Raw genomic sequence first — 72089 nt, 5'->3', positions numbered from 1 at the left:
AAAGGCTATTCTATGTCTTAACTCTGCAGCCATAGTCTGTACTACTACTAAGCATATGTTTTGCACAAACAAAGATTGCATTAAAGAAGAAGTATAGCCAAAGCTATTTTAGCTGTACTTCTACTACAGGTCACATGAGTGCAGTCTGTTCTGCACTCCTGTGATCCTTTTTCAGCTGACAGCGGATTGAAGCCCACTGTCGGCTCACATCACAGAGCTGGCGCAGGCTCTGAAACAATCCGACCATATGGTTGGGATCTGCCCAGAAGCCTGGGCTAACAGCTGGCTCAGCTTCATAGAGATCTGCTGAGAGCCAGCCACTCCTGCCCCCACCACAGCCCAGTGCTCCAGTGAGCCATGGAGGGGCAGAGCAGAGAGCCGGAGACTGACAGTCCTGGCTCTCTACTCACAGAATGCCGAGAACTAAGCGATCAACGGCCTTTGATCTCTCAGTGCAGAGCCGCAGGGGACAAAATGATGCTGTATCCAACTAGGTGAGTATAAATGTTTTTTTTTTGCCATACTTCTTTTTTAAGGCTAAACTTTAGGCAAGCAGCTAAGTAGTCCATCGAAATACATTTACATTATTATTTTTTACATGCCATAGGTTTTGAAATTCTGTGCATACAGTTTTGTTATCCAGGTACCTTTCAGCCTTCAAAGCATGATCAAAAACACACCCTTAGTCTTCTGACTGGACAATATAGGATCAGCGGTAGACTTATTACACAGTTTACTTTGCTCCAGGAGAGTAATGGGAACCAATCAAAACCAAATATAGCTTTTTATGAGCAAAAGAAAGTGTAGTGTGCAAAGTGTGCCATGGTGCCATATTGATTGGTCAAGATCCTGGCGAAAGTTGGTTTGTTTCTACAGAACATGGCTTATTGTGACATACCTTTTCACATCTTTCAGCATCAGCATCCTTTGCAACACTCTGCATGACATTTCATAGCTGCTAAAGAAGTCAGTGCTAGAAGACTTTCACCAGTTAAATCCGGGGTTTGCAGGTCTGAATGGGGAGCAGGTAGCAATAATATGTCAACAATGTGATGCTGAGAGTGGGTCCCACTGTCATTGGTATCTGAATATGAAGACTCTCCACTCTGTACCATCAGCCCAGCATATCTGAAATGTACATGCCCAGGGAGGTGCAACTACCCCCAGCCTGGCCACTCCCCACTGTGCTCTCACCTTCTGTCAGGCAAGGGCACTGCAGTAGGCCTGAATGCTACCAGTGTTACCCCACTGTTTCTCCCTCTCCCAAGCTAAGTCCTGCTTTTATGAGCATTATAGAAGTGTCATGACAGATCTAGTTTGTCACACTATTTAAAATACATTTCAAGTTGTTAATGAATGCATAACCACAATCATTGCTGTTTAAATGTACCCCTAGTGCAACTTTAAAATAACTTCTAGGGAGCAAAGCAAAAACTGCTAACAGTTAACAGCTAAAAATAACAGTTTAGCAGAAAAGGAGAGCCCTGCTTAGTTACTGTGGGCAACACAGACAAGTTTTATTTCAGAGCTTCATTGGTACACTGCTTAACCGAACTGTCTGTATATAACAAATGCAGGTTCTCCAAGATATCATAAAAAAATAAGCTACCATAATTTCCAGGGTGGTCTATCATGCAGTCACATTATGATCACCTTTTAGGGCACACAATCAGCACAGAAATGTAGTTTCATATTAGCCTGTAAGCTCTGTTTGGCCAGGCGTGCAAATAGCATTGCAAATAAAGTGGGGAGGCACAGAAGTGGTAAATGGGAGCAAACACTGGGTGCACAATAATGATTGTTACCCACAGTGCTGGGACAAGGCCATTTGGTGCCCAGGGCGAAGATGGCAAACTGCGCCCCCCCCCCCCCGTTTTTCATTCAGATATCCCCGCACAAAGTCAAGGACGTCGTATGACAACCGGCGGGTGGGAAGTGGTTAAAACGCTTTTTTTTTTTTTTTTTTTTAACACAAAGTTGTCCATTTATACAATATTTCTAACACATAGCACGTACATACCAAAAATGACACCCTAAAATAGATTCTCCTACTCCTCTTGAGTACGGCGATATCACATGTGTGAGATTTCCACAGCCTGGCCACATACAGAGGCCGAGTACAGCCGAGTATGGCTGAGCATGGCTGGGTATGGCTGGGTATGGCCGAGCATGGCTGGGTATGGCCGAGCATGGCTGGGTATGGCTGGGTATGGCCGAGCATGGCTGGATATGGCCGAGCATGGTTAGGTATGGCCGAGCATGGCTGGGTATAACTGAGCATGGCTGGGTATAACTGAGCATGGCTGGGTATGGCAGAGTATGGCTGGGTATGGCAGAGTATGGCTGGGTGGGTATAACTGAGCATGGCTGGGTATAACTGAGCATGGCTGGGTATGGCAGAGTATGGCTGGGTATCACCGAGTATTGCAGAGTATGGCTGGGTATGGCAGGTTATGGCTGGGTATTGCAGAGTATGGCGGGGTATTGCAGAGTATGGCGGGGTATTGCAGAGTATGGCAGGGTATTGCCGAGTATCACAGAGTATGGCTGGGTATTGCAGAGTATTGCAGGTATTGCAAAGTATTGCAGAGTATTGCAGAGTATTGCACAGTGTTGTGGGGTATTGCAGAGTATTGCGGAGTATTGCAGAGTATTGTGGGGTATTGCAGAGTATTGTGGGGTATTGCAGAGTACTGCACAGTGTTGCAGGGTATTGCAGAGTATTGCGGGGTATTGCAGAGTATTGCGGGGTATTGTGGGGCATTGTGGGGCATTGCAGAGTATTGCACAGTATTCTGGGGCATTGCAGAGTATTGCACAGTATTGTGGGGCATTGCAGAGTATTGTGGGGCATTGCAAAGCATTAGGGATGGCAACCTCGCCTCAGCCTCCTCCCCCAATCAAGCCATTTATTAATCTGTTTTTTAGTGTTTACTTACACAAGTTCAGACTCAGAACACTGGCACACACTGGCACTGCAATCTTCTACCTTCGCTTCCTTCCAGAATCCAGCAGCAGCTACTAGAGCCAGCCAGCCAGCCAGGCAGGCAGCAGCTCCTCAGCTCAGCTCGGCTCGGCTCCTTGAGGTAACAGCACGCTGACACAGCTCCCGCCTCCCTGCACTCCTCTGCGTCCTCCCACCTCGCCTCTGGCCGTGAGTGACGTCACGGCGCTGGCAGGGACTACGGGACTTCTCCGTAAGGAAGTAAACTGTAACACAGTGTAGTTGTGCTGAGGGAAGGGAGGATGCAGGAGCGCACAAAGTGGGCAATTTGTACAGTGTTGCTGGGCGCTGTAAATGCACTGTAGACAGTAGTTGTATTGTACACACTGGCGGGCGGCAGCCGTGGCAGAACTTCACCTAAAGGCTGCGCCCCCCCCCTATAGCAAATGGTACCGCCCAGGGCACGTGCCCATTCCGCCCCTGCCTTGTACCGGCCCTGGTTACCCACATTAGTGGGAGGACGTCTGATTTGGGGGACAAAATCATTACCAAACCTGGCCGTCCTTTATCTTAGGTCTATGGACAGCCTTTTTATTTGTGTAGCAAATATACACTGGGCCCCAAAAGTACCACAGACCCCTGTTCTTAGAGCCTCGATTGGATCCTCTTTCATATTCCAATGAACACTCATTATGGGCATCACAATGTACTCATACCAGTCTCTACAGAAGCACACAATGCTTTGAGTGTCTTGAAAACCAGGTGTTTAAAGCACCCTCCGAGATTTAGTTCTGGTCCACTGTATTCAGTAGAGCTGAATTTCATTGCTAGGCAAATTTAGTTCTGGCTCACTGTAATGAGTGTAGCTGTGTTCTGATCTATTCTGTGTTTCAGTGGCTTCAGGATTAACTGCTTCCCCATTTGTCCAGAAGTGTTCTGAAGATAGTGGACAGGGAGAGTCTAATTAGCAGCTGAATATTTATGCAGCCCTGGAGAGAGGTGCCCAGATGGTGAATGGGAGTGTGTATAAATACTCTGAGACTTAGAGCAGAGGGATATTTTTCCCTGAGGAGGAGATCACAGCCTAGGGGGGTTCTGCCAAGTGCTTGCACTTCATGGAGGCCTCAGTTTGGCTAGCTGGAGGCCTACTTTTCTAAGAGTTTGCTAAAGATGACTGAGGGGCTGTCATCTGAGAATCTAGTCTGGTATCATGGGTTGAAAGTGTCTGGAAGATATTGGATGGAGGCAACCAACTATCCAAGGACAATAGTGAGTACAGACTGGTATGAGAGATCCTAGAGACTGTGTGCTGCTACCATCCCTATTATGCTAGAGTCAGCATGTTTAAAGGGGACATTGTGTTTGGTGTCCTGAAGAGCTCAGTTTATTGCTTCAGACAGTGAACTATGTTGGACTGTGTGGATCACAGCTTCAGAAGTCTATGAATAATAGATAAGTTTGGAAATACAATTGGTTTTATTTAGCGTGGTAATACACAGCCACGACGGGGAGCAACTTAAGCTTAGTAGCACTACACAGGAATAAAGTTTATAGGAAATGTAAAGATACTTGCAGTGAGTGGATTCCTGGAGATGGGGTCACCCCGTGGCTTCTTAAGAGATGTACTGGTCTCTTACGTGGAAAGGAACAGGTAAGATTTTCTTCGGGCAAAGTAAGTAAACTGTGGGTAGGGCAGAGGAGAGTCTCTGACTACTAGAGAGGAAGGCGCTCTGTCCGGCCCAACAACTGGAAGTTGGAGGGGCTCTGTACAGCTCAAAAGTGAGGTGGAAGACAGGGCTCTATCCGGCCCAAAAGTGAGATGATAGTTGGGGCTCTGACCGGCCCAAAAGAGAGATGGTAGTTGGGGCTCTGTCCGGCCCAAAAGAGAGATGATAGTCGGGGCTCTGACCGCCCAAAAGAGAGATGATAGTCGGGGCTCTGACCGCCCAAAAGAGAGATGATAGTCGGGGCTCTGACCGGCCCAATAGAGCGATATGACGGCAGTCTTCTGTTGGAGATCTTTACCTGGCATCAGGTTCTTAGCACGAACGTCAAGCAAATGGCGTTGGCTGTTTAAGTAGGCACAAGAGGAGGATGATGTCGTTGTGACATCATCAATCTGCGATGGAGTTTGTGGAGATATCAGAGCTCTCAGTGGAAAGATAAGAATATTGCAGGAAAAATGTCGGAGCCTCCAGTGGAGGGATAAAGACATTACAGGAGAAATGTCGGAGCCTCCAGTGAAGGGATAAAGACATTACAGGAGAAATGTCGGAGCCTCCAGTGGAGGGATAAAGACATTACAGGAGAAATGTCGGAGCCTCCAGTGGAGAGATAAGGACATTACAGGAGAAATGTCGGAGCCTCCAGTGGAGGGATAAGGACATTACACTCAGTCTATTTAATTTTAATTTTTTAGTGAAAGGACTTTGCTCGGATCTCCTCAGGTTGCTACTACAAAGCTCAGTCTGTCATTTACTTGTACACTTGGCTCACCGCTCGAAAGGAGAAAGTTTCCATAGTTTGCTACCAAAGGTTACTGGAGTATCCTACATTTACCCATAACCTATCCAAGTTCAAGTTTTCATAAAGGAATCCGAAAAAAGCATACCCCTAGAATGGGTAATGCGTCTGAAGAGTGAATGGAATTGTGTGCTGGCTGCAGTGCAATTATTGGGAAAAGAACCCTGGGCATTCACTCAGCAGCTCCTATGGGGGTAGCGCTATGGCGCAGATGACACCAAGCTATGCAGTGGAATAACGTCTTTACAGGATGTCTCCAATTTACAAGCCGACCTCAAAGCACTATCTAATTGGGCGACTATGTGGCAGATGAGGTTTAATGTTGAGAAATGTAAATTTATGCACTTGGGGGCTAAGAATATGCATGCATCATACATGCTAGGGGGAGTACAACTGGGGGAATCCGTGGTGGAGAAGGATCTGCGGGTTTTGGTAGATCATAAGCTCAATAATAGCATGCAATGCCAAGCTGCAGTTTGCAAAGCGAGCAAAGTCCTTTTGTGTATTAAGAGAGGTATGGACTCCAGAGAGAGAGATATAATTTTGACCCTGTTCAAATCATTAGTAAGACCTCATCTGGAATATGCAGTTCAGTTTTGGGCACCGATTCTCAAAAAGGATATCGGGGAACTGGAGAAAGTGCAGAGAAGGGCAACCAAACTGATAAGAGGCATGGAGGAGCTTAGCTATGAGGAAAGATTAGAGGAACTGAATTTATTCACTCTTGAGAAGAGGAGAATAAGGGGGGATATGATCAACATGTTCAAATATATAATGGGTCCATATAGTGAACTTGGTGTTGAGTTATTCTTTTTATGGTCAACCCAGAGGACACGGGGGCACTCTTTACGTCTAGAGGAAAAGAGATTTCATCTCCAAATACGCAAAGGTTTCTTCACAGCTGTGAAAATGTGGAATAGACTCCCGCCAGAGGTGGTTCTGGCCAGCTCAGTAGATTGCTTTAAGAAAGGCCTGGATACTTTCCTAAATGTACATAATATAACTGGGTACTAACATTTATAGGTAAAGTTGATCCAGGGAAAATCCGATTGCCTCTTGGGGGATCAGGAAGAAATTTTTTCCCCTGCTGTAGCAAATTGGAGCATGCTCTGCTGGGGTTTTTTGCCTTCCTCTGGATCAACTGAGGGTATAAAATTGGGTATATTGGATTGTACGATATTTTTTATTTAATTTATCTATTGTTTTTAAGGTTGAACTGGATGGACTTGTGTCTTTTTTCAACCTGACTAACTATGTAACTATGTGTTCATAGGCAGGAAAATGAGCTCTGAAGTTAGTGAAAATTAGGGTACAAGATGTTCTTAATTCCCTAATTCTAAAACTCTTCTGGCTCATCTAGTGACATTGAGGGCCTTTTCTTTTCCCTCCAAGTGGTCCTAATTGCAGCACTGAAGGGAGCTAAGATCAAGTGTAGTATCTGTTCTTATTAGTATCCAGTAGGGCACTCAACAGTTCATTCTGGCCTTATGGCTAAGATGGCTGTTTGTATCGTGCTCCCGCTGGATTGATGGAGGTCGTGAAGGATCTTCCCGATGGCCAAGTTTTTTGTCTGAGACTGGGGCAATTTTTTTATTTTGCATATTTATTTATTTCTGTTTGCTCTTCTTCACATGTGTCACTTGCACTTATGTTTGTGTTTCCTTTTCACTCAGCCTAAATGCACTTTTTTGTGACATTTTACAACACTGAGCCTCATCAGAATTGAGTGCATTAAGGCATATGTCCAGGTGAACTATTGCAGAAAAGATAACTATTTATGAAACTTTTTGCATGTCCTTTTTCCACGAAAATTGCACTCAGAAGTACTGGTGATTGATAGACTAAGCAACAACACAAGGGATCTGCAGTCTTCTATTAACTGTTCGGTATGCCAGTGCAAGTTAGTGAGAGGTCTTTGTGCTTCTGTCCTTTACAAGAGCTCTGGAGCTCTGAATGGCACACCACAATTTTAGGGTGCAGAGACAAGAATCCAGTGACCTATGTGACAATGTTCTCAGTAATGCTCTACTAGTTAGGTTGCAGGTACTGCTTATTTTCCACAGTACAGAAGGCCAATAACACAGAGTGTTGGAAATGTCATTATTGTCTATTGAAGGACACAGGAATGCAGTAAATTCTTAGACATTTGGGACATCCAAAAGTAGGTCAACTGGGAGGTGGTCAACAGTCACTGATATATCCAACAGATGTGAAAATCATACTACAAGAAGTATGTGAAAGAATAAATGCATGAATTATAGCTAGACAAAGCAGAGTCACCTGGGAATTAGCCATGACCCCAAGGGGAGAACATCAAGAATCAACCTAGTGCTTCAAACCAGGACTGGTAATTGCCAGAAAAAAAGTGTTACCTGAACAATGATGGGCCTCAAATAGCAATATGGATGCCAAGCAATCATCCACCATAAGGAAAAGAGGTAGAGTAACAAACTATCTGAACAGAAGAAGAGAGCATGGACCGACAGCTAAGGTGCCCCACAATGACAAATGTTCACCAGTAAAAAGGCCTATGCCTAAAATATCTAATTCTTGACTTTAGGGAAGGAAGCTACAATAGGCAAGGTGCAGTATGATCATAAAACAGACCATCCAGACTACAGCTGGAGTTCACAGCAAAATACCCTTTACTTCAGAGAGAAGGACTTTATAATGAATAGGATGTAACTGCTAGACAACTACATATTGAGATATATAGAGTGCTTTGAAAAAGTATTCATATCCCATGAAATGTTACACATTTTGTCATGTTACAACCAAAACGTAAATGTATTTTATTGGGATTTTATGTGATAGACCAACACAAAGTGGTACATAATTGTGACGTGGAAGGAAATGATAAATGGTTTTCAAAATTTTTTACAAATAAATATCAGAAAAGTGTGGTGTACATTGGTATTCAGCCCCCTTTACTCTGATACCCCTAACTAAAATCTAGTGGAACCAATTGCCATCAGAAGTCCCCTAATTAGTAAATAGGGTCTACTTGTGTGTAATTTAATCTCAGTATAAATACAGCTGTTCTGTGAAGCCCTCAGAGGTTTGTTAGAGAACCTTAGTGAACAAACAGCATCATGAACGCCAATAAACACACCAGACAGGTCAGGGATAAAGTTGTGGACAAGTTGGGTTAGGTTATAAAAAAATATCCCAAGCTTTGAACATCTCACAGAGCATTGTTCAATCCATTATCCAAAAATGGAAAGAATATGGAACAGCTACAAACCAACCAAGACATGGCCGTCCGAAGGCATTAATCAGAGAAACGGCCAAGAGGCCCATGATAACTCTGCAGAAACTGCAGAGATCCACAGCTCAGATGGGAGAATATGTCCACATAACAATGATTAGTCGTGCATTCCACAAATCTGGCCTGTATGGAAAAGTGGCAAGAAGAAAGCCACTGTTGAAAGAAAGCCATAAGAAGTCCCGTTTACAGTTCGCGAGAAGCCATGTGGGGGATACAGCAAATAAGTGGAAAAAGGTGCTCTGGTCAGATGAGACCAAAATTGGGCTTTTTTGGCCTAAAAGCCAAACGCTACGTGTGGCAGAAAACTAACAATGCTCATCACCCTGAACACACCATCCCCACTGTGATACATGGTGGTGGAGCATCATGTTGTGGGGACGTGTAAGGAAATCAGCAGAAATCACCTGGTGCACATGCGCGCGCACACGAGAGACCACAGATGCCCGTGCACATGCGCGGCGCACGGCGTGCACACGCAGGAGCGCGCCCTAGCGCCAGTTGGCCTATTTAAAGGGGGCCCCAGCAACTGATCGGTGCTGACTGGTCTTCAGCTGTGTCCCTGTTACTCTGAACCTGTGTTATTCTGCCTGATACCCATTGCTGACCTTGGCTCCTGTTTACCCGGCTCTGAACTTTGCTATACCTGATCTCTGGTTCCTGATCCCGGCTTCTCATCTGACCCATCTCTGCCTGATGTTCCGGTCCCTGCTGCCTGCCTGTTGATGAACTCGGCCATCCCTGTGGCCTGGCCCTGGTGCCCAGCTTGTCCCAGTGCAACTAACCGATTGCCTGCAACTACAGTCCTGCGACCAGCTGCGACTTCCTGCTCTGCAACTACAGTCCTGCGACCAGCTGCAAATTTCTGCTCTGCAACTACAGTCCTGCGACCAGCTGCGACTTCCTGTTCTGCAACTGCAGTCCTGCGACCAGCTGCGACTTCCTGCTCTGCAACTACAGTCCTGCGACCAACTGCGACTTCCTGCAACAGGGTTCCAGGTTTCCACCTGCAGGCACTCATGTGCTTCCTGTTCCTTGGCTCCTTCTGTTTCACTCTCAGCGGGACCTGGACTGGAGATACAAGAAAGGCCAACCTCGTCAATTCAGTCTCCCTTCAGGTACGTGACAGGATGCTTTTCTTCATCAGGGACAGGGAAGCTTGTCAGAGTTGATGGGAAGATGGATGCAGCCAAATACAGGGAAATCTTAGAAGTAAACCTGTTGGAGTCCGCAAACGACTTGAGACTGGGGCGGAGGTTCACCTTCCAGCAGGACAACAACCCTAAACATACAGCCAGAGCTACAATGGAATGGTTTAGATCAAAGCATATTCATGTGTTAGAATGGCCCAGTCAAAGTCCAGACCTGAATCCAATTAAGAATCTGTGGCAAGACTTAAAAAATTGCTGTTCACAGATGCTCTCCATCCAATCTGACAGAGCCAGAGCTATTTTGCAAAGAAGAATGGGCAAAAATTTCACTCTCTACATGTGCAAAGCTGGTAGAGACATTGAAGCTGTAATTGCAGCGAAAGGTGGTTCTGCAAAGTATTGACTCAGGGGGGCTGAATAAAAAAATGCACGCCACACTTTTCAGATATTTATTTGTAAAAACATTTGAAAACTATTTATCATTTTCCACTTCACAATTATGTGCCATTTTGTGTTAGTCTATCACACAAAATCCCAATAAATCACATTTACGTTTTTGGTTGTAACATAAAAAAATGTGGAAAATGTCAAGGGGTATGAATACTTTTTCAAGGCACTGTATCATATAATAACAAGAATTTTTGGATTACACCTATAGGTGATTTAGGGTTGTGAAATCTGCAAAGTAAACCTGCCTAACTACGATAATTATGATTGTAAGAATTATAAATGTTATCCAACAGAAACAATTGAGTGCGTTCTGTGAAACTTCTTTTTTTATTTGCACTAACATATCATTTTCAGGACAAGCTTTTGGGGTATGTCCCCTTCTTCAAGGTCCCAACAATACTAAATTTAGCAATGTAGAAGGTACCTGATTCATGGGTCTGGACTGGAAGCTACATGGGGAAACCTGAGCATCCAAATGGCAAGAAAGTAAGTACAAAGAAAACCACCAGATACTCTCAAATGGCACACTTTTTGGCTGCTCTAAATCACACTAGTGACCTGACCCCTTCCACCTCAATGGAGTATTTATGCAGGAATGATAAACATACTGGGCACATATCTAAAATATATACTATATTGAATTCAGGTTCTTCTAAGTTGCTACACTTGGAAAAATGGGAACAGGATCTGGGAGAGACAATGGCAGTAGAGGAATGGGGTAAATTGGCTCAGTGCAATTCTAAATCATACATAAATACCTCACTTATTAAGGTGAACTACAAGGTTTTCCTTAGGTGGTATATGGCGCTGGAGCGACTGATGTTGTGTGTCCCAGGAACCTCCTCATTGTGCTTCAGAGGCTGTGGCCAGGAGGAAACGATATTGCACACATAGTGGACTTGTCCGAAAGTCAAGCGGTTCTGGATCTGCACATACAATTAAATGTATTTCCTTACCCAGGTGAACCTAATTAAAACTCCACAACAGGCCCTACTGAGAAGACTGGTGGAGGGGAAACCTGGACACGTGCGATGGTTAATTTCTTTTAATTTCACAGCAGCCAGAATCTCAATTGTGGGATCCTGGAAATCTCCCATAATCCCGTTTGATTTCTTGAAGGCCAAGTTGACATGGATTATGATAAATAAACGTTTGCTGGCGATTCTACATGACAGATTGGCCTTTTTTGAGAAAATTTGGGATCCCTGGATAAAATATCTTTCGGATTCCTCTTGAGAGGGACCGAAACCTGTGTTCAGGCAGTAGAGGGTCCACTTCTTTTACTCTTTTCTTTTTCTTCACCTTGCTGTTCTACTTCTTCTTTCCATTCTCTTCATCCGTTTGCTTACTTTTGCTGTTTTTCTCCTTAGCATGTACTACATCATGCATAAGCCAACCAGGGGCGGATCCAGAGTCTAGTCTCCGGAGGTGCACTGCCAGAAAATAAGGTGTTGCTTACAGAACTGGGGGGGGGGGTCAGGAGAGCACACACCAGGGAGGTTAGGAGAGCACACAACAGGGAGGTCAGGATGGCACACACAAGGGAGGTCGGGGAGAGCACAGTACGGGGTCAGGAGGGCACAAACCGGGGAGGTCAGGAGAGCACACGGGGTCAGGAGGGCACACACCAGGGAGGTCAGGAGGGCATACACTGGGGGAGGGTTTGGGAGGGCACACACTGGGGGGGGTCAGAAGGGCACACATTGGGGGAGTCAGGAGGGAACACAGGGGGGATCAGGAGGGCACCAACTGGGGGGGGGATCAGGAGGGCACACATTGGGGGGTCAAGAGGGCACACATCGGGGGGATCAGGAGGGCACACACTGGGGGGATCAGGAGGGCACACACTGGGGGGATCAGGAGGGCACACACTGGGGGGGGGATCAGGAGGGCACACACTGGGGGGGATCAGGACGGCACACACTGGGGGGGATCAGGAGGGCACACACTGGGGGGGATCAGGAGGGCACACACTGGGGGATCAGGAGGGCACACACTGGGGGATCAGGAGGGCACACACTGGGGGAATCAGGAGGGCACACACTGGGGGGGATCAGGAGGGCACACACTGGGGGGGATCAGGAGGGCACACAGCAGGGGGCAGTCACAATGCTTTAATGAGCCCAATTTCTCACTGTGCCACATGAAAAGATGCAATCCCATTTGTCAGCTAACAGCTCCTCTATGCTAAGCTGCAGTAACTCAGCAGACTTAGCATAGAGGTGCCTGTAAACTAACCCATGATGTACTGCTAGCTGAGCTTACCTCCAGGAAGTTCACAGTTACTCGGCTCCCTCTGCTCAGCTGCTAAAACCTCCCTCTTCCAGGGGGGCGCGGTCTCGGGGGTCAGGCACATCCCCTTCCCTCCTACTCAAGCAGCAGCCTGCAGGAGAGAGGCTGGAAAACTGCTGGGGGAGGTACAGGGGGTGGAGAGTGCAGTCCCGAGTGTGTGGGCAGTAATTCCTAATGCTGATGGCTGTGAGTTATCCCGACTGTGGCTATGAATTCTTGGGGCGCGCTCAGCCTCAGAGTCAGCAATATTTTCTCGGGGGGGGGAGAAATTGCCCTGTTGCCCCCCCTGGATCCGCCCCTGAAGCCGACAAGTATTGCGCAGCGTGATAAAGGAGAAAATTTGTTCTATAATGCTGGCGTGACGCACACTATAAGTGACTCCTCCAGCAGGGGAGGTGGATTTGTCCCTCCTCTCTCCTGGATAGGGGAGGTCAGATCCATGCCATTGTTAATATCTATTGATGTAGCCATATGCTTCTCCATAGTCAAACTTCTAACTGTGAGGCTACTTAAAGGCATTCTCTTCTGTTATATAGTAATTTTTTGAAGCTAAACGTATTGCACTACAGATGACCTTATGATCAGTGGATACTGTCTTGACCTTGATTACTGTGCTATTGTAAGCATGAATGTATCCAAAGACTGTTATCCAACCTTTTCTGCCACATGTTTTCTAGTTGGCTATTGTACTTCTTCAAAAGTACAAAAGGGGATCTCCTTTAACAGATTTGATCCAAACAGACATGGATTCACAAGTTAAATCATTGCTAATAGGGGATGCACAGTTACTGAGACCTAAGTAGGGAATCCAACTGCTGGCCAAAATATGTTATACAAAGAATGAAATTGATGCCTCTAATATGAAACTCTTTTTTTTTTTTACTGTGCAACATGAAACAAATAATAACAGTCAGAAGAAAACAGATGACGCAAAAATGTAAATATTATGTCCATAATCACAGTGCTTAATGCAGTAGTAAACCGCAGCCTATTTTTTTTTCACCTGCAAGGTAAAGGCATAATGTACTAGTAAGCATTGCATACTAGCACATTATGAAATGCTTACCTTAGAACAAAGCCCTCCAGTTGCGAACTGTCACCGCTGGCAGGGCTACCATCTTTCCAAACAGAGTTTACTTCCACTTTAAATGATCAACCACAAATTATACTAAATTATAAATTTATAATGTCCTATATAGTGCATAATCCATATAGTGTAGCTTTAAAGAGAAAGTCTATTAATGAATAACGTCCTTCAAGTGCTGCTTGCAGCTATTATTTATCTTGTGCAATACTGTCCAAAAAGTTGCTCCGTGCAAATTGTGTAAATCAAATTCTATTAATCATAAAATACTCTTCAAAAAGTGCTCTTGTGTTCAGCAGTGAGCCACCACGACAACATATGAGAACTCACCAGACAGGATTGACTCCTGCTAGAGTAGGTCAGTCAGCACCTTCCCCCAAGGGGTTAATCATCCAAGGTAACACCACTTCTTCCTCACACCACGGTGAGGTATTTAATAAAATCAGGCGATCGCCTTCTGAAAACGAAAGCACGTTGAAACGTACGTCGAGGCAGGGTTGGAGGAAGGAACACTGGTCCACTGGAGACACCCGGATGTGGTGAGAGGCCCAAGTGATCGGAGATACAATTATGCCAGTGTTGTACAATAAAAACGATACATAACCCGGGTGCAGGGTGGAATGCATAGTTACAGTGCCTTGAAAAGGCATTTTTTGTGTTTTGTTGCTTCACAACCTGGAATTAACATGGATTGTTTGAGGATTTACATCATTTAATTTACAGAACATGCCTACAACTTTGAAGATTTTTTTTTTATTGTGAAGCAAACAACAAATAGTACAAAATAACAGAAAAAGCCAATTTGAATAACTATTCACCCCCCTAAAGTCAGTACTTTGTAGAGCCACCTTTTGCGGCTATCACAGCTCCAAGTCGCTTTGGATAAGTCTCTATGAGCTTGCCACATCTTACCACTGGGATTTTTGCCCATCCTTCCTTGCAAAACTGCTCCAGCTCCTTCAAGTTGGATGGTTTGCGTTTGTGAACAGCAATCTTTAAGTGTGACCACAGATTTTCTATTGGATTGAGGTATGGGCTTTGACTAGGCCATTCCAACACATTTACATGTTTCCCCTTAAACCACTCAAGTGTTGCTTTAGCAGTGTGTTTGGGATCATTGTCCTGCTGGAAGGTGAACCTCCATCCTACCCTCCAATTACACACAGAGTGGTACAGGTTTTGCTCAAGAATATCCCTGTATTTAGCACCATCCATCTTTCCCTCAACTCTGACCAGTTTCCCAGTCCCGACTGCTGAAAAACATCCATGTTTCACTGTGGGGATGGTGTTCTTTGGGTGATGTGATGTGTTGGGTTTGCACCAGACATAGCGTTTTCTTTGATGGCCAAAAAGCTAAATTTTAGTCTCATCCGACCAGAGCACCTTCCTCCATACATTTTGGGAGTCTCCCACATGCCTTTTGCTGAGCCTTTGTGCTTTCTGACACCACGCGATACTGTTTTTTATCCTTTACTTTTTATGTGATCACTCCCTGTACCCACCCGACTAGGTGGATTGTACTGTTAAGCTTTTGCTGTTTTAACAAATTTTTATTTTTGGATTTACGCACTATGTGGAGGCCCTTCTCTTCTTTCCTTTTTTATGGTTTGATGTGACACCATTTGGAGTTCATACATCCTATCAAGTGTGACCATCGGATGGGAGTCCAAGTTCGTTAGCCGGGCTGTCCTAGCTACACTATTTGCTTACCACGGATTTTGACGGAAGTATTGAGGCATATCTCCACACCAGCTCCTTCCATCACATATCTGCCAGATTGTTGAATCCAAACACCTGATTGACCCACCGCCATATGGTGAGTATGTCCACTTCTCATGGTAAGCGTAACCATTCCTTCAATAGAGGTTATTCCTGTCACATATAGTGGTTGATTTATTATAATCTACAGGCATCATCTACACATGGGACTTTATTTCATTTTACTGAAGAATCTCCTATTTTTTTGTTTTTTTACAGACAGTTTTAGTTGCAGTTTTTTTTATTTTTTGCTGTCTTACATGCACATTTTCACCTACCTGCGACAAACTTTCCTCATTTGTTTGTCCTTTTGTTGTTGTATATTGTTCACGTTGATATCTGACCTACAAGTTACTATCAGCTTTATATTTGCACGTGAGGTGATACTTCACTTTCGCACTTTGTTACACACTAGCGCTGCATTTTTTATCTTTTCACTTGTTTGTGCAGTTTACTATACTGTTTATGCTAGCTGCTTTACTATTTTTTACCTACTTTTAAGTTTTATCACTAGTAGCGCGACATTGTTTCATACTTATTGCAAACTCAAAACGTGCCATTTTGGTTTTTTTGCTGAAAGTAATGTCTTTCTTCTGGATACTCTGCCATAAAGCCCAACACTTTAAAGGAACCCTAAGATTCAATCCAACCTTTAGTTGTTAAAAGGCTGCTCTAAAAAATGTATTAATTTTTCAGTATGTAAATTACTCTACGTCAAATTACACAAAGCACAGTTTAAAAACAAGCCTAGCAATTTATATAAACTATATATATAGTTGAGGGAAAGATGGATGGTGCTAAATACAGGGATATTCTTGAGCAAAACCTGTACCAGTCTGTGTGTGATTTGAGGCTAGGACGGAGGTTCACCTTCCAGCAGGACAATGACTCCAAACACACTGCTAAAGCAACACTTGAGTGGTTTAAGGAGAAACATGTAAATGTGTTGGAATGGCCTAGTCAAAGCCCTAGTCAAAGCCCAGACCTCAATCCAATAGAAAATCTGTGGTCAGACTTAAAGATTGCTGTTCACAAGTGCAAACCATCCAACTTGAAGGAGCTGGAGCAGTTTTGCAAGGAGGAATGGGCAAAAATCTCAGTGGTAATATGTGGCAAGCTCATAGAGACTTATCCAAAGTGACTTGGAGCTGTGATAGCCAAAAAGGTGGCTCTACAAAGTATTGACTTTAGGGGAGTGAATAGTTATGCATGTTGACTTTTTCTGTAATTTTGTCCTATTTGTTGTTTTCTTCACAAAAAAAAAAAAAAGTTGTGGGCATGTTCTGTAAATTAAATGATGCAAATCCTCAAACAATCCATGTTAATTCCAGGTTGTGAGGCAACAAAACACAATAACACAAAAAATGCCAAGGGGGTGAATACTTTTGCAAGGCACTGTGTATATATATATATATATATATATATATATATATATATATATAAAAAAAGATATATATAACCCAGGTGTAAACCTTACTAGACCTCTGAAAGCATGCTGTAAGCGCTTTTGGCTGTGGACACGGGTCAGCGTGGGCAATCTGACCAGTCTACAGCTATGCAGCCCCATATGCAACAAATTGTGATGCACTGTGTGTTCTGACACCTCTCTATCGGAACCAGCATTTTTCAACAGTTAGAGCTAAAGTAGCGCTTCCATCAGACTACATGGGCCAGCCTTTGCTCCTCACATGCATCAATGAGTCTTTGCCACCCATGACCCTGTCACTGGTTCGCTGGTTTCCCTTCCTTGGACCACTATTGGTAGGTCTGGACCACTGCAGACCACGAACATTCCACTAGAGCTGCAGTTTTGGAGATGCTCTGACCCAGTGGTCTAGCCATTACAATTTATCCCTTGTCAAAGTTGTGCAAAGCCTTACACATGTCCATTTTTTTTTTTTTTGCTTTCAACACATCAGCTTCAGGGACAACATGTTCATTTCCTGCTTAATATCACCCACCCACTTTCAGATGCCATTGTTACAAGACAGTCAATGTTATTCACTTTACCTGTCAGTGGTCATAATGTTATATTTACTCTAAGTTCAGGTTCACACTGAGCTGCAGGAATGAAGCCGTGTGAGTTCGGCTGATCTTGCGCGATTTCACTGCCGCATGGCAGTCCCGATTTCAGAGACATCTGTGCAGGTTTCTGAAATCGCAAAAAGTATTACAGGAACTACTTTCTGAAATTGGTGCAGCGCTGCAGATGCGGCGTTGCACCGATTGGGGCGGTGCCATTGACGCCAATTGACATGTCAAATCGCATGTCAAAAGGCTCCAGTGTGAACCAGGGTTCAATGTAGCATGCTGTTTTTTTTTGTGTTGGGGCAATGAAAAGATTTGGTAAGGGTACACTATGAAATATTTGTTCAGGACCAATTAACGTTTAAAACAGTCCTGGCAGTAAGTCCTACAGAACAACTTTATTTTTTCCTCTTGCCCCTACAACCTTGTTTATCAGACACCATTTAGTCATTCATCTGCCGCCCTTTCAAATATGTCGTGTAATTACTTGAATTTTCTTTCAAAAGAATAAACAAATTCAAATATATGTTGACAAGATTTGGGTCAGTTTGTCATTCCTGTAATCTTTCTGTTGTGTTGGTGAATATAGTTACATAGCTGTAAAGAGCAGCATGGTAGGTAGACTGCTCGTTAGTGGTTGCTGCGCTCATTAACATTCACACAGCTTCAACTCTCCAGCTAACATGCCAGGCCTGCATATAAGGAATATATGATTTCATGTATGACAACGTGAAGTGAGAACTGGTGCATAGCATTTTTGTTTGTGTGCAGATGAACATATGTTGTATTAGGTATAGGTATGAATGCTGGGTCAGCTTTAAGGCCACAAAATTTAAAAAAGATTTGCCCAGATGTCACATGTATTGATGTGTTCTTTTAATCCATATATGTTATCCTAGCATGGGGAATCAAACACAAAGGGGTTTATTTACTAAAGCTGGAGAGTACAAAATCAGTCTCACTTCTGCAGAGAAACCAATCAGCTTCTAACCTCAGCTTGTTCAATTAAAGTGGTTGTAAACCCTTTACAACCACTTTAACCTACAGGTAAGCCTAGATTAAAGCTTACCTGTAGGTGCAAGAAATATCTCCCAAACCTAAAAGATATAAGAGATATTTGCAGAAATAGCGGCACCGATGTCTACAGGGCATGCGCCATAGACATCGGGCACAGGCGCACTGAGCGTGCCGTTTCTATCGGCGATCATGTGCGGGAGTGACATCATCGTGGCTCTGGACAGTCACAGCGCCGGTGCCGTGATACCCAGAAGTCACTCCGGGATAGATGGCGGCGTCGGGGGAGGCGAACGAGGGCTGATACGAAGGGCTTCGATCTCAGGTAAGTAATTTATAATGAGCTAGTATGCTATGCATACTAGCTCATTCTGCCTTTGTCTTTCAGGATCTATTTTTTTTCAGAGGCTTTACTTCCTCTTTAAGCTTTGGCAATAAAACCTGAAAACTGATTGGTTTCTATGCAGAAGTGAGTTTGCACTCTCCAGCTTTAGTAAATAAACCCCAAAGTTTTATTCAAAGTCCTCTTCTGTGTTGGATGATGCCCAACATCCTTCAACCTACTGGTTGTGAGCCCAGGGTGTCAAGGGATGGATATCCCACAATCCCACATATGCTGTAAGGAACCCATAAGATGTCCATTGAATCCTTTACTATTACACATATAGGGAAGGAGGAACCATGACTGGTTAGTTCACTTGGGGGATTGCTAAATATTTGCCAGCTTTCACTGGCAATATACCTGATATGAGTTAAATTCTGGGTTACCAGTTTCTAAAGGATCCACTACTTTAATCATCAACAATGTTACATTAATGCCATCAAAGACCATATTGTGCAGTTCTCAAGCCAATATTTCAGAGCTAAAGATTGGATAGCCATATTTTATTTACGCTACAGAAAGACTGCTGCTGTATTTACTCACAAATGTCTACAAGAGGCAAGACAAAGCAAAAAAATAAGGTAAGCAAAATTTGTTACTATGCTTGCTGCTCCCTTTGCCCTGCTGTCCTAGGCACAGGCCCACAAATGTTTTATGGTCAATACATCCCTGGGAATTGTAATAGCTATAAGCACAGCAATCCCTGGTCCTACGCTATTGATGCTAACAGTGTATGGCTAGCTTTATGCTTGCTCTAGCTTTCCTTTATCAAGGTCAAAATCTTTTTTTTTTCTTTATTCTCTAGCTTTACACATCTCTCTGCATACTAATCTTCATTTAAACTACCTGCACAAACTAACAAAACCACAACTTAGTAAATAAGAAAGCACAAACTAATCTACAGATGGTCACAAATTCTCAGCTCCATAAATTCTCCCTGCTCTTTAAGATCAGAATGCCTCAGTCAGCCTGGCTCTGCCTTATTTGCATGCTGATGTGTACGTCAACGGCAGTGAATAGCTGAGGTACAATTAAAGTCACTGCCATGTACTAAATTGTACAAAGGAAAAAAACAGCTAACCATTTCATCACAATACAGGTCTGAGCACACCCAGGACAAGCTGGATATTTAATTGGAGCAAAATGCAATTTGTTCAGACTTTAAAGAGCACCATTATTATTCCTAATTTATTTTTATTTTACACTTTTTGTTTCAGTTCTGTTTATTAAATGTTTCAAAAGGCGGTGCATGGTTTGTAGTCCTATTTAGGCACTGATGTTAAGTAAGTGTAGCGCTGGTAGATTTGCGATCCACCATGTTAGGTAAATTTAGTAACTTGTTCGTTAGATAGGTTAGTTTTGCCTCTGTTCCAGCTTGGCTGAAGCTATGTGTGTTTCCATACTGACTGGTGGGTGTCGCTGTTATCACTGGTCAGTGTTGGAAAGGCAATGTGTCAAAGCGTATGGATGCTCTTCTGTCCCGTCGACAACTCGATGGAGGTGGTCCTCTGAGTTGCATTCTGGGCGAGGGTATTTATGGGACAGAAGCCATATTCAGGGGTTCCTTTTACAGCCACCTACTGGCCCTCCTGGCCGACAGGTATGCGTTAGAGAGAAATCTTGTGGTCCTCCGTTCGGGAGGTCCACGTCGCTGCGGCGCAGGGGTGGGCCCAGAAGCTTGTCTGGGGCCTACCACAGCAGCTGAGGAATGGTCCTGAGATGTCTATCCAGAGTGAAGAAGCTGGACAACCAAGGAGATCCCAGGGGAGGACCCGTCATGGAAGGATCATGCAGCGTGCTGGTCTGGAGAGGGGCCTGGTGATTCGGTTGGAGGACGTATCCTAAAAGTAACTATACAGCATAGTGTTGCTGGGTTGGCTTAAAGGTCCAAGCGCTGTGACTGACGTTCATTACAGAAAGACCAATGCATCCTGTGGCAGAGGATCGTACAGGTTTATCCCAAACAAGTCTGTGGCAGAGAATTTTGTTCGTGCTACGTACTGGCTGCTAGGCAAGTGAGAGAGGCCTATCCAGGCGTGCAAAGAGTGTGACCCACGAGGGAAGCGCATTCCATTGTAATATCCAAATTCTACCAGGACAAGAAATCTTACAAGAAGATCTTTGAGTTTCTTCTGCAGTTTCCCTTCTGCCTCTTTCCTGCTACTTCCTTAGTAAATAGTTAAAAAAAGCATTGAAAACGTACTCAAGTGTTGGTGCATGTATCGTCCAGAGGTAAACTCAACGGAACCCTAGACCCGGTGTCGGTAAAACAGAGGGAAGGAGAGTGAAGGTAACAAGCCCACTTAAACCGCCAGCTCCACCGACAGTTAGTGCTACATGTGGGGGCGTTGTCCAGGATTTGTTGACCATCAATTCTCGCAACCCAGAGAAGTGTTTTACCGGGAGTTTACGGAGAGAGCTGGACTTTGAAAAATTCTTCAGGAAGAGAAAAGGTTAAACTGCAGGACTTTATTTCTTAATGCGTAGACGGTGGGCGCCAGTGAAGGCCCGGGAGCTACGTGACCAGAAGAACAGGTGGGAGGAGCCTACTCTACTTGCTACTGCGTGGGACGCGTGTGTGTGTTTGGCGCCAGAGGAGAAGAGAGGCCTCGTGATCGTGATGAGAAGATCAGAGTGTGGCCATGTCTTTTCCAGCGATGCAGCCAATCATGCGACCGAGAATGTTCCCTGCAAGCACCGTGATGAATACTGTGCTATCTGGAACTCTGCTTACAGATACTGGAGTTTGTTTGAAGCTGCAGAGGAGGTTTGTCCTGTATACCTCAGGAGATATTGAGGGACTGGGTATGATCTGCCACCGATGTGAAGGATTGGCCATACATCTCCGTCCGTTTGGCCGATGTCCGCAACGTGGAGAGTACTTGTTTGTGGTGGAGCAACCTACCATGTCGCCCCGTGCTTATCGGATGGATTGGGCAACAGGTATCGCCACAGTAGAAGCTGCTACTGCTACAGAGAGAGAACGACAGGCCACCACTTTGCCTGTTGTTGCTGACAATGTTCTGGAAAGAGACACTGCTGCTGTCGTCTCCTCAGGGGACATTACTTTGATTTCTGCGTCCACTACACCTACTCTTGTTGTGCCTACTCAAAGGAAGGTGGGATATGTGAAGGCTTCCCTCAGCCGTGGCCGAGGCCTACCCCAGAGGTTACCTGAACCGGAGCTACCAAAGTCCACATCAGGAACGGGTAAGCCACTGATGGGGAATGTATCTGGGACTGTAAATAAATATCTACCAGCAGAAGAGTTGGGAGATTCGGAAATAGAATCCATGCCGGATCTTTCCGGGGATGATGACCTATTTGAGACTATGTCACAAGAGCTGTTATGTCACAAGGTGAAGATATTGCCTCTGCTATGACTTTCCCGGAATGGACAGCCCTGAGTTCTGGGAAGACGTCACCCTGTGTGGAGTCACACAGTACTGTTACTGGGACTTTGCCAAAAGTTGCTAGTTCACTACAGACACCGGCTGGGTCTATGGTGAGCAAGTCATTGGATTCCTGTGTACCGCCTGGTATGGGGAGAGACAGATCTTTGCCCAAACTTGCACAATTGCAGAGGATGTTAAACAAGTGTGTAGCTGCCGAGTATGGTTTGGAGTTCCCCTATGTGCCCCAGGACATAATGCAAGTGATTGAAACTAATCGGGAACTTTGGTACAGTGAAGCTGTTTGGGACTATTTGTCTGTGCCTAAGCCTTTCCGAAAGACTGGATGTTCTGTTAAGATGGATGAACGTTTTAGTGGATGTTTCATGCACTGGAACTTCGGTCGGCACATCTATGCTGACAAAGTGGTCATTTGCAGGCCCGGAAAAGATTTCATTACCACCATGGATAAAACGGCAAAATCACTGACATTGTCAGATCCCCGGTTTTATTGGTGACTTTGGACAAAAGAACTTTGGGTTAGCTAGTTAGTATCAGTGTAAAGAAATCTGCGTGGTCAAGATCCACATATTCTGTTCAGTGTTTTAAATCCAAGGACTTCTTTTTGCTAACCGGATTTTTTCTTTATTTGAAGAGATCATATTACAGGGATGGACTCCTTAAGATTTTTTCCTTTTTCCTGATGTTAGATGATGGGAAGAGAGGCTCATTTTCTCTAAAAATGAGGCTTTGCTCCTGATATTGTATAGTATATATATGTGTGTGTTTAATAAGTTTTCCTTTTCAGGAATTATTGGATTTCCTATCAAGCTGGGAGGCTTTTCAGCTAGATAGATAGTAAGGTTGTGTACAATCATAGGATGTTTTTTTTTTGGGGGATGTGAACATAACGTTTTATAGGTGTAAGTCTTATAATATCTTTCCACTGTCTTTTCCTCTCTCTTTGTCTATCCAAGTTATAAGAAACTCAAATACCTACTCCCAGGCTTGGGAGTTACTGTTACTGTTTTTGGACAGACGTTGGGGACATCGTCTACTGCAGTGGGGGGAGTATGTAGCGCTGGTAGATTTGCGATCTACCATGTTAGGTAAATTTAGTAACTTGTTCATTAGATAGGTTCGTTTTGCCTCTGTTCCAGCTTGGCTGACGTTGTGTGTGTTTCCATACTGACCGGTGGGTGTAGCTGTTATCACTGGTCAGTGTTGGAAAGGCAATGTGTCAAGGCGTATGGATGCTCTTCTGTCCCGGAGACAACTCGGTGGAGGTGGTCCTCCGAGTTGTATTCTGGGTGAGGATATTTATGGGACAGATGCCATATTCAGGGGTTCGTTTTACAGCCACCTGCTGGCCCTCCTGGCCGACAGGTATGTGTTAGAGAGCAATCTCGTGGTCCTCCGTTCTGGAGGCCCACGTCACTGCGGCGCAGGGGTGGGCCCAGAAGCTTGTCTGGGGCCTACCACAGCAGCCGAGGAATGGTCCTGAGCTGTCTATCCAGAATGAAGAAGCTGGACAACCGAGGAGATCCCAGGGGAGGACCCGTCATGGAAGGATCACGCAGCGTGCTGGTCTGGAGAGGGGCCTGGTGACTCGGTTGGAGGACGTATCCTAAAAGTAACTATACAGCATACTGTTGAGTTTCTTCTGCAGTTTCCCTTCTGCCTCTTTCCTGCTACTTCCTTAGTAAATTGTTTAATAAAGCATTGAAAACGTACTCAAGTGTTGGTGCGTGTATCGTCCAGAGGTAAACTCAACGGAACCCTAGACCCGGTGCCTGTAAAACAGAGGGAAGGAGAGTGAAGGTAACAAGCCCGCTTAAACCAGCAGCTTCGCCGAGAGTTAGTGCTACATAAGGGTTGTAATGTTTTATAGTGTTTGATGTGTTGAAAAAAAGAATGGTAAAAGGAAAAAAAAAGAGAGGGAAAGGACAGATGTGAGGGAATAGGAGAGAAGAGTAAAGCCTCATACACACGATCGGATTTTTGGCAGGGAATTGTGTGATGACAGACTGTTGGCCTAAAATTCGACCTTTAGTACGCTCCATCAGACAATTGCTGTCCAAATTTCGGCCAACAAATGTTGGATGGCAGGCTAGTAAATTTTTTCCGCGGACAACGGCCTGTTGTCAGATTTTCGCATCGTGTGTACACAAGTCTGTCACACAAAAGTCCAAAGTACAAACACGCATGCTCGGAATCAATGCTCACCAAACACGACATTAGCAGAAGGTGCAAAAGGGTGGCGCTCAAGAGCTGAAATTCCACGTAGTACGTCGCTACGTTCTTGTTTGTTGGCCGACAATTGTGTGCCATTAGTATGCAAGACAAAATCCAGGCACACGCCCTTCAGACAAAAGTCTGATGCTTTGTTGGCCAACAATCCAATCGTGTGTACGAGGCTTAAGGCTTGATTCACGCTGGTCTATTGCGTTAATGTGTATTTTTTTGCGCTTTGACATGTGTTGTGTTAGAGAAGCCTATCAATTTTGTATGGGCTGTTAGAACATAAAAAAAAAAAAACACTCCTGTACTAATTTTGCTACACAGTACTATGGTGCAGGTGCATTTTTGATCACAGTACACTGTATGTGCAAAAAGGTGCCATTCAAAATGATTGGAATCACACCACACCCCATAAATATCCATGCCCCAAAGTGCATTTTATCACACATTAGCATAATGTAATAGTGTGACAGAGACTTTAAAGTGTCAAGGGGTAAAGCTTTACTACAGTATATATTTTATGCATTTGAATTTTACTTATTTTGCAATTTTTCATCTTTAATTATGGTCATATGCACTCATCTTTGTTTCAGTCCTTTATTAAGCTATCCTCACCCCAAGCAGCACAAAAGAAGGTTTAGTTTTACTAAATAATGGAATATGTAGGACCACGCTTCAGTAATGAGTACTCGCTGGAATGGAAGGCCCACAACGTCTGTTTTCTTTCTGTAGTCTAGCAAGTAGAAGTAAAAGGCTTTTCATCTCCGCTATTTTTTGGCTCCAAATACAATCCTTTGTCAAGAAATGCTGCAAACCTGGCAGGATCAAAGCATTTCCTTTTGCTTTACACAATCAGTTCATGAACGATTATCAACTCAGTGGGAAATTTGAATGCTGTCATTTTCAGTTTAAAAAAGTCGGTCAGCTGCACCCCTTTTCCCTCTTTTACACCTTTAGCCCAGGTTCACACTGACAGCGAGAATGAAATCATGCGCGTTCAGCTGAACTTGCGCAATTTCATTCCCGCATGTCAGTCCCGACTTCAGGGGCGATTTCAGAGACATCTGTGTGGGTTACTGCACAGATGTCTATACAAAACGCACCCCAATGTTGCCAAAAGTAGTACAGAAACTACTTTTGGGAATCGATGCAACGCCGCAAAGTCGGTGTCGCACCGATTCGGACGGTGCCATTGCTGGCAATAGCTGCCGATTTGTCAAACATGCCAAATCACTAGGCTTTATGTAACTCCTAAGGCCCGTACACACGATAAGAAAATCAGAAGTTAAATTTCATCCAGCGAGCGATCTGCCAAATTTTGGATTGTTAGTACGGTGCTTTCGACAGCTGATTCCAAATTTTCGTATGACAAAAGCTGGATGTGCAGACTATAAAATTTTAATCGTATGTGAACAAAACGTCTGATTTTCATTTACGAAGTACAGTTTTCGTCCAAAAAATAAATCATAAGAGCAAGACTACGCATGCTTGGAAACTAAAGAATGCATACAAAACAATTTAACACATTACATCACTTCTGAAGTTGAATTCTGTCCTAGGATAATTTTCGTATGGTGAGTAACCTTCACATTCGACATGAGACTAGCATGCAACAATAAACGGACATGTGTACTAGGCTTTATTGTTTCACGACAGACACAAAGTGAGATTGTTCTGGAGCAGGTAAACATGAATTATGATTTTTTTTGTCTTAGGGACTAAAGTTAAAATGGAAGACTAATCTCTGAGATTTAAATAAGCAGTACAACCAGGCTTGCTGAATAGTTCAGTTTGTGACTGCTATCCTGCATCAGTTTACCCCACTGCCTTTTGTTTGTAATCTGGTAATGTTGAAGCACACCTGCTGATGATCACAGAAAACCCGACTTGCTGCCACTCCCGCATAGAAACAGAAACTGCAAAAAATGGCAAGACTTATGCCCCATACACACGATGAGATTATCGGACGAATGATCGTCCGTTTTTTTATTGCATGCTAATCTCAGATCGAATCTGATGAGTTTACTAAAGTTATGAAAATTCCTGCATAACAGAAATAAAATTCGGAAGTGATGTCATGTGTTGTAATGCATTTGTATTGCATTTTCGAACGATAACTGTACTGATTAAACGAAAATCGTATGATCTGGCATCGTACGAAAACATTTTTCATGCATGTCCGATAGAATAATATCGGATGAACTGTCCTGATCGGCTCTCGAAAGCTCTGTACCAACGATCTGATTATCGTACGATCGCTTCGAAAGTGGTATTTTCCAAAGAAGTTTCTCACAGCCGCCAATCAGATTTAATCCTGCTCTGTATTCATTGCAATTGATTATGAACTTTCAGGCAGCAAAGTTGAGTTTACTTTTTTTTTTACTTGCTATATGTGTAGCAATAACTCACGGTGGAGCTGCTGGTTTAAGCGGGTCTGTTACCTTCACTTTGCTTCCCTCTGTTTCACCGGCACCGGGTCTAGGGGTTCCGTTCAACTTACTGCTGGACGACACATGCACCAACACTGGAGTACGTTTTCAATGCTTTATTAAACAGTCAAACTTTAGGAAGTAGCAGGAAAGAGGTGGAAAAGGAAACTTTCAGGAGAAACTCAAATATCTTCTTCTAATATCTTAGCAACAAATGTCCCGATAGATTTCAGATAATTGGATGGAATGCGCTCCCCTCGTGGGACACACTCTTTGCTCGTCTGGATAGCCCTCTCTCACCGGTCCAGCAGCCAGTACGCAGCACGAATCTAAATTCTCTGCCACAGACTTACTTGGGGGGGTAAATCTGCACGATCCTCTGCCACAGGATGTATCAGATCTTCTGCAGTGAACAGTCAGTCACAGTGCCTGAACCTTTAAGCCGAACCGGCGACACTATGCTGTATAATTGCTTCTTTTGTATACGTCCTGCAACCGAGTCACCAGGCCCCACTATAGACCAGCACGCTGCGTGATCTCTCCAAGACGGGTCCTCCCCTGGGATCTCCTTGGCTGTCCAGCTTCGTCACACAGGACTGACAGCTCAGGACCATTCCTTGGCCGCGGTGGTAGGCTCCAGACAAGCCTCTGGACCCACCCCGATCGGAGGACCACGAGGTAGCTCCTTAACGCATACCTGTCGGCCAGGAGGGCCAGCAGGTGGCTGTAAAACGACACTAAAACATGGCGTCTGTCCCATAAATACCCCCTTCCCAGAATGCAACTTGGAGGACCACCTCCACCGAGCTTGTCTCCGAGACAGAGGAGCATCTATACACTTCGACACATTGCCTTTCCAACACTGACTAGTGGTAACAGCGACACCCACCGGTCAGCACGGAAGCACACACAACGTCAGCCAAGCTGGAACAGAGGCGAACATTTAACCTTCCTAACACCCAATTTACTAAATTTACCTAATCTGCGGTAGATTGTAAATCTACCAGCGGTACATATGTATTGTTAAACAAACACAGGACACCATATTTGTTTATCCCTATAAATTAATATATAAATGACTAAATACAGAACTGAATGAAAAATTAAATATCAGAGATTATAAAATTATTCTGAATAAGGATAACACATATAGGGGGTTATTTACGAAAGGCAAACCCACTTTGCACTGCAAGTGCACTTGGAAGTGCAGTCACTCTGAATCTAAGGGGTAGATCTGAAATAAGTGGAAGCTCTGCTGATTTTATCATCCAATCATGTGCAAGTTAAAATGCTGTTTTTTATTTTCCTTGCATGTCCCCCTCGGATCTACAGTGACTGCAATTCCAAGTAGATTTTCCTTTAGTAAATAACCCCCATATTATTTAGTTTCCCATAAAGCTTTGTACACATGGGCATAAAACAGTGGACAACATGGGGAGATATACTAAAACTGGTGCACACAGAATCTAGTGCAGCTGTGCACAGTAACCAATCAGCTTCTAGGTTTTTTTGTTTTAAGTTTAACCACTTAATCTCCAGAAGATTTTATCCCTTTCATGACCAGGCCATTTTTTTGCTATTCAGCACTGTGCTACTTTAACTGGCAATTGTGCGGTCATGCAACACACATGACATTTTAATCATTTTTTTCACACAAATAGAGCTTTTTTTTGGTTGTATTTTTATTTTTTGCGATATACATATAAAAAGACAGAACATTTATATATATAAAAAAAACAACAATATTTTCTAATTTCTGTTATAAAGTATATCCAATGAAATCACATTTCTTCATATATTTAGACCAAAACATATTCTGCTACATGTCTTTGGTGAAAAAAATCCCAATAAGTGTATATTAATTGTTTTGCATTAACCACTTAAAGTGGAGTTCCACCCAAAAATTGAACTTCCGCTGTCCGGATTCCTCCCTCCCTCTGGTGTCACATTTGGCACCTTTCAGTGGGGAGCAGATACTTGTCTAATGCAGGTATTTGCTCCCACTTCTGGCGAAAGTTTGCTGCAGTGTCCGCGGCGATCCATGTCAGGCCCCTCCTCCACCCCCCCTGCTGTCTTCTGGGAGACACACAGGTTCCAAAAGACAGCAGGGACCACTCAGAACGCACAGTAAGGAACCAGGCTGTGAAGGCTTCACTTTCTGATTCCCTTACTAGCAATGACCCGAGGGATGGGTCAGCTTCGGGTGAGGACATCACAGGCGCCCTGGACAGGTAAGTGTCCTTATTTTAAAAGTCAGGAGCTGCAGTATTTGTAGCCGCTGACTTTACTTTTTTTTTTTTTTTTTTTAGGCGGAACTCCGCTTTAAACACAGGGCCTATTTTTTAGATACGGTGTTTACAAGTTAAAATCAATTTTTTTTGCTTGAAAATTACTTAGAACCCCCAAACATTATATATATTTTTTTCTAACACCCTAGAGAATAAAATGGCAGTCGTTGCAATACTTTCTGTCACAACGTATTTGCGCATCGGTTTTACAAGCGCACTTTTTTTGGAAAAAATACACTTTTGAATTAAAAAATAAGACAACAGTAAAGTTAGCCCATTTTTTTTTTCTATTGTGAAAGATAATGTTACGCCGAGTAAATTGATATCCAACATGTCACGCTTCAAAATTGCGCCTGCTTCTGGAATGGCGACAATTTTGTACCCTTAAAAATCTCCATAGGCGACATTTAAAAATGTCTACAGGCTACCAGTTTTGAGTTACAGAGAAGGTCTAGGGCTAGAATTATTGCTCTTGCTCTAACGATTGCGGCCATACCTCACATGTGTTGTTTAAACACCGTTTGCATTTGCGGGCGCTACTCACGTATGCGTTCGCTTCTGTGCACGAGCTCGTCAGGACTGGGGGCTTTAAATTTTTTTATTTTTTATTTTACTTTTTATTTTGACAGTCCTTTTAAAAAAAAAAATTGAGATCACTTGTATTCCTACTACAAGGAATGTAAACATCCCTTGTAATAGAAAAAAAGCATGACAGGACCTCTTAACCACTTGAGCCCCGGACCATTATGCTGCCTAAGGACCAGAGGTCTTTTTCCAATTTGGCACTGCGTCGCTTTAACTGCTAATTGCGCGGTCATGCAATGCTGTACCCAAACGAAATTTGCGTCCTTTTCTTCCCACAAATAGAGCTTTCTTTTGATGGTATTTGATCACCTCTGCGGTTTTTATTTTTTGCGCTATAAACGGAAAAAGACCGAAAATTTTGAAAAAAAATGATATTTTCTACTTTTTGTTATAAAAAAAATCCAATAAACTAAATTTTAGTCATACATTTAGGCCAAAATGTATTCGGCCACATGTCTTTGGTAAAAAAAATGTCAATAAGCGTATATTTATTGGTTTACGCAAAAGTTATAGCGTCTACAAACTAGGGTACATTTTCTGTAATTTACACAGCTTTTAGTTTATGACTGCCTATGTCATTTCTTGAGGTGCTAAAATGGCAGGGCAGTACAAAACCCCCCCAAGTGACCCCATTTTGGAAAGTAGAAACCCCAAGGAAATTGCTGAGAGGCATGTTGAACCCATTGAATATTTATTTTTTTTGTCCCAAGTGATTGAATAATGACAAAAAAAAAAAAATATTTACAAAAAGTTGTCACTAAATGATATATTGCTCACACAGGCCATGGGCCTATGTGGAATTGCACCCCAAAATACATTCAGCTGCTTCTCCTGAGTATGGAGATACCACATGTGTGGGACTTTTTGGGAGCCTAGCCGCGTACGGGGCCCCGAAAACCAATCACCACCTTCAGGATTTCTAAGGGTGTAAATTTTTGATTTTACTCCTCACTACCTATCACAGTTTCGGAGGCCATGGAATGCCCAGGTGGCACAAAACCCCCCAAAATGACCCCATTTTGGAAAGTAGACACCCCAAGCTATTTGCTGAGAGGCATATTGAGTCCATGGAATATTTTATATTTTGACACAAGTTGTGGGAAAGTGACACTTTTTTTTTTTTTTTTTTTTTTTTTTTGCATAAAGTTGTCACTAAATGATATATTGCTCACACAGACCATGGGCATATGTGGAATTGCACCCCAAAATACATTTAGCTGCTTCTCCTGAGTATGGGGATACCACATGTGTGGGACTTTTTGGGAGCCTAGCCGCGTACGGGACCCCGAAAACCAATCACCGCCTTCAGGATTTCTAAGGGTGAAAATTTTTGATTTCACTCTTCACTGCCTATCACAGTTTCGGAGGCCATGGAATGCCCAGGTGGCACAAAACCCCCCCAAATGACCCCATTTTGGAAAGTAGACACCCCAAGCTATTTGCTGAGAGGCATGGTGAGTATTTTGCAGCTCTCATTTGTTTTTGAAAATGAAGAAAGACAAGAAAAAACATTTTTTTTTTTCTTTTTTCAATTTTCAAAACTTTGTGACAAAAAGTGAGGTCTGCAAAATACTCACTATACCTCTCAGCAAATAGCTTGGGGTGTCTACTTTCCAAAATGGGGTCATTTGGGGGGGGGTTTGTGCCACTTGGGCATTCCATGGCCTCCGAAACTGTGATAGGCAGTGAAGAGTGAAATCAAAAATTCACGCCCTTAGAAAGCCTGAAGGCGGTGATTGGTTTTCGGAGCCCCGTACGCGGCTAGGCTCCCAAAAAGTCTCACACATGTGGTATCCTCGTACTCAGGAGAAGCAGCAGAATGTATTTTGGGGTGTAATTTCACATATTTCCATGGCATGTTTGAGCAATATAACATTTAGTGACAACTTTGTGCAAAAAAAAAAAAAAAAAAAAAAAATGTGTCTCTTTCCCGCAACTTGTGTCGCAATATAAAATATTCCATGGACTCGACATGCCTCTCAGCAAATAGCTTGGGGTGTCTACTTTCCAAAATGGGGTCATTTGGGGGGGTTTTGAACTGTCCTGGCATTTTATGCACAACATTTAGAAGCTTATGTCACACATCACCCACTCTTCTAACCACTTGAAGACAAAGCCCTTTCTGACACTTATTGTTTACATTAAAAAGTTATTTTTTTTTTGCAAAAAAATTACTTTGAACCCCCAAACATTATATATTTTTTTAAAGCAAATGCCCTACAGATTAAAATGGTGGGTGTTTCATTTTTTTTTTTCACACAGTATTTGCGCAGCGATTTTTCAAACGCATTTTTTGGGGAAAAAACACACTTTTTTAAATTTTAATGCACTAAAACACACTATATTGCCCAAATGTTTGATGAAATAAAAAAGATGATCTTAGGCCGAGTACATGGATACCAAACATGACATGCTTTAAAATTGCGCACAAACGTGCAGTGGCAACAAAATAAATACATTTTTAAAAGCCTTTAAAAGCCTTTACAGGTTACCACTTTAGATCTACAGAGGAGGTCTACTGCAAAAATTACTGCCCTCGATCTGACCTTCGCGGTGATACCTCACATGCATGGTGCAATTGCTGTTTACGTTTGACGACAGACCGCCGATTGCGTTCGCCTTAGCGCGAGAGCAGGGGGCGACAGGGGTGTTTTTTTTTTTTTTTTTTTTTTCTTTATTATTTTTCTGCTTTTTTTATCTTATTTTTAAACTGTTCCTTTCATATTTTTTTTTTTTAATCATTTTTATTGTTATCTCGGGGAATGTAAATATCCCCTATGATAGCAATAGGTAGTGACAGGTACTCTTTTTTGAAAAAATTGGGGTCTATTAGACCCTAGATCTCTCCTCTGCCCTCAAAGCATCTGACCACACCAAGATCGGTATGATAAAATGCTTCCCCAATTTCCCAATGGCGCTATTTACATCCGGCGAAATCTAAGTCATAAAATGCTCGTAGCTTCCGGTTTCTTAGGCCATAGAGATGTTTGGAGCCACTCTGGTCTCTGATCAGCTCTATGGTCAGCTGGCTGAATCACCGGCTGCATTCTCAGGTTCCCTGTTGAGACAGGAGAGCCAGAGAAAAACACGGAAGACGGTGGGGGGGGGGGCATTCCCTCCCACGGCTTGTAAAAGCAGTCTAGAGGCTAATTAGCCGCTAGGATTGCTTTTACATGAAAGCCGACCGCTGGCTGAAAAGAATGATACCAAGATGATACCTAAACCTGCAGGCATCATTCTGGTATAACCACTCAAAGTCGTGAATGGCGTACCTGAAGACAAAAAAATGGTTAACAATAAAGCACAGTAAACGGTAAAGTATAAAAAATTGCATACCTGAAAAAGCAAACATGATAAAACATAATAACAATAAAACATTGCAGAATAGAATACAGTAAAAAAGAGCAGAACAATAGAGAGAGAATAGAGAGAGAGAGAGAACAATAAAACGACAACTATTTTTTTTTATTTTATATATATATTTTTTTTTTTACACTTTTTTTGTAACTAACTTTTGTAACTGTAACCGGTTCCAGGTTCGGGTCTCTCAAAATGCGATGGCATCTTGGGAGACCCTGTGAAAGTGTGCCTAGTCTGTGCAATGCTGTACCCTACGCTAATACTCAACTAGTGTATGGTAGCGTTCAAAACATTCACCAATGCAAAGACCAGGATTGTCAGGACAGGAGGGACAATAATAGCGGGTGTCACGCCTATATCCGCGCTTGCTGCAGACACAACATCTTTTTTGGGGGTTTGTTGGGTAGGGGTACTCGGTAGGACATAAAGAAAATGCCTCTCATGCAGCCGACTGCATTTGGTTGGGGATGTGAATGGGGGAAGTACGGGTGCTGCAGAAGTGGTGGGTTCCCAATTAAGATTGGCGAATGCAGCAGGAAGGGCACTATGGGCACGACGGGCCTGTTTGTCCTCTTCTTGGTGGCAGCGGGACACTATTTGTGCTTGCCACCTCACCAGCTTGAACTGCACTTATGGGACTCGCCACGTCACCAAGTGTTACTGCAGTGCTGGTTTGACTACGACCGGGGTGTACTAGGCCGCTGGTGCTTGCCAGTTCACCAAAACGCTACCAAAAAAACTGTTAGCGATCGCAGGGATCAGGCCTGACTCTGCGAACGCTGCAGTTATGCGTTTAGTGTTTTGTAAGTGTCAGTGATCGATCGATACTGCACTTGGGTGGGCTGGGCTGGGCCGGGCGGAGGGGCAAAACACAGGTGCTAGCAGGTATCTGGGCTGATCCCGCTAACACTGCGTTTTTGGGAACCCTAAACTGCTGGGGACGCTAGTATAGATCTGATCGGATCAGATATTGATCCGTTCAGATACTATACCACTAAGGGAGGTGTATGCTGCGTGCGTGGGTGTTAGCGGTACTGGCGCTAACCTGATGCTGCCTGGGGCTGGTGCTTGCCAGTTCACCAAAACGCCACCAAAAAAACTGTTAGCGATCGCAGGGATCAGGCCTGACTCTGCGAACGCTGCAGTTATGCGTTTAGTGTTTTGTAAGGGACAGTGATCGATCGATACTGCACTTGGGTGGGCCGGGCCGGGCGGAGGGGCAAAACGCAGGTGCTAGCAGGTATCTGGGCTGATCCCGCTAACACTGCGTTTTTGGGAACCCTAAACTGCTGGGGACGCTAGTATAGATCTGATCGGATCAGATATTGATCCGTACAGATACTATACCACTAAGGGAGGTGTACGGTGCGTGCGTGGGTGTTAGCGCTACTGGCGCTAACCTGACGCTGCCTGGTGCTTGCTTGCCAGTTCACCAAAATGCTACCAAAAAAACTGTTAGCGATCGCAGGGATCAGGCCTGACTCTGCGAACGCTGCAGTTATGCGTTTAGTGTTTTGTAAGTGACAGCGATCGATCGATACTGCACTTGGGTGGGCCGGGCGGAGGGGCAAAACGCAGGTGCTAGCGGGTATCTGGGCTGATCCCGCTAACACTGCGTTTTTGGGAACCCTAAACTGCTGGGGACGCTAGTATAGATCTGATCGGATCAGATATTGATCTGTACAGATACTATACCACTAAGGGAGGCGTATGCTGCGTGCGTGGGTGTTAGCGGTACTGGCGCTAATCTGACACTGCCTGGGGCGACGCATATCACCGCCGGGCGATCAGGGGGCTAAACCTTTATTCGGTAATAAACGGCGGGTGCCCTGACACTATAAAAAATAAACAAACTAACCAGCGTCAACCGTAACGTTTATACGGTGATCAGTGGTGAAAGGGTTAACTAGGGGGCAATCAAGGGGTTAAAACATTTATTAGATAGTATATGGGGGTCCCTGACACTATAAAACGCTGACGGCGAACCTAAATATTTACGTCCCTAACTAGCGTCACCAGCGACACTAATACAGCGATCAGAAAAATGATCGCTTAGCAACACTGGTGACAGGGGGTGATCAAGGGGTTAAAACTTTATTAGGGGGGGTTAGGGGGGTATCCTAGACCTAAAGGGGGGTAATACTAACTGTCCCAACACTGTAACTGTCACAAACTGACACTATGCAGTAATCAGAAAAAAAAAAAAAAAAAAAAAAAAAAAACCTGCTGGTGTCAGTTTGTGACAGGGGGGGGGGGTGATTGGGGGGGGATCGGGGGGCGATCGGGGGGGGGATCGGGGTGTTTTGTATGCCTGGCATGTTCTACTGTGTGTGTAGTGTGTTGTGCACTTACATTGATGTCTTCTCCCCTCGGCGCTGGAACGGAATACCGAGCTGAGGGGAGATGACATCATTTCCTTTGCTGCTGTTTAGCATACAGCAGCAAAGGAGTGTTCCCATTGGCCGGCGGCGATCGCGAGGGGGGGGCCACGAACGGATGGCCTCCCCCTCATCTAGGATCGCCGGGGAACAGAACGGGACCGCCTCGGGCGGCGGGGGGGGGTCCGATCGGACCCCCCACCCGCGGAAGGCAAATCACGTACATGTACGTGATTTTGCCTGCCCGTGCCGCTTTGCCGACGTAAATCGGCGTTAGGCGGTCCTTAAGTGGTTAAATATGAGATCTGGGGTCAAAAAAACCTCAGATCTCGTATTTACACTAAAATGCAATAAAAAAAAAATAAAATAAAATTCTCCTTTAAGAGCATTGGGACGGAAGTGACTTTTGACACGGCAAAATTACATTTCTAATGGAAAAATTTCATTTAAAACTGCTCGTGGCTGTAATGTATTGTCGGATCCCGGCAATATAGATAAAAATATCAAAAATACAAAAACAAAAAAGGCATGGATGTCACCCCCAAAATCCATACCAGTCCCTACAGGTCTGATGTGGATATTAAGGGGAACCCCACACCCAAAATGGCGTGGGGGTCCCCCAGGCACTATATACTCTGAACAGCAGTATATACTGTATACTATATAGCCTGCCCTATATACTCAGCAGAAAATTGGGCCTTAGGTGTTGGTGGTACCAGAACACTGTAAGCCCTGACAGTTACCCTTGGTGAGGGCAAGAACGAGCCCTGCTGTGAAATATTATATCAAAAATTGTAATTACATGCCCCTGTTAAATGGGGGCAGAAAAATTGGGCCTTGGGTGGTGGTGGTGGTATCACAATACTGTAACCCCTCACAGATACTCTTGTTGGGCGCAGGAATGGGCCCTGCTGTGAAATATTCAATCAAAAATTGTAATTACATGCCCCTGTTAAACAGGGGCAGAAAAATTGGGCCTTGGGTGGTGGTGGTGCCACAACACTGTAACTCCTCACAGTCACTCTTGTTGGGCACAGGAATGGGCCTTGCTGTGAAATATTAGATCAAAAATTGTAGATACATGTCCCTGTTAAACAGAGGCAGAAAAATTGGGCCTTGGGTGGTGGTGGTGGTGCCACAACACTGTAACCCCTCACAGATACTCTTGTTGGGTGCAGGAAAGGGCCCTGCTGTGAAATATTAGATAAAAAATGGCATTGTATGACCGGCGGAAATGACCACAGACTTTTCTGGACTGTCTCAGGAGATCCTGTAAGCCTGGGTACCTGCTCAAGAATCGCTGCACCACCAAATTCAGAGCATATGCCAAACATGGAACATGGGTCAAGTGTCTCTGTCGGAGGGCGGAGAGAAGGTTGGTGCCATTGTCGCATACAATTGGTTATGGCTGAAGCTGGCATGGCATCAACCACCTCTGGGCCTGCCCCTGCAGAGCTGACAGAATCTCTGCCCCAGTGTGGCTCCTGTCCCCTAGGCAGACCAACTCAAGCACGGAATGGCATCTTTTAGCCTGACTGCTTGCCCAGCCCCTTGAACGCTTACGGAGCACCGCTGGTTCAGAGGACCAATCTGCAGAAGAGGCCATAGAGGAAGAAGAAGAGGAGGGGGTGGAGGAGAGACCTGTGGTAGAATTTTGAAGACTTGCTGGTGGAACAAGTTCTAACAACATTGAACCTGTCCTGCATCCTTCCCAGCTGCCAGCAGAGTTACCCAGTGCGCCGTAAAGGAAAGGTAATGTCCCTGACCATGCCTGTTGGACCATGAGTCAGCGGTAATATGAACCTTACTGCTGACCGTCCTGTCCAACGAGGCCAAAACATTGCCTTCCACATGCCGGTAGAGAGCCGGAATGGCCTTCCGTGAAAAGAAATGGAGTTTTGGAACCAGCCACTGAGGTACAGCACATTCCACAAATTCACGAAAGGGGGCAGATTCTACCAGCTGAAAATGCAGCAGTTGCATTGCTAGCAATTTGGCCAAGCTAGCATTTTGACACTGAGCATGTGGATGGCTTGGACCGAATTTCTTTTTACGGTTCAGCAACTGGTGTAGGGAAATTTGCCTGCTAAAATCAGATGGTGGTGTACTGCTAGCAGATTGGCTGCAAGTACTTGGGACACCTATTGCTATACCTTTATTCCTCTCAGTGCAGGTTTTTGAGAGGACTGGAGCTATAGTAGGGTTCGAGATCCCAGATGAGGTGCAAGGAGAAGTCCACCTTTTTCTTTAATGTGAGTCTTTCAAGTGCTGTTGCCAACAAACTACATGGCAGGTCGTCATATGTCTGGTCAAGCATGTAGTGCCCAAGCGGCTGCTGTTCTGGCCACGCTTGATCAGCTTCAGACATAGGTTGCAAACAGCAACAGTGCGATCTCCTGCACACGTGTCAAAAAAGGCCCACACCAAGGAACTTTTAAAAGTCAGCGGGGAGTCAGCAACGCCCTGCATCTGCGGAGCTTTGCGGTGTGATGCAATGGGGTGGCTGTCTTTATGCTGCCCCCTAGAGGACATCCTGCCTCACTGGAGTTGTGTCTCCTCCTCTCTTCTCTCAGGCACCCAAGTACAGTCAGTGACCTCATTATCCCCTCCCCCCTCATCACTGGAGCAAACTTGGCAGTATGCTGCAGCAGGGGGAACATGACTGCCAGTTTCTTGTCCTTCTTGGGCACCCCCTCTCTCTAGGCTCACGTTACTTCCTTCCTCAACCTGGCTACCAACATCGGAGCCTTCAAATCGCTGCTCATCCTCCAGCAGCATGTACCCGACACTGTGGTCGAATAATTCTGGGGATGATGGTGGGGCTGCGGAAGGAGTGAATGTGGACAAGGAGCTGGTGGAATAGGCCGCTTTGGCAGCTGCGTTGAAAGGCAAACTTCTCTGAGCCTGGGTGACAGAGGATGAGGACAGCTTTGTTATCCACTCCACCAACTCTTCTGCATGTTCTGGCTTAATAACACGGCCAGCAGCAGAAAAAAAGGACAAGCGTGCCAAACGACCACCTGCAGAGGATGTACCATGTCCACGATCAGCACTGTTGACTGTAGACACAGAGGCTGCTTGCCCAATTTTAATGGCCTGTGAGCGTCTGCATCTCCTTTGGTGACCTTCCAGACATGATGTATTCTTTGTTTTGCAACACCACACCACACTGTATTAGATACTGTGTACACCGCCTGCACTGTATTAGCAACTGTACAACGGCTGCACTGTATTATATACTGTGTACACCACCAGAAGTGTAGTAGAAACTGCACAGACTGTATTAGATACTGTGTACACCACCTGCACTGTATTAGCAACTGTACTACGGCAGCACTGTATTGTGTACTGTGTACACTACCAGAAATGTAGTAGAAACTGTACACACTGTATTAGATACTGTGTACACTGCCTGCACTGTATTAGCAACTGTACAACAGTTGCACTGTATTGTATACTGTGCACACCACCAGAAGTGTAGTAGAAACTGTATACACTGTATTAGATACTGTGTACACTGCATGCACTGTACTAGAAACTATACAATGGCTGCACTGTATTTTATACTGTGTACACCACCAGAAGTGTAGTAGAAACCGTACACACTGTATTAGATGCTGTGTACACTGCCTGTAGTATATTAGAAACAGTACACAGAATGCACTGTAGATATAGGCTACAGTGAATGCAGATAGATATATATATATATATATATATATATATATATATATATATATATATATATATATATATATATATATAAAATAAAATATATAATTATTATTATACAGGTTTTATATAGTGCCAACAGCTTGCGCAGTGCTTAACAAAATAAAGACAGACATTACAGTTACATTACAATTTGGTACAATATATATAGAGAGAGAGAGAGAGAGAGAGAGTCTATGCTAAATACAGAGTATATATATATATATATATATATATATATATATATATATATATATATATATATATATGCCGTGTGAGCAGCCTTATATAGTGTGAGGCGTGGACTTAGTCCCCCTGAGCCACGATTGGCCAAAGGCACCCTGCCTTTGGCCAATTATGGCTCTCTTGGCAGAGCGCGCAGTGATTGGCCAAAGCATGCAGGTCAGGTGTATGCTTTGGCCAATAACAATACAGCAATGCACTGCAATCACGCAGTGCATTATGGGGCGTTCTGCGACGCTCGAATTTGCCACGGACACCCCATAATGTGCGCTGTTCGGCGAACGGGCAAACACCCGATGGGCGAGTCGAACTTATGTTTGACCTGAACATCAAGCTCATCCCTATATTATAATAAACAATGCAATACACAAGAAAATCTTTGCTTTCTGATAAATCAGGGATGGCACTAGGTATTGAAAGTGTTGGAGGTTTCTATTACCATCTGTGTTCCCAAAGGGAAAGCATCTCCTCATTCTAAGTCATGTTTTCCCCTAAGCCCGGCATCTCAGCAGCCTTTTCACATCCTCCCTTTTCTGGTGGTAGGGGTTTTTCTTCAGAGCGGGCGGCCTGGCTAGGTTGGAGAGAAAGAGATGGGAACTCTCTCCGATTGGGACAAAAAAGGCCCCCAACTTTTAGTGGAGTGAGGAAGGGTAAGATTAGCTAAAAATATTTAAAATTTTGTCTGTGCTTCCCATTGACAGAAATTTTAACTTTTTCTAATTCAATCAAAACCTAAAAAAATATTTTATGCTGCAGGTAAGTTTAAACTCAAATACTGTAAGTCTAAATTTTGTGTGTACATACCCTATACATACCCAAGAAATTCTCACTAAACTTTTGAAGTAGCCAAGAGAGTATTTTGAGCAGGTTATCAAATTGCCGTTTTTCAAGTTTTCATATTATTAAAATCAAATTTAGCCTATTTGAAGTAAAGGTGAAAAAAACATTGGCAGGATCCCACAAATGAGGTGTTAGTACTAATCCACTAAGGTTCTGTTTGTCGAAAACAGATAATTCCCAAGCTTCAAGTTCAACCCTCAATGTAAGGCAACTGTTAAGAAAAACACAGCTGTCACAACCTTACGCTCAGAAGTTTGCAATCTATGTTTAGTCTAGGAAGGAGCACAGCTGTGGAACAAGCTTATATCTGCCTACTTCACCAGCTCAGACCTGCAGGCATAGACACATATATTTGGTTTGTGCCTCATAGACAAAAGAATGAAATTCATCAAACGGGTCAATCTGAAATCTACATGTGAACCTGAAAACAGGTGCTGTGGAAATGTAGCGAGGGAAAAGTGAAGGTTCTGTGATAAATCAACCAAACAATGCAGCCTTGAACAATAAAGTAATAATAACAAAATAATAAATACACAAACATGACCACACATTTACTTCCTTAAATTATGTGACAAACATTCACTGCTGTGTCACAGAATTCACAGAACCTGCCTCTGAACTACACAGGTGCTGAGAGGAGAAGTTTCAGGAGGCGGAGTCAGAACAGAAGTCACAGCTTGCAGGCAGGAAGGTACTATGGGATATGTAGTCCTTAGAAATTGAAAGTAAACAGCAGAGGAGAAGCTGCAAAACATGCAGAAAATCCAGGAAGTTGTGGAAAGAGATGGTCAGCAGATGTGAAAAGGTGATTTTCCATGCAGTTTATGTATATTGTCAAAAATCACTATTCTTTGTATTGCTAATACAATGCTGATGTTATAAAATAAAAATGCCCTGACTATAGCTCTCCTTTGACTAATAAGACAGACCAGACTTCCTGGTCATCATGTGATGACTGACCTAAGTAATCACCCTCTTCAAAATAGCCCCGATGACACATTTCTGGTGGTAGTTTTCTTAAGACCTACCAGCATCTAATTCAGACAAGCATTTGAACGAGTGTGGGAAACATTACCAACACATGCTGCAAATTCAGATAGTTCTTCCTACCACCACTTTAAGAACCTGTCACTATGGCAGAGACAAATTCTTAAAGAATTACCGGCAGTTCTCAAATTAGGAAACTGGTGGTAATTAAAACCAGCTCTGAGCTGTTCCATAGAGGCACACCAGTACTCAGTGTGCGCTGTGCCTGTGCTGTAAAGTTGTCATGTATGTGACAGTTTCCTGCACATATCTGTATCTCTGGCCCCATTCAGCTATCAGCTGCTGTGTCCCAATGGAATTCTACAGGGTTTCCACAACACCCTTTACAAATTTTCCTGTGAGCTCTGTGTGCCTGAAGTCCCACAAGATTCCAAGAGTTGTGAGAGGGTCTGTGTATCCAATAAGGCCACTTCAGAAGCGAATTTACAGATATAATGTAATGTGAATTTAAAGAGTAACTCCACTTTTGTTGAGAAAAAACCTTCCCCTCTGGATGACCTATGTACATTACAAGGATTTTAACAAACTTTGTTGCAGATTAACTTTTGTTATTCTGAAGAAATCCCTGTGTGTTTGTCTGTGTCCATGTGGTAAGGTAATTTAATGGAGGTAGTTTCCTAATTATCAATTAGCTGCTGCACCTGCAGGGCTCTAATGAGGAAAACTGCAGGGTCTCCATCCCTTTAGACTTGGGAGTATGTCACCAAAAATTAAATTTTGTTGCAGGGGATGCCTGAAATTTAATTTGTATCTTAGTGCAGACTTCTGGAAAAATCACACAAGCAGGAAATTATGTTTCTGGGGGGCGTTCTGTACACACTCCGCGTACAGAACACCTCCAGGTAGCCATATTGCATTGAATTTTACAGAAAATTACAGAGCTGCAGAATGAAAAGGAAAGGTAATTTTTAATGACGTTCGATTACAATATGACTGGAGTCGCAATTGTATATCCACTTCCCGCCCGGCCTATAGCAAAATGACGGCTGGGCGGTGGTTCAGTTATCCTGACTGAGCGTCATATGACGTCCTTCAGGATAACAGCCGCCGTGCTCCCGTGGGGGGCACGCATCGGGGCGATCGGTGGTGCAGTGTGTCAATCTGACACACCGCTACACCGATCTCGGTAAAGAGCCTTCGACGGAGGCTCTTTACCATGTGATCAGCCGTGTCCAATCACGGCTGATCACGATGTAAATAGGAAGAGCTGTTGATCGTCTTTTCCTCACTCGAGTCTGACAGATGCAATTAATGAGCCAATCGGCGGCTCTCCTGACAGGGGGGGTCTGTGCTGATTGTTTATCAGCGCAGCCCCCCTTGGATGACCACACTGGACCACCAGGGACGCCACTAGAACCACCAGGGAAGAGGGCAACATGTGGGTGGCCAGGTATGTACAGCATGGCCATCCACATGTTCAAATGAATGCCCAATCTGTGCCAATCAGTGCCCAGAAATGGGCATGGATTGGCACCAGTATGTACTAAAAGACATCAGTGATGCCCAGCAATGCCACCCTTCAGTGTCAACAGTGCCACTCATCAGTGTCATCAGTGCAACCCATCAGTGTCCATCAATGCCACCTATCAGTTCTCATCCATTTTCATCAGTGCCCATCTATCAGTGCCCATCCGTGCCACCAATCAGTGCCACCCATAAGTACCCATCAGTGCCACCTATGAGTGCCCATCAGTGCCGCCTATGAGTGCCCATCAGTGCCGCATACCAGTGCCACCTATCAGTGCCCATCAGTGCCTGTCAGTGCCACCTCATCAGTGCCACCTCATTGGTACCACCTCATCGGTGCCCGTCAGTGCAGCCATATCAGTGCCCATCATTGAAGGAGAAAACTTACTTATTTACAAAATTTTTAAGAGAAACAAAGAAAAACTTGTTCTTTTTCAAAATTTTCGGTCTTTTTTTATTTGTTGCACAAAAAAAAAAAAATCGCAGAGGTGATCAAATACCACCAAAAGAAAGCTCTATTTGTGGGTACAAAATGATAAAAAATTTGTTTGGTTACAGTGTAGCATGACCACGCAATTGTCATTCAAATTGCGACAGCGCTGAAAGCTGAAAATTGGCCTGGCAGGAAGGTGTCTAAGTGCCTGGTATTGAAGTGGATATGCTATATTATTTATTTATTTGTTATTTTTTCTTCCCACGAAGTGAAGTTACCCTTTAATTAGATTACATTTAAAGAAGATATTTAAGCACTCACCCCGACATGAGCTGCTGAAATGCACTGGGTTCTCCTACCATTTCCAGTGATGACCCACCCTCTAACTGAACCTGATAATACCGTGACACGCCAATTGGGATAAATTAACTTTATTTAAAGTAATTGTAAAGGTACAGTTTTAATTCTTTAAAAATAACAAACATGCTATACTTACCTGCTCTGTGCAATGGCTTTGCACAGAGCAGCCCCGATCCTCCTCTTCTCGGGTCCCCCCCCCCACAAACTCCTGGCCCCTCCCCCTTGACCAGTGCCCCCATAGGAAGCCGCATGCACCCGTGTGTGCTCGATTCCTAGCCGACTCTGTGTCGAGCACGGCCCTGCCCTGTTACCTCCTCACTGACTGTGATTGACAGCAGCAGCAGACAGTGGCTCCCACTGCTGTGTCTATGCAAACGAGGAGAGTGTGAGTCTCTGCTCTCCTGCACATTGTTGAATTGAGTTTGGTCAATTGTAAGTATTTAGAAAGCTGGGGGTCGGGGGGGGGGGGGGACATGCAGAAGGTTTCTTACCTTAATGCATAGAATGCATTAAAGTAGAAAAACTTCTGCCTTTAGGACCACTTTAAATAGTAATAAGTCATGTGAGAAAGGAAAGGTGTGAGAAAGTATTTGAAGATATTATTCTTATTTTGAACAAAATGCAAGGTCCTTGATGAACATTTACCAATTAGTATATGCAAGTAAGCATGGTAGTGATGTAGGTGGGTATTAAGCTTGTAAAACTATATGCCCATGGACATTAGCTCATCATGTTCCTGTCATTGGTTGGGTATTTTACCACACCTAGATTCTTTTATTGTAGTGTTCTCTACATCTCCTTTTTTTAATATTTTAAAAATCCCAATTTTGTAATATTTCCTGAATACAAGCAATCATAAGAAATGAACAATTCATTATCAAGTCTGTCAAATAATCATTCTGTATATGGTCAGCAAAAGAAGAAATATTATAAGTGTACCAGTAACATTGCACATGACCCAAAAACATCTTAGCAGAGGTTAATAACCTGTTAAGAGCTCATAAATTCATGCTAAACACCCTTTTGTTGTGACTGCACTCCTGAGCATAATAGGCCTTACCGTCTAGATCAGGGGTCTTCATTACTGAATCTTGATGCTGTTTATTCAAAAGCAAAATTTTAAACATCAATGTGATTGTTATTGTGCATCTGTATGAGTATTATAAATAATTTTTTTTTTTTATTGATTAATCATTTTTATAAGGGTAACAGGGATGTAGGGGACTTAAAGTGTTTGTTACCCCAAAAATGTAATCTGCCCCCCTCTAAACTGTAAAAAAAAACCCCTAAACCTACCACTTGCTGTATGCCCTCTCTAAACAGACCACGATAACCAGGGCTGCTCCGCCTGATCACCGTGGTCAAAGTGTCTCCCTCTGTTATAGGCTGCCTGCTCTCTGCTCTCCTCTCTCCCCCCTCACCCCCTCCTTCCTTCCTGTCAGCGCCCTCTCTGTCTGTCTCCAGCCTGGCCCTGCCCGCCCCCCCCCTCCGCTATTATTGTAATATTAAAATCTTAAATTTGTCACTGCCAGCCTCCCTATTAGAGGCTGGCATAGCACATTGTGTAAGTTGTATTTAAAAACAAGCGCTGTAAATACTGAATTTCAGCTGCATTGAGGCCGGTCACATGACTCACGGCCGCTTTCCAGCTCCGATGCATGGCTTCTGCGGAGGAGACGAGCGACCACGTGATCTACCTCTGATGTCAGAGGGAGATCACAGCCACTTCCACAGAAGACATTTATCGGAGCTGGAAAACGGCCGCGAGTGATGTGATCGGCCTGAAGACAGCTGAAATTCAGTATTTACAGCGCTCATTTTTAACTGGTTCCCGACCGGCTGCCACAGGTATACTGCAGGAGGCATGCGCGCCCGCAGCGTGTGCCCGGAGCTCGAAGACACTACGCCACTCGTGATTCACAATCAAGGTATTGTGCAGTCTACATACTGTATATCCCTGTGTGCAGCTGACCACCAGAGACGCCGCCACCAAAATGAAAAAAAGTGCCAGCAGTAATTTCTGAACTGGGTATTTGTTGTGGGTCAGTGACTAATATATTGAATCCAAATTTCAGCAGACAGAGGGACTGGAAGCGGAAGACTCCATATTTCTCTATATGCTGGTTTCCCATAATCAAAAAAGCACTACATAGCCTCAGTGCCTTTATAGATGTTTAAAGGTACAACACAGTCAAGTATTTAAATTTTTGGTACTGGCTTTGTGCACTGGCTGCCCTACCTCTATAGATTTTTGCATCCTCACCCTCTGAATGTCCCTGAATTTGAGCTTGTGAAAATGAAGCTCAGTGTGTCTGCTTTCACAGATGGCTTTGTTGCTTCCTCATCACCTATTTTAGCCCCTAAAAACCCAAACCACTACACAGCATTTGAACATCCCTGTCAGCTGGCTTTGCAGCCTAAGGAGGAGCTGTTGGGGAACTGAAAAGCACGACTGAGGTCTTTTCGTCTTAACCATGCAACCTTTGGCTTCTCTCATTCATACTAATCCACATATCCATGATCTGCGGGTTGGGTCACTATAGGATGACGTGTTGCTACATCAAAATGATGCTTCATCCTACATGACTGCCACCGTGCAGACCTTTAACACATTTAGATCATACTCTGGCATTAAAATAAAATGGTCTAAATTAATTGCTTTTCCTGTACATAATCATGTATCTCAGGTGGACAGTTCTACCTCTCTGCAATGGGTCCAGCGCTTCAAATACCTAGACATCCATGTTTTCCTTATGCCCTGTACACACGGTCGGATTTTCCGACAGAAAATGTGCGATCGGAGCGTGTTGTTGGAAATTCCGACCGTGTGTGGGCTCCATCGGACATTTTCCATCGGATTTTCCAACACACGAAGTTTGAGAGCAAGCTATAAAATTTTCCGACAACAAAATCCGACTGTGTGTGGACAATTCCGACGCACAAAGTGCCACGCATGCTCAGAAGAAATTCCGAGACGGAACAGCTCAGTCTGGTAAAATTAGCGTTCAGTATGGATATAGCACTTTCGTAAGGCTGCAATGTTTAAAATAGTTTAATGTAGCGCACTCTCTTCTTCTTTATAATGCTAGAAGAATTAAGTAGTTTTGCTGCTCATATTCACACAGACTTCTCACAAACTTCTTTCTTTATTATTTATCATGATTTCATCAATATATTTTGACTTGTCACATCTGTCAAAAAAGATATATGTTTTTTTTGGGTTTGTATTTTTTTCAAGCCTGATCATGTTTTTGTTTTTTTTTTTTTACTCCAGAATATTTTTGGGTGTGTTTTGTGTGTCAAGTTACCACAACACCATTATTATCTTGTATTATTTAATCTCAAGGAGGTTGCTTGGTGTTGGTGTCTCTTGTTAATTTCACATTGTATGTTTGAAATGTACCTGCCTCCTCACAAACAAACTGTCCTTTTTGAAGTCAAACACACATAGGTGAGCATTATTGAAACAAAAAATCCTTTATTAAGGGCTCAGAACCAAACAAAGAGGGAGGCAACGCTGGATAAACATCAGAAATTGGCGAAGCCTTTGGCCCCCAGGGCAGACATCAATTATTTTACAGCAAAATTGGTGGCCTGAGGAGTCCATATCTAAGGGAGTGCAGTCTGGTCCAGAAGTCCCAGAGCTCATGAAAGCAGCAGATGACATGTATGTTCCCAGGCTGTGGTCATACAAGAGGCTGCATCTTCTGTCAGACCAGACTGAACCCAGGCCATCACTCTCTGGTCTTCCTTACACGCTTCCTTCCCGGCTGCAGCTCTGGTGTTGGAGGTGTGGCAGGAGGAGGAGTAGGACCTGGAGGAGGAGGACCATGGGTGAGCTGACAAATGTGGGTTTCACATGTGAGTTGGCCCCTCAACCCCTTGTTTACAGCTTCCAAAATTAAAAACTCACATAAGAGGTGTTGGCCCTCCTTCATTTGCATCATTTTGCATGCAGTTAGCTCTGCAAAATCATCTTCCACACTGTGGGGTGTTCTGAGGGCCTCAGTAGCCTTCCAAAATAGGCCTATTGCAGCCTCCTCCAGGTTACTCCTCTTCCTGCCACTTTTTCTTTGAAGGCGGAGGGGAGGGACCTGGGTATTGGGCAGCCTGCTTGGCCCGGCCACCTCCTGGCTGAGACTTCCTTGTGTATGAAATGTCATCTGCTGCTGCTGATCTCTGGAAATCCTGGACCTTCTTGTGCTCCTTTAGATAAGTGCTCCTCATGCCACCAATTAGGATCTTCAGATAGGTGATGTCTGCTGTGGGGATCACCGGCTTCACAAATTGCAGCAAATTATCCAGCGCTGCCTTCCTCTTTGTTTGGTTCTTATAATCACGGTGGTTTACCTGCCACAGACAAGGCAGCTCCCTGAACATATCTATGAAGATTGGCATAAAGTCCTGATCAATGACTAGATCCATTTTTACTGCAAGACACAACACCAGACAAACCCTAATGTCAGCCTAAAGTCTTATAAACTCGTCTAAATACAGGCCTCAATCTAGAAGCAGTATAGGCCAAAATTTAAATCTTACCTTCGGTGCCTCCGATACTCCTCGATCAGCTCACAGATCGTACGTACTACGCACGCGTGTTACGCTTTATATACACTGCGCATGTGTGAAACTCCACCCGCCCCTGACGTTCTTTCTAGTCTATTCCTCGCCCCTTCTCGTTCGGCGCAGTGGGGGAAGAGCACATGGCGGAGACACAGCAGGTGCGTGCTAATTACAGCAATGAGGAGGAGGAGGAAAGCCCGGAGCCAGAAATGTCCCGATCCCGGAAGAGACGATTTAAGGCCTCAAATATGTCCTTTGGGGAGATGTTGGAGATGGTTCGACATAATAGAGAGGGCTGACTACTACAAAAGTCTGCAGAAGAATTTCGGGGTATGACGATCCAAGGATCAACTCAGGAAGCGGTGGTCGGACCTCAAATTAAGGGAGCATGAGCAGTACATAAGGATCAGGAGAGTGCTGCAAAAAAGTAAGTAGTTCCTGTGTTCCTATTCTTGATTTATATAACGTTTGTGCTGCTCCATGTGCTTTTCTTTATACTGTTGTACAGTTTAAAATGGCAACTTTCATGTTTATGGGCACATTGTTTGTTCGTATGAAACATTGTTAGTTCGGCCTATAAAACACCATTGTTTTGACCATATGCATTTGAATACATTTTTTCTAGCCTACTTCTCTTAAAATAATTTTGTTGTCTAGATGAGTTTGTAACTAGAATGTAATGCAAACTAGATTCTGTGTAAGGAGAGGACACTCAGCAGCAGTTTACACATCTGGACACTGGAGCACTAGTGTGGGACAACAGAACACCCTTTTTATTAGGGGGTCCCACACAGGTGCTCCAGTGTATACTATAGGGGTGACTCCATCTGTGAAGCTTGTACAAAACAGGTAAGTATTCAAGCTTGACAAAGGAAAAATATATTTCTTCATCTTGGAACTCTGCCAAAACAGACAATTGTACCCCACTTCCAAGCAATGTTTCATATTCCTATTTCTGTCATCAAATATGTGTGTGCTAAGTATACCTATTTTTTTTTACATAGGGGAGAAAAGACTCGGAGGACACCACTCAGCAGAAGAGACAACAGACCCCCCACTTCATGAAGAAGGTGAAATCCCCCAAAGCCAACGGGAGGAGGAGGAAGGAGACGTGGTGGAAATTGTCACCACAACAGGTGAGTGTCTGTGACCACAGGCTCAGGTAAGAGATGGATGCCGGCTTATTTATAATACATGGTGTGTTTTTGTTTCTATATTTTTAGGTGATCGTGATGTTTTGGATCCAGGTCATTTCACCAGTGAAAGTGCACAGATCCTGATCGGGGAGGTCATGGGGTGTAATAGGGACTTGGAAAACATCCATAAAAACATCAATGATGTTAAAAACAAAATGAAGAACATCATTGATGTTTTAGGGAGAGTTTAAAACACTTCCAAATCCCTTCCTTTTTTGTGGTATTTGTAATTTAAAAATTTTTATAATTTTTTGCCATTTTATAGAAAAGCCAAATTTTGAAGATGCACACAGTGTGTCAACATGTGCTATCTGCCATCACGGGAGATCAATGTAGGCATTTGGTGGGTGCAACGCCTTCCTCAATAATAACGTAGCTGTGAAGAAGGGGTTGCACCCACAAAACACGTCCCTTAATCCCCCACGATGGCAGCTAGCACATGTTGACATTGGGCAATTTGTGTGCATCTTCAAAATTTGGCTTTTCCAGGGGTGACTTCACCCCATCTGAATGCAATATCAAACACAGTTTATAAATACTCATGTCTAATATTGCCTTCAATTTATACAAAAGTTGAACTTTGTACGTTCCAGATTTGTGTATTTCTTGTTTGTTTGAAACATGCCTGTTTTACCTTAAATGGACATTTCTACTTTTATTAATGTGACCCAAAAAATTGTTATACAACAAACATGTTGGTTTGGTTTAAAAACCTTTTAGAAATGCACATGTGATTGTGCTGGTATTAAAAAGATTCATACTCAAGAATGTGTGGATTATTGTTTCAATGCTCCTAAACTTTTGTTGTGGTAAAATTGGTGTTTTCAGTGACAATGGGAGTTATTTCCTAAGGGCAAATCCACTTTGCACTACAAGTGCAGTTTCAGTGCTGGCTCAAGTGCACTTGTAGTGCAAAATGTATTTTCCTTTAGTAAATAACACCCAACAGTGCTTTTTAAGGTTACACAATCACGACATTTTCAGGACTCCCCACATTTCTGTCAGGGTCAGCTAAAAGAAACACAAGCAGTAAATGTCAGCAAACATTTTAGTAGTTAAATTTTTTTTATTATTTGAAAAATGTATCAGACATTGGCATATTGATGGCCCCCCTACCTACAAAATAAGGTATCTAAGACGGACCTCGCGGGCACTCAGGGGGGGGAAAGCCAGGACGGCCACTTTCAAGCGCCGCCAGGGTTGGTTCATTTACTTGAATTCCGGCTTCAGGCTCAACTGAGCCAGCATAGTTGGCAGATTTTCGCCTTAAAAAGTTGTGTAGAACACAGCACGCTAGGATGATATGATTCAGTCTATACTCCGCCATGTGTATGGGTGTAAGAAATAGGCGGAACCGGCTGGCCATGATTCCAAACGTGTTCTCCACCACTCTTCTGGCTCTGGCCAGCCGGTAATTAAAAACCCTCTGGTCCAAGGTGAGGGTCCTCATCGGGAATGGCCGCAAAAGATGGTCCCCCAGCGCAAACGCTTCATCAGCAACGAAGACAAATGGGAGTCCTTCCACATTGTCTTCTGGAGGTGGCAAGTCCAAGCTGCCATTCTGAAGATGCCTGTAGAATTCCGTCTGGGCAATGACTCCACCATCGGACATCCAGCCATTCTTCCCCACGTCCACATACAGGAACTCATAAGTAGCCGACACCACCGCCAACATCACAATACTATTGAACCCATTATAATTATAATAGTATGACCCCGAGTTGGGTGGTGGGACGATGTGGATGTGTTTCCCATCAATTGCCTCTCTGCAGTTAGGAAAGTCCTACCGCTGGGCAAAGTGGGAGGCCACAGTCTGCCATTCCTGTGGGTTGGAAGGAAACTGTGGAGTCAAACAAGAAAAAGAAATTAATAATTTTGCACATAAACAGGGAAAGCAGATTAGACACAAACATTCTTGGCCAACATCAGTATAACATATATTTTAGGGAGTATTTAAAGACCAAGGGATAAGGTCCACCTATCAGATCCCCCCCCCCCCCATGGGCCATTTGTAAAATTTTATGGGGGGGAGATGTTTTGGACAGGTAACTCTCTCCACTTCATTGAGAGATGAATGCCTAAATAATGTGTATTACATTGGCCAGCCCCTCCTTACTTTACACTATTGGCATCCCACTGGACAGGTAAGAATTGTCATAATACAAAGAGATAAATACACACTGTACACATTTTAGCACATTTTTACATTCTGCTATTACCTATCAAGATAATAATAGGATACAAAAACTTTAAACAGTAACATTTGAAAGTATTCAGGCAGGCCCTTGCACTACATGCTTTGGGGAATTCATCCATAAATATGACCACAAAAGAGGTGGGTATAGTGTGTATGGGTTTGGCAAAGTCAGAAGATAGAGGATTGTTATCAGCTGAGTTAGTAGTTGGGGGAGGGAGGGTTCCAAATTATTTTGGGACACCAAAAAAAAGCCTCTGCCACTCTGCCTGAATTTAAAGCACAAATCACATTTTTTACACATTTTAGGGGGTGTTTGGGATAAAGCACTACTATGGAGCTGACAAAATACATTGTTAAGTGACTAGACGAGGTGAATATAGGGCCAGGAGAGCATGCTGGGGAGGTAAGTGACGGCAAATATGTATGAAGGACAAAAAAATTTTGTTAAAAAAACCAGCATGCATTAGGACAAAGAGGACATTCACAGCATATTACAATCATGGTAATTCGGGAATGAGGAAAGAAATACAATATGTCAACAAACATTATATACAATAAAATGTGATGTTAAAGGATAAATCTTACCTTAATATACTCCTTCTGCAGGACCTGGATGATGGCAGAACAGGTCTCCGGGATAAGGATCCCCAGAGCCTGGGGGGAGATGCCGGTCGAGAACTTGAGGTCCTGCAGGCTTCTCCCCATCGCCAAGTACCGCAGGGTGGCGACTAGCCTCTGCTCCGGAGTGAAGGCTTGCCGCATGCAGGTATCCTACCTGCTGATATGGGGGGGTCAGCAAAGCCAACAAATGGTGAAATACGGGGTCCGTCATCCGGAGAAAGTTCCTGAAATCATCAGGATTATTCTCACGGATCTCACAGAGCAAAAGCCATATGACAGAACTGGTCACGCTGGAGCAACTAATTCTTGGTCCATGAACTCCTCCCCACCCTGTTCATGGACTGGACTTGTGTCAAGGTAAGGATCCCAACACTAAGCTCCCGCACAGCACGAACTCTACGAGGAGTACGTATACGCAACATGGCTAGAAAACGGTCGGCTGCTCAGAACAAAGTAACAGAATGCACTGAAGAACAGCAAGGCCTGTGAAGAGCGACCTGAAAAACAGCAACGAGCGGACAAGAACGCACTGAATAATCAAATACGAACTCACTGCACGCACTGAAGACCAGATACAAACCCACAAGCACAAACTGAACAGCAGAAAACGATCTGAAAACCACGAGTCTGAAAAAGCGCGAATGTCTCTCACCAAACTTTTACTAACACGAGATTAGCAAAAGGAGCCCAAAGGGTGCCACGCTTGGTTCTGAACTGCCCTTTTATAGTCTCGTCGTATGTGGTGTACGTGACCGCGTTCTTGGCGATCGGAAATTCCGACAACTTTGTGCGACCGTGTGTATGCAAAACAAGTTTGAGCCAACATCCATCGGAGAAAATCCATGGATTTTGTTGTCGGAATGTCCGATCAATGTCCGATCGTGTGTACAGGGCATTAGACTTAAGTCCATCATAGATCTCAATATAACTCCCCTCATTACTTAACTTAAATCTAAATATGAAGTTTGGTCGGCTCTTCCTCTTTCTCCTGTAGGAAGAACAAATTAAATTAAAATCCTTTTTCTACTTAAATTCTTTTGCAAGGCACTGTATCTGCTAGGGATAAATTTGTTCAATTAAAATGTTTGCACAATATATGTTTTACCCCCAAGGGGTTACATGACATCAGTCACATTCTTTCTTCGCCCTGTAACAAATGTTAAAGTACCACTGATACTGTCGATCATATGGTCTTGAGCTGCCCCTTGATTTCCGATTACTGGAAACAAATCACAACCAGTTTGGCTAAGACACTAAAATTATCTATGACTTTGGATCCTTCTGTGTTGTTGTTAGGTAACTACAACTCTCTATTTCAAAACATGCTAAGTTACAGTTGTTCTATGTGTCCTACTATGCTAGAAGGGAAATTCTCCTTAAATGGAAACTTTACACCCCACCCACCTATATTAATTGGTGCTTAGCTATTAGATCTGCACTCCCCTTGTACCAGTTGACATATATGATTAGAGGCTGCCCAGCTAAATATGATAAAATCTGGTCCGCATAGTTAGACTCTGCTTGATCTCTCCCCCCTCCCCCCTTTTCTCCCTTGCGCCTTGAAAATCTATGGCTTGTGACAGTATATACTAGATCTTTATCATTTCTTAATTTTGTCACTGAATTATGCTCCTTGTGAAGCTTTTACAGAGTGTATATCTGTGTTCACATTGCACTCCTTTATGGAACTTGAACTACTACCGATAGTTTATGATATATTGTGACTTGGAAACTTTTAATAACATTTTTAGCCCTGGTTCACACTGACTGCGGGAATGGAATCGCGTGAGTTCAGCTGAGCTCGCACGATTTCATTCCCGCATGTCAGTCCTGATTTAGGGGGTGATTTCAGAGACATCTGTGCGGGTTTCTGAACAGATGTCGATGGAAATCGCACCCGGAAATCGGCAAAAGTAGTACAGAAACTACTTTTGGAAATCAGTGCGGCGCTGGTAATTGCCGCCGATTTGGCATGCAATTTGACATGTCAAATCGCATCAGTGTGAACCAGGGCTTACTGTTAAAAAAATATTGCTCAGCTCCAAAGCCACAGGTGTAAACAATGCCTATATGAGTTGTATAATCTACTGAATGCAATGGACACAGAAAGCAAAACAAAAAGAAAAATGTTAAAAAAATCATTTTGGGCCTGAAGATTATATAAAACTAAAACTTCAATTTAGGGCACAAAAACCCCATATATTACCAATTTTTTGGGTAAAATATAAAATATTATACCAAATAAGTAGAGTAGATACCCAACAAGTCAAATTTAAAACTGTGTTGCACCTGTGAAACAGTGACAAGCTTTGCTACCCTAAATTATAAACAGGTCATCAGTTTCGCATTAACTGTGAATAATGAGCCTAGAATTATTGCTCCCACTCCGGCATGCACAGCAATATGTAACATGTGTCTCTCGCTTGACGTTTGTCATGTGCAAGTAGGTGGGGTGGGACTTGACATTTTTGGAGTTTAGTGCTTTATTTTGTATACATTTTCCAATAAACTTTTTTTTCTTAAAAAAAAAAAAAAAACCCCTATGCACTAACATTTTGCTGTGACAGATTCTCTTTAAAACATCAGGGGTCTGACCTAATGTCTCACCTGTCCTCTATTGAAACTATAGAGGCTTCCTATTCATTCACAAACTGAAGCATAGTTAACACAGATTAAGCACAGTTTCACATTGATGCGATTTGGCATGCGATTTGACATGTTAAATCGCATGCCAAATCGGTAAATATTGCTAGAAATAGAAGCATCTGAATCAGTGCGATGCTGCACCGATTCCCAAAAGTAGTTTCTAATATACTTTTGGCAACTTTGGGTGTGATTTCAATAGACATCTGTGCAGGAACCCACACAGATGTCTCTGAAATCACCCTCCCCTGAAGTCAGACTGACGTGCGGGTATGAAATTGTGCAATTTCAATCCTGCAGCAGTGTGAACCTGGGCTTAGACCAGTTTTTGTTTCAGTGATGAATGAACACAGTTAGTTACTGATACCGATCACACATTGGGGCACTCAGAATGTAGTGCAGCTGTGCATAGTAGCCAGTCAGCTTCTAACTTCAGCTTGTTTAGTTAAGCTTTGGTAATAAAACGTCAAAGCTGAATGGTTTCTATGCAGAGATGTACCAGATTTTGCACTCTCCGATTTTAGCAAATAACCCTCACTGTGTTCATTCAGGAAGGAACATGTCATGGTTATTAGCCAATCCCCCCACACACTGTCCACCCTGACACTGATCTCCTGCCCCAGCAGCAGCTGCAGCCAGCGGTAGGGGGAGGAGGGGAAGCCGGCAGCTGCAGGGAAGCCACAGAAGATCGGTGCTGCAGGGGGCGAATGGGCATTGCTGCAGGGGATGAGTTGAAATACTGTGTTATGTGTTGTGGGTGATGGGACAAAGTGAGCCCCCTTACCCTCAAGGCTTATGTGCCATTCACACACTTGAACACTGGATGATATGCCACTGTCCAGCACACTTCACTGGCCCCTAGTGCAGCCTGTCCCTAGCCTATGCTGTGTTACTGTATAGATTAAATGAGGCCGATTCCAAATCAGCACCAAGTAAATTACATTAACTGCATTTAAAAATACATACTTTTTAAATTTACACATAACGGAATTAGTTAAAGTTTTTAAATCTGGGGAGAGTTCAGCTGTAAATGTTTGTAAATTAAGATACAATAAATAAAACTTTTATATAAATTAAATAAATATATAAATCAGCTTAAAAAATGTCAACCAAAAACCATAATAGCTTCCCTTTCAAGGGGATTTCCGCTTTCAGTGATGACATGGAAAACCCCTCCATTTTTAAGCCAACAAGGAAGATCTCACAAATTCAGGTGTTTTCCACATAATAACTGAAAGAGGGAAAGCACTTTAATTGCTGACAACGACATATATAAATACTCACAGATTTCATACAGCTTTTCAATAGAGTCGAGAGAAGAACAAGTCACAGCCACTACAATTTGTAAAAAATCAAGGTGCTAACTGACTGACTATACCTGCATTCTTTCACATATTCTGCTGTCAATGGAAACGTGGAGATGACTTCGTCATGGGAGGAAACAATCAGAACCGTGATTAGTCTGTAGAAAGATAAAGCTAATTAATTATTATGGCTGCTATTTCTGTATTCTGTCCCATAAACAGGTATTATACCCTGTAATTGGAAACATGAAGCTTGTTTTACTAATCGGGCACTCAGTGCTGACTTTTCCCTGGTAGAAGAGAAATACGTATTTAGTCCTTACAACTCTGAATAATGAGAGTAATAGTTAGATACAATTCTGAAAGTTTATATTCATGTGGCGGGAATAGAACTATTAAAGAATATATATGAGACATAAATTCTGGAATAAAAAAAAATTAATATAAGGCTAAAGTAAAAATAAAATGCACTTAATATTGTAAAATATGAGTTATCAAAGAGCACTGTGTCTGCATACCTAACACCACAAGGAGAAATCAGCAAGATACTGTACCCTGTGCAACCATCATTGTTCTTTGGGTTTCCAAAATGAACAAGCAGCACACAGTGGCTTTGTAGTGGTTAGCACTTTGGCCCTTGGTTCAAATCCTAGTCAGGACACTATCTGCATGGAGTTTGCATGTTCTCCCCTTGTGTGGGTTTTCTCTGGATACTCCAGTTTGTTTCCCTGGGAGTGGGGGGAAGGTAGGGCTTGTTGCCTGGAGAAGGGCTTTACATCTCATAGTTTGTTTCTATCTCTGCAACAAGACCAAACAGAAGGAGCTGCACATTTGCAGTTGGGTTCCCCAACAATTTGTTTATTCCTCATTAAGGAGATTCAGTTCAGATAGTGTGATCCAGTTAGGACTTTCAGCAAAGGTATCCCATAACTGGAGTGTGAAAAAAAAGGCTATGTCATTTACCTTGCCAGCAGCCATGTGAATTGAAATATTTTTTTGGGTGGGGTTAATACTTAACCCTTTCATGACTAAGCCTATTTTTGAAATTTGGTGTTTACAAGTTAAAATCCATATTTTTTGCTAGAAAATTACTTAGAACCCCCAAACATTATATATATTTTTTTAGCAGAGAATCTAGAGAATAAAATGGAGATTGTTGCAATATTTTATATCACACGGTATTTGTGCAGCGGTGTTTTAAACGCAAATTTTTGGAAAAGGGACACTTCCACGAATTGTAAAACATCCAAACAGTAAAGTTACCCCAATTTTTTTGTATAATGTGAAAGATGATGTTACGCCGAGTAAATAGATACCAAACATGTCAGGTTTTATAATTGCACGCACTCGTGGAATGGCGACAAACTATGGTAGCTATGAATTTCCATAGGCGACGCTTTAAAATTTTTTCTACGGTTACCAGGTTAGAGTTACAGAAGAGGTCTAGGGCTAGAATTATTGCTCTCGCTCTGACGATCGCGGCGATACCTCACATGTGTTATTTGAACACCGTTTACATATGCGTGCGCAACTTCCATATGCGTTTTCTTCGCTGCGCGAGCTCGCGGGGACGGGGGCGCTTTAAAATTTTTTTTTTTTTATATTTATTTTATTTATTTTTATACTTAAAAATTGTGTTTAAAAAAAAAAATGTTTTTTTTTTACTTTTATTGCTCTCACAAGGAATGTAAACATCCCTTGTGACAATAATAGGTGGTGACAGGTACTCTTTATGGAGAGATCGGGGGTCTAAAAGACCCCCCATCCCTCCTTTACACTTCAAAGTATTCAGATCGCCGAAAACGGCGATTCTGAACGCTGTATATTTTTTTAAATTCGGCGCCATTGGCAGCCGAGTAAACGGGAAGTGACGTCATGACGTCGCTTCCGCGTTTACATTGAGAAGGCTGGAACGAAGCCGCCCACAGCTTCGTTCCAGCCCGCCCCCAGACGCCGGAGGCAGACGATTGGACATCGGGCCTCCCGATCGCACGGGAGGCCCGGTAAGAGCGGCGGGAGGCGGCGGGAGGGGGGGATGTCCCCTCCCGCTCCTCCGGTATAACAGCCGAGCGGCTTTTAGCCGCATCGGTTGTTATATACGGGTAGCCGATCGCCCGCTCTGAACAACTGCAGCTGCGGGCATCATCACGGTATAACCCCCGAAAGCCGAGTACACAGATGTGCGTACGGTCGGCGGGAAGGGGTTAAAATTGCCAAACTTCCACCCAGGTCGTATATTCTTGGCATTTTCTGCATAATCTCTTCATATGCAAGCTACAGATTCTGTGCTGACAGCACTATTGAGTATTCGTATTAGTTAACAGCACAGGCAACATCTTTTGAGATCCTTACATCTTTTTCTATGCATTATCCACAAACCTTGTGCTCCCACCCATTTTTTTCTAACTTTACTGGTTGTAACGAGTAATATAAAGCTCCCAGGTGTGCAGAACTAAACAGCCAACTGTCAAGGCTTCCTTCTCAGAGCTCTGTGATCAGCTGTCGGTTAATTGCCAGTACTCTTCTTTCCACAGTGACTCACCTGGTCTTCATTTCCTGCTCGTCAGCTAGCCCTGCTGTCTTTTTAAACTGCCTGGATCAGATCTCCTGGGCCTTCGCCTGGTCAAAATATCCGGAGACTTTTGCCTGGCTGACTTTCCTTCTGGTTCCCGATTCCGTTTACTGCCTCTACTACGCTGATCTCTGGATTCCTGTTTCACTGGCTTGTTCTGACTACCCGCTCTGGTTACCGAACCCTGGCTATGTTTTGACTACGTTTGCTCTGTTTGTAAAATTTTACCATTTTATTAAAAAGTGTGATTTTTACTGCACTTCTGTCTCAGTCTGATTCATGGTTCCTGACACCAACCTAACCTAATTACAATAGCCCTGCATGCACAAATGTTAAAAAGTTTTTTTTTTTCTTTTCTTTTACACCCCACCCACATTTCTACAAAGCAATAAAAACTGGTACTATCTAAGCATGTGTGCAATTAAAAAATGATACAAGGAATTGATAAGTGTGCATGGAACTGCTGTAAATATATAAAACACATGACATAAGATTTTTTTTATTTTTTAAGATGCAAAAATCAACATACAGTTTAAGGATCTACAAATCCCACCAAGTCCTGCTTTTAACATACAGCCTTTTTTCCTATTGCATAAATACTGGAAGGCTAAATTCTGTCATAAGGTCCAATTATTAGCAGCTGGTCAGAAATTCAGCTGTGAGCTGTGATTAATCTAGTATAATAAACAAAATTGCATCAACAGTTGTTGATGGCTTGTTTGACAGTGGGGCTTGTGACACACCTAGCCGGGAGAGAGACTTTTGGAGGGGACTGAATGCTAGCCTCTTGCCGATCGATCGTGGGCCCTGGCATTTGGGGGAACGGTGCTCTTTGTGAACTGTATGCCTGGGGACCCTTGAGGTGGTGTTACTGTGGATTCGGGTCCTGGTCCCCCAGGACACACAGACTCTGGGGACCCTGGATTTGCCATATTAGAAATAGTGGCTGATTCATAATGCTGGGACAAATACTGTTAGGAGATGCTGATGTCAATTCCAGCTGCCTGTCTGTCTGTTGTGTATGTGAATGTGTATTGCAAATAAGTCTCTAGTATGGGATCTAAGAGTCATTAGATCCCCATTGTTGTTTGTGTTAATTAACTCTGCTATTGTGATAATGTTGATTGGGTTCTCTGAGCTACAAGACGGCCAGTCTGGCCTAAAGGTCATGTCTGAGTCATCTAGGCTGTCTAAAGGGATTAGTTAATTAGCCCATGTTAATTAGGTTTCTGGTCACAGGTGTATGTTCAGAGTAATATGAGCCGGAGGTACGCACCTCCTCTTTTATTGTATAAAAGAGCCTGTGTTTTTCAATAAAGGAGATTCCTGCTTGAACTTACATACAGCCTGTCTGGTGTTTGTTCTGAGCTACACAACTGGATTAGAACGGCACATAGCTGTAGTTCTAATCCCGGAGCATCGGATGACTGAACCATCAGATGTTGCGATCTGCAATCTGATTCTATAGCGCAGAGGAGTGTCGGGAGAGAGGAACCGATCGAGCAGGGGCTCGTTACAGGGCTGATTTACTAAAGGCAAAACGACTGCAGTTGCACTCTGCAAGAGCAGTTGCTCCAGAGCTTAGTAAATGAACAGAAACTCTGCTGACTTCCATCATCCAATCACGTTCAAGCAAAAATGCAGTTGTTTGTATTTTCCTTGCATGTGATTGGATATTCTTTTCCAAGTAAAGCTTTACCTCATTTACTAAGTTCTGGAGCAACTGCACTTGCAGAGTGCACAGTCTCTATGCCTTTAGTAAATCAACCCCAAAAAAGCTGTGATGTTGTTCTACTGCTTTGTAGGACTATAAATCATGTGGTTAGGTATGGACTAATCTCCAAAGGTTCCATTCGGCAAACCTAAAGTTACTGGATCCACGAATCCTATTTGAAATTTGGCAAACCCAAATTTACCAGCAAATTCCGTTGATGTCTTTTGGGGGATGAATCCTGTTATTAAATTCTGGCTATATTTCTAGCAGGTAAAACACTATCCAAACAAGGCTCAGGAAGCCTGAAAGTGCCATGGGGGATATGTACCAATGCAAAAATGCAAAAAACAAAAAAAAAAAAATGTACACTTGGTAGTGGGCCCCTTAATACAGCATCAAGGGCAACACTGAAAATAGATAAATTCTTTATTAGCATACTTGGGGAATGCCTTAAAGCTGTTTATAGCGATAAGGAAAAGTGCAATTTTCACCGACAGTCTCAGCAACAAAGTACACTGGCAGAAAATATTTGGTGGTGGAATTGAGGATTGAGCTAAAGCATTTAACATTGAGAGGGATGCATACAATGGTCAGTTTTTCTTCATTTATGAAAACTTTCATCCCAAAAAGAAAAAAAAGTCTGCTGTAACTGCTTATAAAGTGTTAGCTAGAGTTTGGCTTCAATTTGTTATTCAGGTCCATTTAAAGCTGCTAGTGCATCTAATGCCACGTACACACGGTCGGAAAGAGTCCAATGTGAGCTTTTCATTGTATATTCCGACCGTATGTATGCCCCATCGGACTTTTTCCGTCGAAAATTCAGACGGACTTAGATAGAGAACATGTTCTATATTTTTCAGATGGATAGAATTACTATCGGAAAAACCTCTCATCTGTATGCTGTTCCGACCCACCAAAAACGACGCATGCTCTGAAGCAAGTAGGAGACGGAAGCGCTCGGTCTGGTAAAACTAGCGTTCCTAATGGAGATGGCACATTCCTCACGCTGCAAATTCTTAAATCTTTCAATGCGGACAAGAACGCACTGAAAAACAGATACGAACTGACTACACACACTGAAGAACAAATACAAACCCCACAAGCACAAACTGAAGAGCAGTAACGGACTGAAAAGCACGAAAGCTGAAAAGTGTGAATTGTGTCTCACCAAACTTCTACTAACCCGAGATAAACACGAGATTAGCAGAAGGAGCCCAAAGGGTGGCGCACTAGCTATTGAACTTCCGTTTTCTAGTCCCGTCGTACGTGTTGTACGTCACCGCGTTCTGGACGGTCGGAATTTGGTGTGACCGTGTGTATGCAAGATGGCTTGAGCGGAATTCCGTCGGAAAAACCTTCAGAGTTTATTCCGACGGGAAAACCAGTCGTGTGTACAGGGCATAACACTCCACCAGACTGACAGACTGACAATGCTGCTGTCCAAATGTACAACGCCCACTGGTGACACCCTAAGATGGGAAATGTGTTACTGGCTAGTAGACATGTGCAATTCCTTTTGTTACAAACTCGTTTTTGGACATAATTTGGCATATTCTTTCATTCTAAAGCTTCCAAATGAACAAAAGACTCTTTTGACGAATGCATACGAAAACACATTTTCAGAAAGAACAAAAATACAAAAATCCGAAAAAAACGAAAAAAGATTTAACCTACGAGTTTAACGAATCAATTACATTCGGATAATTTTGTTTTTCGTATTTTCTATTATAATTGAATTATTAACTATTATTATAGTTTTTATTATTTATTATTATAAACTATTAAATTATAGGTATTAGAATTTCCTTTCAACATTGGCTAAAGTAACTGTTAGACTGCTTTTAAACTGAAAGCGATGGTCATTAGCGATAAAGTGCCGCTTGATCAAACGGTGAAATTAAAGGAAAAAACACCTAAAAATGTAAAACAATCCAGCCACCAAATTTAAGGATTGGCAAGCTGCAGTATATTATTTTTTTGTTTAATACCTCTTTAACTTCAGTTTGAAAAAATGGCTGTATTTGCATAGCTCTCAACTGTCCCTGATTTCAAGGGACTGTCCCTGATTTGAATGTAACTCTGTCCCACTTTCCCCCTCATTTGTCCCTCATTTTGGTCTGATCTATATAGTTGTATATAAAATGCACTTTTTATCTTTCAAAAAGTGTTTCCCAGTGCTAAACCTTTTATCAAAATTCTAAATGGCTGCATTTGTAAATTTGTAAATTTTAAAAGCCAATTTAAAGGAATGTTAGTGATAAAAAAAGCCTGTATGGATTTAATTAACTTTTTTTGTGGTTAATTATCCTTTAAGGGGGGTGTGGCAGGGGGCGTGTCCTATGCCTACATACATTTGCTAGTAGGTGTCCCTCATTCCCATCTCAAAATGTTGGGAGGTATGTATTTGGCCAGCTTGGATCGGCAGATAGAAACTGTCCTGTAGTTCACTGACGCTGTCTCTGTTCTCAGGGATGCAAAATTGTCCTGTTGCTGGCCAATTTGTAGCAAACTATTACTAAGAATTAAGACACCCCAAATAATACAACATATACATGTATAATATGACTTTGTCCAGTACCAGGGCAATTATCAATTGCAAGGCTATGTTCAATTTTACTTGAGACAAAGAGCAAAGGCTAGGGTTCACTACGAGGATAGCTATACTGCATAGAATATAGTAGTGCATAACTGACCAGCAGCAAGACAGTTTTACATAACTGGTGTCTAACTTTTATTTTATCTATGGCAATAGGGGGTGCAGTTATTGTGAATGTTATAATAGGAGATGGTTTGAGTGTACACTGTTCTTCAATTTAGTCTTTTATAATTTCTTTCAAACAGTGCAGTGGCATACTGCAAACAAAAGGGACAACTTGCAGCAAAAAAAAATAAAATAAAGGCAATTGAACCTTAACCACCTCAATACCACCATACATACTGTATATAGCCTCGTATTGAGGTGGTTATAGCAGGATCATGGGCTGCAGCTACAGACACAATCCTGGTACCATTCTTTTCAGTGGGCCATTCTTTACAAAGTAAAAATGGTTCAAATAGTTATACAGCAGCTCAATCACTTTTAGAGGTGGCAGAAGGGGGTAACTCCCCTGCTGCCCTCTTTCCTGGGCTCTTCCGCCCCACCAGACTGATTCGACTGGTTGCATCAAGTTCACTAGATAGTGTGAGTGGAAATTTCTTTGTTCCTCTCCCTCTGTGATGTCAGAAAACGGAAAGTGACAAGTATTTAGTGACTTCTGGATTTGGTTTGTTTGTGTACAAGCCATTACCGCCTTGTACAGCATCTGATCAAACCGATCTTGGTATGTATGATCGCTTGGAGTGTAGAGGAAAGAATATGGGGTCTAATACACCCCAGATCTCTCCATAATGGGGACCTGCCACTGCCCGTGCTATCACAAGCGATGTTATCACAAAGGGATCCTTTGTGATAGCAACAAAGTTGATAAAAAAAAATTATAATTAGGAAAAAATTAAAACAAATAATAAATAAATAAATAAAGCACCCCGATCCCCCTGTGCTCACTCACAAATGTGAACACTCACGTAGATCCCGAAAATATATGTAAACGGCGTTCACACCACATATGTGAGGTATCGCCGTTGACATCAGAGTGAGAGCAATAATTCTAGCACCAGACCTCCTGTGTATCTCTAAACTGGTAACCTTTAAAGGCTTTTAAAGCATCTCCTGTGAAAAATATTCCGTAGTTTGTCACAGTTCCATGGGTGTGCGCATTTTTTAAGCGTGACATGTTTTGGTATCCATTTACTCATCGTAACATCATGTTTTATATTTTACCCAAACATTGAGTATTATATTGTGTTTTTGTTCACTACAATTTATGCATTTGATAATTTGATTAATTTCCAAATAATTTTCTAGCAAAAAAATGTAGTATTTTTACATATATGTCAGAAATGTCAGAATTGGCTTTATTTTGAAGTGGGTGAAAAAGGCCCTCCTAATATTAAAAAAAGTTAACCCCTGCAAAATAAATAAGAAAAAAAACACAAAATAAAGCAGAAATGGGTTGATTGCCCCAAAAGCTAGCAACCAGTATTAAGGCACAGTTTCCTAACTGACCCCAATCTCGCTGTTCAGAGTTTAGTCAGCTTTCCCTATTCTTTTCCTCCAGAAGCGAAATATGCACTTTAACATGTATGCAAAAAAGTCTCCGGAAGCAAAAGGGTTAAAAGATAACTGTACCTATACAAATAAAGCCATGTTAGGAAGATATGCGCTACCTTCAAGCAGCAATATATAGTACTTTTCCCCTCTTCCAGTTGTATCTGTGTGTATGTAGTGTTAAAGTGAATCCAAACCCACATGTTTAATAGGTTTTGTTATCTGTGGCTACATTAGAGAGATTTCCCTTCACTTCCTACTCTGTTGACACAGTTTTACCAGACAGGGAGTGAGGGAAACTCTCCAAAAGCAAAACAGTAGAAACTAGAAGTACCGGATGTACAAGTAACCATAATGTTTAAAGAAACAATATGCATGTGCTACTTCATCAGTGTCCATACTACCTAGCATGACATAGGTGGGGTTTATCGTGGAGGAATGACTTATCAACAAAGGTGTGGGGCTGCGTTTAGGAGATACTTCAAGTAGATCTGCCATGGTAAAATACATAGGCTGCTATTGCTGAAGTTCTTTTCTAAATATTAAATGCCTTACTGTCTCTGGCTTTAGTAGTTTTTAAGTGATTGGCCTTAAACAAGTGTGCAGAACATGGTTTTGAATCCACTTGCTTCATGCTAGCTCCAAGTCACTGGAAAGAAAGTATTAAAGCCACAGACCTACAGGCAGCTAACAATTTTAAAAGGAAATCAGATATAATGGTCCCTGTATTTCTCTTTTAACATGTGTGCATTCAGCCAGCATAGAGGTGGTATTGCTGGGCATAACTCACACCTGTCCCGGATTCAATGGGATTCATCTAAATCCCAGAATTGCGCATATCTGGGCTGGAGTACTGGGGCCCAGTGTTGGAACAAGTTCCGGCCCTGGGCACCATTAATGTACCTCGCTGGTACCTAGGGCACCTTCCCTGCATCTCCTGTGGGGTGCCTTGGATCCCAGGTGCAGCGATCGCCCACTCTAATATTGTGACAGGCAGCCAGCGGGGAAAGATGCTGGCTGCCTGTCACAATAATGCACCTCAGAGCTTCCCGGGGGCATCTCCTCTGCTCTAATATGTATCAAGACACAACAGGAGGAGGAGCCTGGGAGGAGGGACATTCCCCTGGAGGGAGTGGTGCTGATCCATGGGGGAAGAGATAATTGGGGGGTGGGGTATGCTAAAATGGAAGAGGATTTGTGCCGGGAGGGGGAATCAGGGGAAAATTTTGATTTGTATGGGTGGGGGGTAGGATCTGTGCCGGGAGGGAGGATTTGGGGGGTAGAAGGAATTGTGCTGGGAAGTGGGTGGGGATTGGGGAGGAGGGGTATTTGTGGAGGTAGGGGAATTTAAGGGGTGGCATTTGTACTAAAAGATGGGCGGGGAGTAGGATTTGTGCTAGGAGGGAGGATTTTGAGGGGGGATTTGTGAGGGAATTTCTTTTTGGGGGATGGAAGTTTGCATACAGATTAGTGCTGGATTCTTTTTTGGAGGAGGAAGGGAGTGGGGATTTTTGCTGAAAGGGAAAGTGCAAGAGAGTATTTCTTGCAGTTGGGAAGTTTTCATAGTGCTGACTCCTACACTGTGCATTACCCACCCCTGACTCCTGCACTCTTTGTTTTGTACTCCTGAAACCTACTATGCATTTCACACTTCTGTTCCCTGCATTCTGTGCATTACACACCCTGACCCCTGCTCCATGTGTGTTATGTACTCCTAAACCCTGCCACTGACTGCAGCACTCTGTGCATTACATACTTCTGACTTTTGAACTCTGTACATTGCACACCCAAGACCCCTGCACTCTGTGTTATGTAATCTGAAACCTGCCACTGACTGCAGCATGCGCTACATGCTCTTGGACCCTGTTCTCTGCCTTACAGACTGCTGCATTAGATATACCCTATTGAACATTACATACTTCTCACTAAAGTGTTCATTGTCTCAAAAGTTGCTGGTTGCTAAGCAGTTCCTGAATATTTTAATTAAGTTCTTCTTCAACCACTTCAATAGTGGACACTTTCACTCCCTTTCTGCCCAGACCAATTTTAAATTTCAGCGCTGTCTCACGTTGAATGCTAATTACTCAGTCAACACTGTACCCAAATTGAATTTTTATAATTTTTTGAGACAGATGGCACTTTCTTTTGGTGGTATTTAATCACCACTGGGTTTTTTATTTTTTTGCTATATAAACCAGAAAAATACAGAAAGATGTGGAAAAAACTAATTTTTCTTCATTTCTGTTATAAAATTTTGCAAATAAATAATATTTCTTCATTAAATTTAGATCAAAATGTATTCTGCTACATTTTTTGGTAAAAAAATAATCCAAATCAGTGTATAATATTTAGTTTGTGTGAAAGTTATAGAGTCTACAAACTATGGGATATATATCTGAAAATTGATCAGTCCTGATGTACTGACGGCCTATCTCATTTCTTAAGGCCCTAAAATGCCAGGACAATTCAAATATCCCCCAAACACCCCCCCCCCCCTCTCCTTTTTGGAAAGTATTTAATAAGAGGCACGGAGTGTTTTGAAAAACAAATCCAGCTGCTCCAACCGAGTAGGCAAGGCTGCAATCCCAATTAATGGCTCGTAGAATGGGGTGTACACCCTGTCACTGCAGCAGAAATGTATGAGTAAAAGCGAAGGATGGGCACACTCCCATGAACGATGCAATTACAGTTTATTCTGAAGACAAATAAAAACAACAGCACTCAATGGTGTACAGGCAAAGGGAAGTAGGTGACGCATTTCACACGACTAGCATGCTTTGTCAGAACCTTACAAAATGCAACCATCGTACATATATCAAAACATCACATGTAATCAATTAATCAATTAGGTGATTGAACATGCAGGTTTCAACCTCTCTTCATATTCAAAAGACATACACATAATTTCAAATACAGTATGTCAAAGGAATATTGGCTTCTCAAATTGTATTTGTAAGGATGCTTTCACACTGAAAGCACCGGCCGCTAGCGCTAAAGCGCTGCTCGCTGCTCGCTTTTTCGGCCGTTAGCAGGGCGCTTTTAACCCAAAAAAGGGTTAAAAAATCCAGTTTTGCGCCACTTTCCAATGGGCAGGGAGTTTTGTGAGCTCTAAATACAGCGCTCCCAACATGCCCCAAAGATGCTGCTTGCACGACTTTTCAGCACATCCCACAAGTGCACCACCCCAGTGTGGAAAGACACAAAGGAAAGGAATGAATAGAAGGCAGTTTTCAGGCTCTTTGCAGAGGCTATTTCTAGCGCTAAAGCGCCTGAAAACTGCCCAGTGTGAAAGGGGTCATAAAGAAAAAAGATACATTTGTATAAATATTTCTATAAACAAAAACCAAAAACAGAACGAATAAAGAAAAAAGAAGAAAGAAAAAGATACAGCAGGTGTTCCTATTAAAAGAACATACCAATTTACAGACAAAAAATAAATATGTATACGTTGCATCAAATTTTCATATTATAGGTGGAATATCCAACCATATACTTGACTCGTATTGGATAAATCAGATGGGCCCAAAATCTACAAATTAATCATAAAAGTGGGTCAAATCCCACTCAAAATTTAGGCCCTCCGGAATTCTGGTTTGCAAAGAATGTGAGTTTTTTAAAGTTGTAATTTTTTGTCAGAATTTTTTGGAAAATGAAGAAAATAAAAAAATATATGTTTTTTCATACTTTCACCAGTGCAGTACAGCCTCATCCTATGACTGGTATGGCAGTAATCCGGGATATTGACTGGTGACAGTATGTTAAAAATATTGTCTACAGGTGCACTGTGAGTGGCACTGTCTGTACCATGTGTTCACTGTGACCAATCACAGAAATTACAACAGTACACAATGAATGGCCAGAATGATAGGTCACAGCAATCACATGGTACCAGGGCTGGCTTAGTACAATGGTCTGTTATACTGGACATGGCGGGCCACAGCTCAGCCGCTAGAGCGCGCAGGAGGTACGCAATTGGGAGGACATCATATGGCGTCCTTCCAGAACAACAGTGCTCCAGCTTGGCCATCATTAGACTATAGGCCAAGCGGGAGGTAGTTAAGATAGGTTCAAACAAATTGTTAGATCTCTGTCTACTTTCAATGTACACAAAATCATATGTAATGGCAGTGTTTCATTTATTTTATTTTTTTATTGTGCTGAGGTTTTCTACATGTCTGTGGGATTCTTAAAGCGGAGGTTCACACAAAAATTGAACCTCCGCTTTTCGAAACCCTCCCCCCTCCGGTGTCACATTTGGCACCTTTCAGGTGGGAGGGGGGTGCAGATACCTGTATAATACAAGTACTTTCACCCACTTCCGGGCATAGACTCCCGCGGGAGTCTACGCCTCTTCCCGTCCCCCCCGCTGTCTGCTGGGAAACACAGAGACAGCAGGGACCATCTGGATTGCGCAGCGCGACTCGCGCATGCGCAGTAGGGAACCAGGTAGTGAAGCTGCAAAGCTTCACTTCCTGATTCCCTTACCGAAGATGGCGGCAGCAGCACCCGAGAGCCGAGCGACAGATCGGCTTTGGGTGCCGACATCGCAGGCGCCCTGGACAGGTAAGTGTCCATATTTTTAAAGTCAGCAGCTGCAGTATTTGTAGCTGCTGACTTTTTAAAAAAAACATTTCGGCGGACCTCCGCTTTAATTGTGACATAGCAATAAAAGCATATTTTATATGTACAAGGAGGTTTGGGTTTTGTTAAACCATGCCCTCAAACCCTTCCTAATGTTAATTGCTAATTTACAACTGAAGCGATTGTCCCCTCCAGGCCACTGTAATTTAATCACACCAACTTTTTGCCACAGCATGCATAGCCTCTATCTCCCTCAAGTATCCCTCATTCTTAAGTTCTAAAGTTGAGAGGTGTGTTGCTGGGTAAAGGATCAATAAGGATCTCCTAGACTAGTGAAACACCCACAACCTGTCAACGAGTGTCAGTCGATCAAATTATTAAACGTTATCACGTGTTATTGATATTCTTTAAAATTATTTGTTAACATATTTAAGATATATCCAAAGCCATAGCTTCTTTGATTGTTGAACCAGCTGCAAACTGGGCAAACACTGTCTTTATGTTTATTGTCATTTTTACACCATGACAAAACAACAGTTACTAGATGTTCTTGTAATGTTACTAAATGTTCACTTTGCCTGAAGATATATGCAAGAAAATGCACTGTGGTCAGGGTGAGTACAATTATTTTTCTTTCCCCAATCTGTTTGCCTTCCTATCTTATTCAGCAGCTACAAATCCAGTGTGTGGAAGTGGCAGGTGTCCATCCGCTGAGTTGTCATTTTGGGCATGGCAGAGCAGATTCCTAGTGGAAATGCTGTGCTGTTTCAACTGGATACAGCAACAAAACAGAATGATGACAACACCCCCTCCACTTTATCTCTCTAAATAGGGATGGAAGCATGTGGTGATGCTCTGTTGGTTCAGTTCTATTACACCCCTTGCATTTATTGGCCTAATGCTAGCCTCCCCTGGTTTATCTGATCTACCTCCTTATCAATAGTATTTTGCTATTTATTAATTCTTTTATACATCTTTTACAGTTCAACATATATCTTTGGTTCGTTGTCACTGTTGATGGTGTACATGGTCGGGCTGCCATGCAGTCTGATTGTCTTCTTGTCCGGAAGCTGTGATGCGCCTTGTGGGCCTCCTCCCATCCCCTGCCTCCTATGACGCCTGGGGGGTGGATGCGCCATCACTGCGTGTCAACGTCACGCTCTCCATGCTGGACGTGCGGCGTTCTTTGTGTGCTGTCACGCCCATGCAGGCTCGTGAGCAACATGGGAGATATGTTGGTGCCGGATGGCCGGGCACTTAGCTGCCCGGTTGACTGCGCCCCTCCTCCCACTTTTCTACGCGGCGTGATGATAGTGGGCAGTTCTGTGGTGGCACATATATGGGCGTCTCCCTGGGCGGTCTTGGCACTTGAGGCTCTCTGCACACTGGACTCCACGCAGCTTGGGATCTCGTTTTTTTCCCTCTCCTCGGTTTCTTTATTCACATTAGGTAATATTGCACTCCTTATCACCACCCCTCGGGCCTTCCACTCGCACCTTCCAGGTGCCACTGATGGGTAATCACTTCCCTCACTCACACTTCCACCCCACACAGTTTATGGTTAGCTTCAGGGTCGTCAGTCCTCACTTCTGCACACTATTTCCTTTTTACTAGCACGGGTCACCTGCCTACTTTCTCACCCTCACTCATGTCTCTTTGAGACTTCCCAGATGCACTTCATATATTCACTTCCTACACAGGAGTCCCTTGTGGTTCCATGCCTGCCCTGGTTGATGCCTGTGTGGGTTGTCCCCGCCGAGTTGTCTGCCACAGCTCCCGGTTGGAGGTGCCCGCACCATACCATCCATACACGAACTACAGGTAAGCATGCACCTGGTGTGGGGTCTTCTTTACTCTACCCCTGTTCAGGTTTATATATATCAGACTAATCATATATAATAATTCTATTTTAGATACATCATGGGCTTTCTCCTGACGAGTGGCTCAAAAGCCACGAAATGCGTAAAGCTACCAGACGCCGTGTTTCTACTAATACTTACCCAGACCTTTAAGTCATTATGTAATACTCATCTTTACAGGATTAGTGAGACCATAGGTCCTGCAGGCACTATTTCGCAATTTATGGTTTTAAATAATCTTGCTTTTGGTGGACTATGGAATATTATTGTGGTTATATTATGAGATACCAATGTCATTATCATGTTTATTGTTATTACCATGCTCATCATCTATAATTGATACCAAAACTATATGTATGTATATACTATATAATAATCAATAAATTTCCTATATGTTCACCAATTTACTCTATTGCAACCACGTGCTTCATGTAAAGTCCCACTCTCTTGCTCTCCTCCTTATTTTTGAACACCCCAGAGACGATGGCCCAAGCAGCTTCACTTGAATATTTGTTTGCACCATAAAAGATGTGTTGTCTCTTCAATATGCTCTCGGAAGCTTGCTATGTTATCTTATTCCATGCTATAAGATGTACTACTGTACCATTCAAGGCTAATTAAAATGCTGTGTTTGTATAAATGTAAACTGACGCTCATCTCACATCTTTTTGCAGTCTGGGCAAGTTAAAAACGGATTAGTTGCTCTGGCCATTGATTTTGCAATGCTAGGGTCCTATGTATGGAATTTATATGTTCTCCCTATGTTGCTGTAAATTTTAACCACTTCCAGACCAGCTGCCGCAGGTTTACTGTGGCAGGTTGGCTCGACTGTGCAAATCGACATTACCTTACCTCGCTTTTCCTTCTGGCCACTAGGGGTGCGTGCCTGCAGCGTGTGCCCAGAGCCGATGCAAGTGTCCGGTGGGTGCGATGACCACCAGGCACCCGCGATCACTCGAGACAGAGGGAGAACCGGGATCTGTGTGTGTAAACATAAAAATCCTGGTTCTTTCAGGGGAGTAGAGACAGA

This window comes from Aquarana catesbeiana, linkage group LG09 (assembly GCF_042186555.1).
Source record: "Aquarana catesbeiana isolate 2022-GZ linkage group LG09, ASM4218655v1, whole genome shotgun sequence".
Classification (NCBI taxonomy): domain Eukaryota; kingdom Metazoa; phylum Chordata; class Amphibia; order Anura; family Ranidae; genus Aquarana; species Aquarana catesbeiana.
The sequence above is the reverse complement of the archived record's forward strand: the minus strand, read 5'-3'. Positions refer to the sequence as shown.